This window comes from Thunnus maccoyii, chromosome 7, assembly GCF_910596095.1.
Source record: "Thunnus maccoyii chromosome 7, fThuMac1.1, whole genome shotgun sequence".
NCBI lineage: Eukaryota > Metazoa > Chordata > Actinopteri > Scombriformes > Scombridae > Thunnus > Thunnus maccoyii.
In genome coordinates this window covers 582380-654468 of record NC_056539.1, presented here as the reverse complement: position 1 = coordinate 654468, position 72089 = coordinate 582380, and the positions used below count along the sequence as shown (strand labels likewise).

The following is a 72089-nucleotide window of genomic DNA, read 5'->3' as shown; positions in this document are numbered from 1 at the left end:
TAGTGATTTTCATGTTTTGACCCCAGTTTAAGGCTCAGTTTTCTTTGCGTCGAAACATGTGTATAACAATTAGCTTGGGAAACAGTTTAAATGCAAAATGGAAAATAACAATGCATTTTTGAGAGATGTTTGTTCTTTCAAACAGTGACGATGTGTTTCCTCAATGGGGTTTATGCTCCTTCATAAACAGAAAAAAAGGCCATGTAGTCAGAAGATTCAGAAGTGGAATGCACGTTTCTAATTTACATGGACATCATTACATTATTAACATGTTTGGCTCAAACTTCTTGTAAAACCTAATAGCACATTTAACAGTAATGGTAGACTTAACATGAGTGATATAATTAAAAGATAATTACAACATTCAAAAGTAGTGTTATGTTTCAAAAACAGCTACACAGTTGGTTATGGTTATAATGGCAAACTGCTGTTTTTGGTGTGAGAATTGCACTCATTCAAATCATGATTTTGATATGAAGATGAATTGTTTAGCTTAATGAAATGTATTAGCTGCAGCTGGGTTCTTCTTGCTGTGACTCTGGTAGAAGGCTCCATCGGAAACGGGAGTTAAGTGTTACTTCCCATTTAGGCGAATAGTGACTGAAGATGCCTTCTGCTTTTGACAGTATGAACTGCCTCTCAGCTTCCCAGTGAAGCAGCACTGTAATGTTGTTGACAATGTTTGGATCACCTGTCTTTTAACCTGTTTGTCTCCAGGCCTGCAGTGCTCCAGCGCTCTGTTCCGTCATGAGATTGGTTATGTCCTGGGTCAAATGCAGCACCCAGCAGCAGTACCAGCCTTGTGTGCAGCTCTGGAGCGTTCTGATGAGAGCCCCATGGTCCGGCACGAGGCAGCAGAGGCTCTGGGCTCCATTGGGAAAGAGGAGTGTCTGGCTGTGCTGCAGCGTTACCGGGAAGACAGAGAACGTGTCGTCAAAGAGAGCTGTGAGGTTGCTCTGGATATGCTGGATTATGAAAACAGCGACCAGTTCCAGTATGCAGATGGACTGGTTAGATTACAGGGTTAAAGGTCAATGTCAAAACTGAAGGGGCCTTCACTCAAATGTCTTCTTCATACTTTTACTATATACTATTGTATTTACAACATAGACAGCTTGACAACTCAGTGCTACGTCAACAAAACTACTGGATCTCTGGAATGAAGCTTTACATTATGAAAGAATACTCGGTACATGAATTCAATAATGAGTGCGGGAGTGAGCTCTCAGCTGTAGGATGTATAGGTGTTACAGTGGGGTGGGGCTGTGCACGGCCATTTCTGTAACTTTCCAAAACGGACAAGCAGACATTGACACCCACTTCATGCAGTGATTGGTCTGTGCAGAGATGAGAAAAGAGTCAGAGTTTGAACTTCACTCTCTAGCTCTTCTTCTTCTTTCATGACACAACTATTTCTGTGACTTTTCATGTGAACACTATGACTACCTCTTAGGAGAGACTGTCTGAAACATGCACTGTTATCCTCGAATTTAAACAATATGACGTCTTCCACCGTCCCCCCTCCCCTCTCTGTGACGGTTGGCTGAATTCACATACAACATGAAGCAAAGCTCATCAGTCCTTACTCTGGCAAATTTACGGTAATATTATTTGTTCTTTTTTTTGCAATAACTGATGTGTTCCCCAACTGAAACTGTGTCGGTGTCGCAGTGGAGTGTTTAACAACTCAGGGCTGATTTATCTACTTTTCGAGAAGCATTTTTTCATAATTTCCCTCCAGCCCACATACTTTTTTCTGCTATCATTTGCAGTTTTGATCCAAGCTATACTGTGGTGTGATCAGGTCTGCTGCCAGTTCATTCTTCTCTAAGGAATAAGCCAAAGAGCGATTTCTCTGTTGTGGATTTACAGTATGTTGGGAAGTACACAGCCCATAATGTTTGGAAGGTTCATTCCATTAATCTGCTGCAGAGTGTTGATTAGCACTCCTATTACTTCATCACCATGGAACGTATTAATTTACAGGTTGGAATACAATTAGCATCTTTTATCATGCACAGCCAGCTGTGTACTGTATATATAAAATTAAAATAATGTTGTATACATTTATGCTGTTGCTCATGATCTCAGTTTCACAAAATGTGTGTCCCCAAAATTATTTGTGCAAGGGAACCTTTCTTCACAGGGTCAGGGAACATACAGAAGCATTATGTCCATAATGTGAAAAAGCTCTGGGCTGAGACAAAGTGACACCAGTGAAGGAAATATTTAGAGTATGAGTATGGCCCTTCCTCACACAGTTAATTTAAGAATGAAGTCTGTCCTACTTTGTTGAAACCAAGTCTGTCTTATAGCTGTGTTGCACGTAACTTCCCTGTTTCAACTTCACATTCAGTGGTGGAAAGTAACTAAGTACATTTACCTAAGTACTGCACTGAAGTAGCCTACAATTTTGAGGTACTTGTACTTGAGTTTTTCCATTTGATGCTATTTTATACTTTCACTCCAAATATTGTATAATATTGTGTGAGGGAAATATTGTACTTTCTACTCCACTACATTTATTTGACAGCTTTAGTTACTTTTCAGAGGAAGATTTGACACAATGGATAATATAACAAGCTTTTAAAATACAACACATTGTCAAAGATGAAACCAGTGGTTTCCAACCTTTTTGGCTTTGACGTCTTACAAAAAGCAGTGTGTAGTCGGTTTCTGATGTGTGAGTTGTTAACAGCTCCATCAAAACATGATTTCATTTCAATAAATGTTCAAATGATCCAATATTTCACCAAAAATCAAAGATTAGAGAAAAATTCAAAAAGTGAAAACAGATTTGTTAATCAGAGCTTCCTGTCCCATTAATCATCTCATGACCCTCAGATTTATCTGGTGACCCTTTGGAGGGGCCCAACCCTTAGGTTGGGAACCACTGGACTAAACTAGCTAACTGTATATAAAGTAGTTAAAACTAGCGTCACTTCCAGCAGCTACAACAGTAACATGCTGCTTACACGGGGATGCTTCAGTATTAATAATTTAATGATGTCATAGTATATCAGTCAGAGGGTCCAAACAACTACTTTTACTGCAAATGTTTCATCAAGGACTTCTACTTGTAATGGAGTATTTTTATATTGCTGTATTGTTCCTTTTACTTAAGCAAAGGATCTGAGTACTTCTTCCACCACTGTTCACATTTCATTTGTCTGCCCATGGAAATCTAATTCCATTTGGTGATAGATGGAGTACTTTATTAAACCCAAAGCGAAATTTAAAAAAGAGATGCAAGATTTCATATTTTCAGTGTGGTTTGGAACGTTGAATTGAGGCCGCTCCTCCAATTTGTGATGTTGTGTATGGTCAAGGTGTGGCTGATCCGCTTTTAATTCAAATCAAACTACCAAACTACAAACACTTAGTGCTCGTTTCATGATATTTAATATCTTTCGTTTACATACAATTTAAGACGTGGTATATTTAAGCAATATTACACGAGAGTGTAAGCAAGCGCCTCGTTCCTGACCGCATCACTGTCGTGCCAATAATAAGGTAAAGCACACCCTCGAGTATAATATTGCGATTATAAATTTACCAACAAAATAAAATATATACACAAAATTTATTCATATTGTGGGGCAGTTCACTCTAAAAAATTAAAAAAAAAACTGTGCTTTTGTTATCTCCGTTTCCATGGAAACACATGGGGTATGACTAATACCTGGAAAACAATCACTCACGTCAGTAGAACCCTATGTAATAAAACCAAGATAACTATTCCAGCAAGTAGGTCGACCCTTAGTAACGACCAAGCATCAGAGGCGATTTCTGGTCCCTGTTAAGTCAGCCAGCCTTCAACTTCACCTAATGCTTTCTGGAGTTCGCGGCATTTCCCAAACTGAATAAATACCTCACATATAAACACAAAACCGCTTTGCTAGCTCAATCTCGTTTTAACTAAGATATCCGCTGAAAAAAGTAATTTTTCCATGGACAGATTTAGCTACTTTGTCCGCAAACTTCACAGACATTTTTAAGCTAGTAGTGCCGTGTCACCAGCACAGCTGATGGATAATGCTTGAGTAGAAGTGTGTGAGTAGAGTAGAACTTGTGTATGGGGATGCCAGGCAACGATAGAGAAGGGAGAAGGGCTCGGGTTTTGTGTGTGTGTGTGCGTGCGTGTGTAACTCGTCCCACAGTTCAATCCAGTTTCACAAACATAAAAGAAAGACAACAGAAAACTCCGCTCCGGGTTTTCACCTCAGACCCCCCCCCCCCCACCCTACAAAAAAACCCAAAACAAAACAAACGAAAGACACTAGCAAAGCAACACAGTAGATAAAAGAAAGCCAACACAAACGTCAAATGGGTCGGACCACCGTGTTTAACTATATATCTTCAAACATTAGTTACAGCTGAAAATGACAACAGAAAAAAACAAGTTTGCCAAGTTCACATATCTCCGCAATTCTAATCAACTACCAGACGTCTACCCAGAAGTGACTGTTGTTGTTAGCGCAACGTAACAGTCTGTAGTTCTAATGAATGGCAGAGTAATATTTTTAGTGATGAGGCTTTTTTCATTTGAGCACGGCTAAGTGTGTTGTCATGCTGATTTGAGCACGTTCTAAATGTCTAGTTGATCAGTCAGATTGCTTGGTCGGAACTACGTGTTGTATAATCGAAGATTAAATTATTATTATTATTATTATTATTATTATTATTATTATTATTATTATTATTGTTGTTGTTGATTGAGATCAACCTAGAGTTCCGTTTCTGACCGTTTTTTTCATCAGCGCGTGCCAGCGTCCACAGCCCTAGCATTCTGTTACTGTAACCATAGCAACAAGTTGGGGTCGACACTGCCGCTGCTTCCCCGTGACGCTGTTATAACATTGGTAATGTCAGATAACTACAAGTTTTAAACGTCTTTGACCGTCTTTTAGTTACCTTTAGTCAATTTTTGTTTCAAACTGACAGTCTGTTGAAAGAAAAACGTTCAGAAAGAGAAATAAACAAAGGTGAAGAACAATGGACACTCAGGATGGAAACCAGGACAGCAGTCAACAGAGACTGCAGGCAGCTGCCTCCTTCAAGGCTTTCATGTTGAAAAACAGCACCAAAAGCAACCTGGACCTGTAAGTAACGTGCGTGATGCCGTTAGCTCAGGGTTTCAGGACATGTTAGCTAGTTAGCGTGCTTGGGCACAGCATGGATGTATAAAGAGAACAGCATGTAACATAAAACAATAGCAATAGAGGAGCTTAAACCTGCAGAGAACCGCTAGGACTGCTCTCCTTTTTAAAAAACAAAACAAAACAACAACTTTAATTTCCTCTCTTCTGTCTTATATGTGATTGTTATATGATGCCTCTCTGTTGTCTTGAAAATAAGTGTTTAATATTGTACCATGCCATTTATGTTTGTATGAACTTTTCACACATTTCAATAAAGGTTCTGTAAAACAAAAAGCAATAGCATTAGCCCCACTAGTAAAATACAAAACACGAGATTATCACTCCAAAAACATATCGAAATAAACGCCTTACATTAAATATGTTATTTAAATTTGACGGTGTGTTTACATCAGATATGTAACACAAAACATGGAATTAAAAAAGTCCTAACTTCCAGGTAAGCTATCTACCAAGGGTCAACAGATGCACACGGCAGAATGAAGGTCGCAATTTTTGACACAGGCCGTCAGAAATTGTGACGTTACAGCAGGTATTCTGAATAAGGTTAAACAGGCTTTTGTGTAGTTGATACCTATGAAACAGTGCCCCCTACTGTCACAATTTACGGTAGTCAGAAAATGATATGTAACCTTACACCGATAATAGGCCATTGACAGGTTTAGTCAGTTATCTGGACTTTGCTGTGTAAATTAACTTCTAGAGCCACCTGAAAGATTCAACATTGAGTCATGATGATGGGCTACAAGGAATGATTCGTCGCTAATTTTTCCATTTATCCAATAAAATGCAATTTTTCCTAATCTGAAGGTGAGGTCTTTAAATAGCTTTTGTCTGATCAACAGTCCAAAACCCAATGATATTTCAGTGTTATGTTAATTAAAATGATATATAGAAACACTGAAAATTCTCACTTGTGAGAAACAAGAGACACCAATGCTTAAATTAAATGATGAAATCATTTGTTTATTATCAAACTTGTCAGTGATTATTTTCTGTTGTCTGACTAATAAATTAATCAACTAAGCATTTCAGCACTTTACTAAAAAATGAAATACACAAAATGATGATTGTCATCAGTAACTTTTCAGGTCTGAAGTTTATATTCAGCTGCTCCAGTGATTTTGGACAATAGGGTCAACTCAGCTAGAGATGATGATGTCATTTGGTGACAACCGGTGTACTTCCACTGATATTGGTTACTTATAGTCATTAATGCTGGTTTATAGCTATGAAATAGAACATGCGTGTCCCATTATGGCTGGTACCCATTGCTAACCATCTTCTCAGGATAATGACTGTTCTTTACACTGGTTAATTGGTATTATGCTTATGTGCTTATTCTCTGCTTATAGTATGTATCCGTTCTTAACAATAATAAATACAAATAAACATAGCGATTGATGTTTCATACATATATATGTGTATATATATATATATAGTAGCAACTGTTTGTTGAGCTGCCTGTTGGTCTTAAGGGAGACATTTGTTCAAATTCACAAAATAAAACACTAAAGCTATACAACCTTGTAGAAATTATATGTGTGAATTCCATTTCTGGTTGGACATTTTCTTAAAAATTAACATAGGATGGTGCAACTGTAAGGAAGTAATGTTGTTCTTTTATGTTACAGCTATGACCACCTCACCCAGTTGCTGATCAAGGTCATGGATGAGCATCCACAGAATGTGGTAGATGTGATTGAGGATATGAGCTATGATGTGAAGCGGGGATTATTTGAAGACAAGTGGAGCACCTTGCGAGACCTTCCACAGACTACAGCTGCTGAGCGGCTGGCTGAACATCAGCGCCTGCTGTTTTCTCGGCCAGAAGAGGCTGACCATGAGGAGGAGCTGGTAATGGCCATGTAAACTTACACATTTGTTTTGGTGATTTGTAGGGGAAAGGGCACATAGACATTTCAGCTTACCTGTGCAACATTAGATTGAGAATTGAAAGTGTAGATTTCTCATGAAGCCAGGTTACATATCATTCAACAGCATTTTATTGATATTAAATCTGTTCTCTGGTGTTAGATGTGAATGCCTTCCTGGATCTTTCTCTGGTCAGAGATCTAAAACTTGTCACATGTGGAAATATAGCCATTATAATGTAAATAAGACCCTTACAAGCCTTTTCACCTGAAAATATATTAAAATAATATGTGGTTTATGTTATGTAACGTGGTTTATCTGTCTTCCATCAGGTGGAAACACCTCTTCCTAATGTAAGTGAGATTGGCTTCTACATGGAGCAGGCTGGAGTGGGTCTGGGCAGAGAGGAGATGCAGAGGGTCTTCCTTGCACTCAAGCAGCTTGTTGAGTCCCAGGCACTGCAGCGCTGCCGACTGTGGGGCAAGATTCTGGGCACAGAGAGCAGCTATATCATTGCTGAAGCTGAGTACAGAGAGGGTGAGGAAGAGGAAGAGCAGAATGCAGAGGAAGCAGCCAAGGAAGAGGAGAGAGAGGCTGAGACTCATGAGAATGAGGTGGGGAAGTGGAAAGTACTTCTTTAATCAGTCTTCTTTATTTATGTTTTCTTTAATCTTTGCGCAATTATTTAATCTGTTCATTCAAACTTATTGCTTCCTCCATGTTTACCTGTTTACCTAGTAAATTCAATTTAATGTTCATTTCCACAGCATTGATTCCATTAATACAACCACTCTTCTGCTCTCATTTCTTGCAATGGTTCTGTTCATTGTCTGACTGTGTCCCTAGCTGCCATTCTCCACTGGTCCTCCAGAGGCCCTCAGACTTTTCTCCCTTTTTGTTTGGACTGGACTGGGTGGGAGAAAGCTGTTTTGAGTTGTATCTTTAAAGACTTCTGGCATGATATCATTTAAGATGCCTTTATTAGTTAGACTGTATTCATTGTGTTTCTGGGTTTTGGTTTTCTGTTTGCCCTGTGTTTTTCCTCCTGTGTTCATGTACTCCTCCTCAGCCTGCTTTTCCCTCCACACCTGCCCTGTGTCTTCTTCAGCCAATCAGCTCTTTTACTGTTCTCCTGTTCCACCTGCACCTCATCCCCTCGTCAGTTTAGATTGTATTTAAATCCTGGTTTTCAGTTCAGTTTTGTTGGATCCTCTGTTCAATTTGTTCAGCCCTGCGTTGTTCAGTTTTGCTTTTGACTTGCCAGCTTTGTTTTTGCCTTCACAAGCCCAGAATAAATATGTTATTCTTCAGCCTTGCTCAGCCTGAAGTCGCATGCATTTGGGTCCACCTACTCCGCTCTGCATAACAGAAGGATCCGACCAGTCATGAACCCAGCAGGGCAACAACTTTTTTCTAAAAAAGTTTCTGAGTTTGATTGGACTGTGGCAAAACTCATTGCCTCTCACTCTCATTAACGTACACCGCTCCTGGAGACGATCTGTGTACAGCAGCAGTATTTCAAGGAGAGGCCGTGGGCAAGCCATTTTGTTCCCTACCTGGATGTCATCCGTGATAAGCTCAACCATTTCCTGCAGACCAGCTCACTTGACTCTCCTATAGTGTCCAAGCCTGCACTCCAATCTGTTCACAACCAACCTGTCACTCAGATAGTCAGGCTCAGTTATATGGCATCATATTATATTATATTACGGCACTGGGGAGACCTCAATTTGCCAGACAAGCCTCCAAGCCTGTCAGCCACCAGCAGCCATACTATCTTGTTTCCTCCAAGCCTGTCACTCCTGCCTCCTCTTCACTTTGGCCTGCACCTGGGACTGCTAGCCTCTAGTCTACCTCTGCCTCTGAGTCGGCTAGCCTCCTGCCTCATCATGCTCCTCCAAGTCCAGCCCCAGTCCCCACAGACACTGTTGACTGGACAAGGCAACCAAGAATGGACCCAGGCATATCAACTTCTCTTTTTGGAAAAGATAGTGGTGCTTTTTATCACCACTCCTCAGCGCAAGCCTCAGCTGTGGAGGGAGGTCTGGATCCAGAGCAAGTATTTGCAGACAGGCCATGGATGAGACTTCTGTATCCCCAATATGACACCTTTCTGGAGTGTTACCTGCAGTCCAGCCCAGCTCCTTCATCTGAAGTCCCCAGCTCGACAGAGTCTCCACTCCCCAGCACCGCAGAGTCTCCGCTGCCCAACACCACAAAGTCTCCACTGCCCAGCGCCACAAAGACTCAGCCCCTGGTTCCCAGCTGTCAGCTCAAGCACCAGCCCTAGAAGCAGCCCTTCCTGCTGTTGCTGCTGTTTGTTGTTGCTAGTCATGTATCTATTGTTGTTGTTGTTGTTGTCGCTCTGCTTCTCTGTGTCCCCACCCCCCCACCCCCTTCTCTCTCTCTCAACCTAACCGGTCAAAGCAGATAGCCGCCCACCTAGAGTCGGGTTCTGCTTGAGGTTTCTTCCTGTTAAAGGGGAATTTTTCCTCACCACTGTCGCCAAGTGGTTGCTCATGGGGAACACCTAGAAATCCCATGCTAGCACCCATAGATCTCTTATTTCATTTTTTAAAAAACCTTCTGAGCACTTCTACTGTATCACTGAACACGCTCTTAGTAGTCTGTTTGGATATGCTTACAGGATATGTCCTTTAACTCCCACATAAATCAAATCTCAAGGACTGCCTTTTTTCACTTAAGTAATATCTCAAAAATCAGGCACATCCTGTCCCAAAAAGATGCAGAACAACTAGTCCACGCATTTGTTACTTCTAGGCTGGATTATTGCGATTCCTTATTATCAGGCTGCCCTAACAAGTCTCTAAAGACTCTCCAGCTGGTCCAGAATGCAGCTGCACGTGTACTGACTAAAACTAGAAAAAGAGATCACATTTCTCCCATTTTAGCTTCGCTACATTGGCTTCCTGTAAAATCTAGAATAGAATTTAAAATCCTTCTCCTAACTTACAAAGCTCTTAATTGTCAGGCACCATCATATCATGAAGAGCTCATAGTACCGTATTATCCCACTAGAACACTGCGCTCCCAGAATGCAGGCTTACTGGTGGTTCCTACAGTCTTTAAAAGTAGTAGGCTTAAAACTTTCCTTTTTGTAGTTAGGGCCGACCAGGCTCGCCTTGGATCAGCCCTTAGTTATGCTGCTAGAGGCCTAGACTGCTGGGGGACTTCACATGATGCACTGAGCTCCTCTCTCCTCCTCCTCCTCCTCTCCATCTGTATGCATTCATGTAACATCAATGCATGTCACAAACTTTGCTTCTTCCCCGGAGTTTTTTTTTGTGCTTTCTCATCTCGCAGGAAACCCTGGGTTCTGGGCTGAGCCTTCGCGGTCTTTCACAGTCCTGTTGGCATCCTTCCCTAGCTGCTGATGTGTCGTTGTTGTTATGATTGTTGTTATTCTGTCCCCCCCCCTTTCCCTCTTTCTTTCTCTCTCTCAACCCAACCGGTCAAAGCAGATGGCCGCCCACCTAGAGCCGGGTTCTGCTTGAGGTTTCTACCCATTAAAGGGGAGTTTTTCCTTACCGCTGTCGCCAAGTGCTTGCTCATGGGGGAATTGTTGGGTCTCTGTAAATTAAAGAGTACGGTCTTGACCTGCTCTATGTGGAAAGTGCCTTGAGATGACTTTTGTTGTGATTTGGCGCTATATAAATAAAGATTGATTGATTGATTACAGCGGCTGTGGCTCAGGAGGTTGTCCACTAATTGGAAGATGGGCGGTTCGATTCCCTGCTCCTCCAGTCTGCATGTCGAAGTGTGCTTGGGCAAGATACTGAACCCCAAATTGCTCTTTATGGCTGTGCCATCAGTGTATGAATGTTTGTGAATGGTTAGTTCCCCCTGATGGGCAGGTTGGGACCTTGTATGGTAGCCCCTGTACCCATTCAGCGTATGAATGTGTGTGTGAATGGGTGAATGTGACGTGTAGTATAAAAGCACTTTGAGTGGTTGGAAGACTAGAAAGGCACTATATAAGTACAGTCTATTTACCATTTTACAGTTTTTGATGACATCATAAGGGTTATTTCCTAAATTTTTGAAAGCTTCTTCCAGAGTGTCCTTTAATCTTTACAAGTTAAAGAAGAAGAAATTAATTGGCTAGGAGTGATTTTTCTTATCTTGTGGTGGCTTTGTTTTCAGATGGATCCATTTCCTCAGTCGACCTATAAACCCCCACCAGCTGTGCCAAAGGAGGCAATAGGAACAGGTGCTAACAAGTTTCTTTACTATGTGTGCAAAGAGCCTGCTCTACCATGGGTGAAGCTTCCTTCAGTCAGTCCTGCCCAGATAACTGTTGCTCGCCAGATCCGTAAATTCTTCACTGGGAGACTGGATGCTCCAGTTGTTAGCTACCCGCCTTTCCCTGGGAATGAAGCCAACTATTTGAGAGCGCAGATCGCTCGGATCTCTGCTGGCACTCAAGTCAGCCCCCAGGGCTTCTACCAGGCTGGGGAGGAGGAAGGTGATGAGGAAGAGGAGGCACCACGGGACAGCTATGAAGTGAATCCTGACTTTGAGGGTGTTCCAGTCTCTGAAATGGCTGAGTCTTTGTCTGCCTGGGTGCATCATGTTCAACACATCCTGAAGCAGGTACAAGTCTGATCAAAGCAGCCTTTTCTCTGTTGGTACAGTAGGTGAGCTTTTCTAATGTGCAAGCATGGACTCCTTTAGGGTCGCTGTACTTGGGTGAACCTGGCTGTGAAACCAGGAGAAGAATCTAATGAGGAAGGAGAGGCTGAGGAAAAGGAAGAGGAGCCGGATGAGCCTGAGCCAGAGGTCGGACCCCCTCTGCTCACTCCCCTCTCCCAAGACATAGGTCAGTCTTTGATTTTGGCCATTTTCGTTTGAAACCAGTAAAGGTAAACAAGTAATTCATTTTCACTGGGGATAGGAGGACCTGTTTCCCTCACTTTTTAAAATACACTACAGGCAGCTGTCCAGCTACTCTGTTCACATCACACAGCCCAATAGAGCTTAAAATAGAGGGAATGGTTAGCATTATTACATGATTAATATAGCAGGTTTGACTATAATCGTACACATTGTTTATTGGCCCAGGGCTGATAATTAGACTGTTGTTGAAGTTGACCGTTTCTTTTCAATGATCTGTTGGTTCTGTGCTGATGATGAGGTGTTGAATTGAGGGAACTCAGATAGCCATAAAATTATCTCCTGTGCCGCTCCTCCATGTGGTTTCTGTGGTTGCAGTGGTCACACAGCAAGCTCAAAGTTCAGCCATCATCAACTCAGACAGCTGTCATGGAAATTCTTTTGACTGATGTATCAAATCTCTTACTTCATGTAGCATGAAGAGAAGGACACTACAGCATTGTGTTCTTTGGCCACCATCTTCAGGATGCTGGCTATTATACCATCATGAAAACAAGATAAAGGAAACACTTCCTGCTTAGTTAGCTACAGTTTACCAATAGAATGGCCTGGTTCATACTAGTTGCTGCATACATTCTGGTTGTTAATCAGTTATATTTAACTGGTAGGGCTGATTGCCCTCAGCACTTCCTCTGTGCCGATAACTAGTCAGTAGATTTCCGCTGGCTCTCTTATTAGCTGACAGAGGCAAGTACCATTGATTTTCCACTAAGGTAACACATGCAACAATAGAATTAACACAGAAATGGCAGCTACTTGCTGCTGTTGTGTTTATATTAAGAGACAATGGCAGCTACAGCAACTGCTTGCTGTCTGAAAGCGAAGGACATCACTCTTTGTGGTAATGGTAAAAATACAATATAATCTATTATAAAACATCAGCTCTGTACCAGTGAAAATAAATGAAATTTTAGGTAGGGTTAGTGCACTGAATAATGCAACAATTGACATTACTGGTAATTTTTGTTTGAACACTTTTATAGCATTGACACACTAACTTTTTTTGGTTGATGAACCTATGACTTTATTTTATCCCCTCCACTTCTGAAACCAAACCTATGTTCTTGGAGGCATCTAACTGTTTTTAGTGTTTGTGCCTCAGAATTGTTCAACACCCCTCCCTGGAGCTCCAAGATTTCCTCCGCTCTCACCTCTCAGCATGCAGTAGCTGTGCTGCGTTCCAACCTCTGGCCAGGAGCATGTGCATATGCTTGTGGAAAGTATGTGAAAAAAACAGAACATTCTGACTGCCTTTGTTTGATTTCTCACAGTATACTGAAGGCAAGGTTGCAATTTACAAACAACCATGTGCTGTCTCTTCCTTTAGGAAGTTTGAGAACATATATGTTGGATGGGGTCTGAAGTATTCAGGGGAAGGGTACAGCCCACCAGTCCCCCCGCTACCACAGAAGGAGTGTCCCAGTGGACCAGAAATCACAGAGGCCCTGGACCCAACGCTGGAGGAGGAGCAGGCACTGCAAGAAGCTTTAGAGGAGCAGCAAGCTGCCCAGGGGGAGATGATGGACACAGACGAAGAAGAGGAGGAAGATGATGACTGAGAAGAGAGTCACACATTTTAAATAACTATTTGATCTGTCAAGTATTTATTTGTAAGTCAATGGCCAAATAAATCAGTTTGCTCGGTGGCATGGTTTGAAGTTGTAAAGTCATCTAAATACAGCACAGTTCAAACTTTGAAGATGGCAGTGGTGTACAGATGAGGCAAAGCTTACAATGATCCACAAAATGATCATATAAAAAATATAAAAAATATTCATCTTATGATTTGTAGAAGTAACAAAAGAAGTTAACCAAGTTAAAAGAAGTTAACCAAGAAGTTAGATGACCAGCCCAAACAGGCTTACAAGGCAGACAATCAATTTCCATGTAAATAGGTGTAAGGCCAAAAATACAAATTATAGGAGAACACGAATAGTATATTTTGTATGCCTACATACTTAAAATGCATCAAATAAACTGATCTCATATTGTATGTGTGTTATTCAGTCTAGTTTGCCTAATTTTCCAAGTTTTAGAAATAAAACTATTCCATACTTTGCCACTCAGTCCAACCTCTCATTTTCATCAAACCAAAATAATTCCGGATTTTTGTTCTGCATTCTTATAACAGTGCACACAAGTTATCATATAAATAGCCTACAGAAAAACCAAGTGCAATTTATTTTCATCATATTCCATCTCCACTGTCCTCCTAACAAATATCTTATATTTTTTGAATAATTGAATGTGTGTTCTCTTGTTTGCGCACATAGATGTTTAATTTTAGTGTACACTTTTTTATAGCACTCATAAAACTAGACAGTGATAACCGGCATAAACTTGGCACTTGAAAGGGTTGGCGTACACATATGATATAAACACAACCCCTCTTTTGAAATGAATTACTCTATCAATAAGGATACTCACCTGCAGGAAGTACTTCCTTCAAATAAACAGATCATAATTATCTTAGAGCAAATGTTTTTAGGGCAGTTTATCTCCCATGTAAATAATCCCCTTCCCCATGGTATAAATTTACCAATCCACAACAGTTTTAAGTGAGGTTGAAATAACTAAATATTTACTCCTAGCACTTATATTTATTTTTTAATACTAACCCACGGTGTGATCTCTTTTTTGTTTGTGTTTTAAATGATTTTAGCATTTATTTTGACTTACAGTTCTTATATATTCCTAGTTTAATGAAATTGCTTCTCTTTTTATATTTTATTTAGTTTTTTAAAACTGCTATTTTAATATTGCTTTTTAATTTAATGGGCTGAATTAAAGATGAACTATAGGAGGCCAGCAGTTTTATAAACAATCTCTCCTCTGTCCCTCCAGAGCTACTGTACCAAATGAATTTTATGGTGTTTAGTAAACCTGAGATGGATTTTATTACGGCATATTTAAATTTTTTTACTCACCTTCAAGTTCGGGGCACAGTGCAGCTGGATAATAAATAAAAGCAACAAAAATTAAACCAGTAGGGGCAAACCTAAAACTCAAAATGTTAATAACCTTCAAATATTTATGAATATGGTATAAAACTCAAAAATTCTAAATTCCGTTAAAAAAATGGAAATCCACGACATGGTTAAATTTATACATTCAGAAACAGGGTTAAAATGACTCAAATAATACATTTTTAAAAAATGACCACATTAAAATCATAAATTCAGCAACATGGTAAAAAGGACCTTTTTGAAAAAAAGTGAGAACAAACAGTATTATAAACAGGATGAGCAGCAATAACGTTAAATAACAAAATATTTACAAACAAATTACATCAGGAGGATTATATGAACAATAAAACAGAAGCAATAACTTTTTTTCTAAATGCTGCTAAAATTCCAAAATTCATGTTTAAGATCAATTCATAAATTTTTACAGGGTTAAGATGACTTAAAATTAAAATTATAGGAAAACAGGCCTAAAAAGTTCAACTTCCGTGTATAAAATTACCTGGATCTTTCGGGATCATTGGGCCCATGGATCATTGGAGCAAGCGCACTGGTGATTTTCACCGGCCGAGCCGGCTACTTCCGATTTAGCCCTCTGGATAATTTTTGAATGGGGATAAAACAATCAAATTGGCTTCACAGCCTGGCGCTGTTCCTGGGGGCTTGCTGTAGCGATTTGACCATCACCATCTTGGATTTGGCCGTCGCCATGTTTGATTTTTGGAGCCAGAAGTGACCATATTTGGACAAAAGGGTGGACCTGACCATGGCGCTAGCTGCTAGCTTGGTTAGCACGGTGCATTTACAATCTATGGTTAACAATGATAATGCTAATGCTATTTTCCGCTAGCAAAAAACCATTCAAACAAAATGTACTCACTGGAAAAACTGAACATCTGACTCCTTAGAGGGTGTTTTATCACAACCAAACACTGAACAAGAGTTTTTAGGCAAACAAGTGTTACAATTAACTTTTATGAACTGAAAACACACTGTGAAATAGCAGCAGCCATGCCTATACTCTGTGAATCTGGGGTTATGCCATGGTTATGTTATGTAATCAACATTGTCACTGTGGTAGCAGCTTGTCAATCACAACATAGCCACGCCCCAAAGCATACACTGCTTTATCATCTGTTTCACTCTAAATGGGCCCATAATTTACAAAATGAATATCATGATGCATTGAAGAAGACTTTATACGCGATTGAGAACATAAACTCATTAGGAAAGTGTTTACTGAGGTAATAAATCAAGTGAGAAATAGGGTCATTTTCTTATAGACTTCCATACAATCGGACTTCTTTTCAGCCAGTAGAGTCACTGCTTGCTGGCCATTAGAAAGAATGCAAGTTTAAGGCACTGGCTTAATTTTTTAGACCAGGAGCTATGCGTTTTATGGACATCCGCATACCTCCAATTTGTTGTGACTGTGTGGACTTCTTTCTGTAGATGCCAATCTACTGCGCATGTGTGGAACTCATCCTCCAAATGGATTCCAGAAAGTAGTATAAAAAGAGCTACCACACATCTGTGGTGTCCACAGCTGTCCATGTACGTGTCTGCTTGGGAGTATATCTGTGCTCTTAGCTGCTGATGCCTGCAGGCCTAGCCATTGATGCAGTATCCGATAATTATGAAGCTGCTCTTTACAACATGAAACGTTTTAATACCTCCAAAACACTTGGTTGTTATTGTGATCATTTTTTATTAATTGTCACCTAAATGAGGCAATTGAAACCCTTTGTAACGCCCTCTGTAATCCTATTAAAAACAGTGTGGAGATATTATACAGTGTAAGATACAACTGATACAAGCTGATACTTGCGCGTTAGTTTCTATTAAGGGTAAGTATTAATGCTCTTGTCGGTATTAGATACATATACTAGTTTTGTTACAGCCTGATACATTATAGCAAACTTTACAATGTTGTGATGTGAACACAGAGTTAGATATTATAGCTAATGCCCATAGATAAATACATCTATATTTGTATCTATAAGCTAACGTTGGTCACTCAACAAGACATCTGCCCAGTTCTCCACTGCTTCTCCTTGCACCATAACTCAATTTCTCTCCTCTGACCATTATTTCTTCTAACCCTGGACTATTCCTGGTCTCGTGGATGTCTAGCAGGCTCATAATTATAAGGCTGTGGTCCATCATATGTGTATGAATAAACATTTTCAACATCTTAAGTGTCAAAGTTAACCCTAAGATCCATTCATTTTTTATTGTTCAAATTTACAGCTCTCCCTTTTGTTACGTCACTTCTGGTTTGGCTTTTTTAGATGGAGAAGTAAAATCTAGTTTCCACATAATTTTATTATATTCACTGGGGTCTCCAACCTGCAAGTTACTCTTTAACATAGTTGCTTTTTAACTTCAAACATGCTGGCTGGCTGCTGTTTGTTCTTCATGCAGAATGTCATCATTCTGCATGTAATCTTTAATCCCTTATCCTGAAAAAACAAACCAGGATCTCTTGCTTGTAAGTGCATTGATGTTCCTACTGTGTGGGTTGACGTGCAGTTCCTCAGTTTTGTGTTACACTCACTTCACTTAACGAGGATTTTGTGGACAGTGAATAGTAATGTGAGAATGTGTGTGTGTGTGTGTGTGAAGCTTTCAAGCTGCAGAACTGTCATGCTGTTATTCCTCCTCCCATATGATTACAGTCAATCAGAGCTTTATTCATCTCCTCGGATTGGACTATGAGAGCAAAAATATTGAAATTTAGTGCTTACATGGTTGTGTTAATGGTACACACATACCATTAACACAACCACATAATGTGGGAAGAAAGGTTGTGATGGGAGCGATTCAAATGTCATCAGAGTTTAATTTACTGAACTTACATGCTGATCATCCTACTTTAATTTGATCCATAATAACAGTTAAACACATTTATATTTTACATCATTTATCATCATTTCCATTCAGTCACATGTGAGGCTGAAAATTCCTGAGCGTCGGGTTTGATATGAGTTACATCATTTCCATTTTTCCTGAAACATTTAGCCAAATAAATATTTTCCAGTGTTCAAAAGACACTCTGATCATATTCTGGATCTGGATCTAAATAATGAATTCAGATATTATATATCAAAAAATACAGATGCAAATAATCAATAAATAGTATAAACTCATTCTGAGAGTAGAAATGGTTCCTGTGCCTCTGAGCAGGACACAGTACACATTGTAAATACAGAATACAGGTTTTTATGTATGTTTGTTTTTTATTTAGGTGTTTGTAAACAGGTAACACGCTGCAGAGAGGAAACAGCTGCTGGCAGTGATAACTGTGCACCTTTATTAGTATTATCACAGTGCACATGTGTGCAGACACAAACTCCATCAGAAGTTTCCACAGCTGTTAAAAACGACTGACAGCTGATTCGGTTGTGATCAGCTGCCGCCGTCATCAGAAACAGACGTTGCTTCACGTGACACTTAAGAGGAAAGAATGTCTCATGTCCCTAAAACAAATGTCCTTGTTTCTTCTCTCCCCGCTTGGTTCCCTTGTGTCTCTCCATGCATCCACGGTGGGAGGGACTAAGACGCAAGGAAAAGATGCAAGTGAGGGAAACGATGATGCAATTTCAGAGACTTGGGATGCACCCATAGACTGTATATAGAGATGCACATAGCGAGGTGTGATTTCACCCATTTGTGTACATTGGAGCCAGTTTTAAAGCCCAGAGTTACAGCATATGGTCAGTGCCATCTTTTCTGTTTGGCCAGCACCTCTCAAAGAAGGCATGCAAGATGTTGCTTTTCATGCTCTGGAAACACACCCCACTTCCGCAGACCCAAGCTAATGCTAGCTTACTGGGAACTCTGAGTGCTGCACACTTGGGCTAACATTAGCTAAATTGTGTTAACAGGGCAGGTATCATAATCAAGTAACATTAAACTTAGTGAAATATTGCAACAATAGTCTTGACTCAGTGTGAGTCCTGCAGTCGGGGAGAGCAACAGGTGAGCCAACTGTCAATCAGTCGTCAATCAATGCCCACACGGCAGACATCAGAGCTACTATAAGTCCTCAAATCCTCAAAGAGCAATAATTTCTAAAATGACCACTTGCACACTTATTAGAGGGCCTATATTTAGCAATTGAGACCATAATGACTGACTGAAAAATGTGTGACCCACTCTTGGTTAATCATTAAATCTGTCAGCCTGATTCTCATATCATCCCATCACTGAGTCACTGTTTATCTTTCAGTCTCATGGTACAACTCCTAACCTTGACATACTGCATTTTGAAATTCAGTGTGTTCACGTTACGGGTGTGGAAAGAGCCTGTACAGCTTACTTTTAGCAGTTGTCTGTGAAACAAGTTTTCAAAGCTGCTGAAGTGCAGACTGAAGAATAAGTATCACCTTTTAAAGTTATAACCATTCAGTACAGGGACCAGGGACTGTTGAGCCCCTGGCACTTCCGTGCTCCGTGCCCTAATAATAATTAAAGCTGCAAGCAGCAATGAATTGCACCTCGTGTCTTTCAGAGGGAGCGGCAGCCGTGGTATCACTTTTGGAGGTCTTTTGACATGGCTCTGAATTGACAGGATTATCGGACACTGTGTGAATGTGTGAAATATTATTTCCTGTGTGCAGTATGTGGGGCTGGACATGACCCATTAAATATTGTGTATACATTAGATGAACTATGTGTCATTTAGGCTTCACTTCCTGTTGCCCAGAGGCAATACTACATAAATGAAATATTAATGCAGCATTACATTTACCAGAGGACAACTGACATGGGTATATATTTTCATGAATATTGACATTGCATGAAGGAGATAATTATCACTTCCTGTGTTCACTATGTGGAGCAAGCAAACACCCACTAATTAAACATCATATTGCTGTATATCATGTGTAGACCACACCACGTAAATTTCATGTAAATCGGATGATTTTTGTCACATAAGGCCAACTTCCTGTTGTCAGTAACTGGCACTCTGAATATGACTCAATATTGACAATATTGACATGTTGATGTGTTCAAGTCTGGACTCTTATTAAGCATGAGAAACTTGGGGCAAACTGGATAATGTAAATCTTTGGGGCGTCTTTAGATGTCATTTGAAGTTGCTTGGGTTAAATCTCTTGGAGGAGTTTGTTAAAATACAACACCTGTCAATGGCTTCACTTTGCAAAAAAAAATGCAAAGTAGATTCAAAATGGCTGACTAGCAATGATGAACAGGCCCTCGCACCTCATCCGCGTCGGATGGAGTGGCAGCCGTGGTATCAATACTGGAGGTCAGTTGACAGGGCTCTGAATTGTCAGGATTATTGGACACTGTGTGAATGGGTAAAATATTATTTCTGGCGTGCAGTATGTGGTGCTGGATAGGACTTAGTAGAAAACGTTTGTACATTTGATGAACTATGTGTCATGTAGGTCCTCCTGTTGCATGAACGCTATACTACTTAAGTGAAATATTAATGCGGCAATACATTTACCAGAAGTCAACTGACATGGATAGACATTTTCACGAATATTGGACATTACTTGTAGGAGATAACTATCACTTCCTGTGTCCACGTGTGGTGCTAGAGAACACCCACTAAATATACATCATGTTGCTGTATATCATATGTAGACCACACCATGTAAATCAGATGATGTTTGTCAAATAAGGCTGATTTCCTATTGTCAGTAGGTGGCGCTATGAAGAGTCAGGCCTGGACTCAAACATGAGAAATTTGGGGCAGACTGGACAATGTAAAGCTGAGTTACAACAACTTCTTGTGGGCAAAATTGCCAAGGGTATTCCATGAAAACAAAAAAGCTTTGCAATTTAGCATTGCAAAGGTCTTTAGATGTAACCTACCAAATTTGAAGTCTCTTGGGTCAAATTTCTAAGTGGAGTTCGTTAAAATACAAAACCTGTCAATGGCTTCACTGTGCTGGCTGACCTCCTGTTGGACTTACTGTATGGCTCCAAGAGACTTTTATTTTAAGTCTGGAGATGATACATCTGCGTACCAAATTTCATAAATCTAAGTCAGAATTAAAGGTGGGGGCTTTGACTTTGAAATTTTCTAGGGGGCACCCTTGACCCATTTTTTCACACCCATATCTGACATCAAATTACACCACTTGCATGTGCAAAGTTTTGTGAGTTTTTGAGCACCCCTGGCACCTCAAAAATGCGAAAAGTAATTAGGGGGCACTTACGAGCCAAAATGCCATGCCCAAGCCCAATTTTGATACTAATTAAAGAATTTATTAGTTCGAACACATATTCAAAGTTTTGTTAGTTTTCACACATCCTAAAGGCATCAAACATGTTCGTAAAATGAAAATTTACATACAAAGTCCAGAATTGCTGACTTCCTGCTGGGCAAAAAATTTTGAAAAAATATGTACTTTTAGTGCCCTGGCACTTTCCTGCTCAGGCCCTAGTAATCCCTTCAAAAACAATAGGTTCCTCGTACTTACAGTGCCAGCGACCCTTGGGCCCCTGGCACTTTTGTGCTCTGGCCCTAATAAAATAATAATAATCTTTCGAAAAACAATAGGGACTTTGCAATAGGGACTTTGCACCAGTCAGTGCTCGGCCCTAATAATAATAACATTATTAATAATCTTGATAATAATAATAATAATAATAATAATAATAATAATCTAAAAACAATAGGGCCTTCATACCACTCAGTGCACGGGCCCTAATAATATTCTTTCGAATTACAATAGGGTCCTCGCAGCACTTGGTGCTCGGGCCCTAATTATAGTCTTTACAGAAATAATAGGTTCTTTGCACTCTCAGTGCCAGGAACCCAATGGTCATGCTTGGGCCCTAAATATTGTATAGCTGGGAAGAGTGTGTGTGTTTGGTGGGGGATGAGTAAGTCTGTGTGAACGGAAAAGAGAGAGAGAGAGAAAGAGAGAGAGAGAGAGAGAGAGACTGTAGCTGTGTCTCAATTCAGGGGCCGCATCCTTCAAAGGCTGCATTTGAAGACCGAATGCGTCACAGTGCTGTGACCAAGGCAGTCCCATTTCAAAGGCTCCCTCAAATGTGGCTGGGAAATGCAGCCTTCTTTTCCTGAATTTAGAGCCAACAGATGTATCCTTCATGGCCCAACCCATCCCAGAATGCATTTTCACACCAATGGGCAGCAATCCAGGCTAAGCTGTTGTAATTTTCACTGTGGGACTGTTGATATGTCACTTTATTGAGTTTTCATATTTTTTCAGGTGAGAAAGTAACCATTTAGAGTCTCATTATGTGGTCAGTTTATCCAAATAATGCATGTTTGGATATTTGCTCCAGCATTTTCAGAGATGTGAGGTGCCACTGGTCGGGTGAGGCCAGCCGGTCATCTCAGCTGCTAGCAGCCTAACTCCTGGCATGATCGGCCAGGCAATGTTCGTCATCATTGCAGGGAGAATATGATCTGATGAACTATATGTGCAGCTCTTTGGTAATTTACCACTGGGTCTAATGTCTCCGCAGCATTTTGATATATGATATAATTCCTTTTGGAAGATAAATGTTGGTCTCACAGATGAAATCTAACAATTGTAACTGCCACATTAGTTTGTCAGAATGTAAAGTGAAGCTTCATGCTTTTACTGGACAGAACAACAGCGCTGCCTCTGGGGCTCGACAAATAACACCCCATTTCAATAAATATAAATGTACTAAAATGAACAGATCAATCTATATTAAATTTTGTTTTATTAAGCTACATAACAGTTTGGATTTCTATTACAGCTACATTATAGACTCAGTAACATAATGTACTACATCTCTGTGATTGAGGTTTTTTTTTTTTTGAGAAAAAAGTATTAGTGAAGCTTTGGTGAGCTTTTTCAGCTCATGAAGGAAGACATGAGGTTGCAGAAAAAGGCAGAGGAGAAGAGAGCATAGGAGAGCAAAGAGAGAATGGACAGGCTCTTCTCTTACTCAAGAGATTAGTTGAAAAATAGGAAGAGAGGTGCTGGTTGACTCAGTATGAGCTGGGCCGATGACAGTGTTAGAGCAGTGTGTTGCCACACAGTCATTGGTGAAGAGGGCATACCGGACTCCAATGCTGATCATGACGTGGAAGAAGTGATGTCACCAAGCCTAACCCTCTGGGACCTGTTTGTCAGGAAATCCAGGATCCAGCTGCATAGGGCACTGCTGAGTCCAAGGTCCCTGAGCTTGATGACCAGCTGAGAGGGCAAAATAATGTTAAATGTTGAACATTATGTTGAACATAATGTGAAATGTCCATAAACAGCATTCTTAAATGTGTCCCTCTGCTCAAGGTGGGTGAAGTCAGTGTGGAGGGTGAGTGTGATGGCATCATGCCTGGACCTGTTCTGCTTGTATGCAAACTATAGGGGGTCCAATGAGTCTGATAGGGAGGAAATGATGAGGGCTTTGACTAGTGGCTGAAAGCACTTCATAATGATGGTGGTTGTGCTACTGGGCAATAGTCATTAAGGCAGGCAGCTTCTTCAAACATTTGGGGACCACATCTGCCAGTTCATTTGCATGCACTTTGAGGACTCAACCAGGAATGCCATCTGGGCCAGGAGCCTTAAGCGGATTTATATAGGAGTAAACTCAATGTGCTTAGTTCACCAAATCTCCATTTTTGTGAGCATCCATGCTTGTGTCGAGGGCAGTACAAACCTCGCCAAGGTTAATCCAAGATTTTTGATTTGGGAACTTCCACATAGTAATCCTAGGCACCACATAATTAATGCATTTACTGATATAGCATATGACTGCCTCCGTGAAACTGCTTCACTTGTCCATCATTGTATGTTTTTGGTGATTGGTCTCTCTTGATTCAGTCTCTGCCTGTAGGTGGGGAGAAGCAGGATGGAGGCATGGTCCGATTTGCTGAATGGCAGTTGGATGAGGGCTTTGTTATGCTTCCCAGTATGGAGTGTAAACATGATGCAGCATGGCTGCACTGTTATAGTGTAGCAGGACTTTCCTCAGATTGACACGGTTAAAGTCTCCATCTACAATAAATGCAGCCTCTGGATGTGGAATATCCTGCCCGCTGATGACCACATACAGCTCCTCAAGTGCCTATGCAGTGTCAGCTTGTGGCAGGATGTGTACAGCCGTGAGCAGGACCAATGTAAACTCTCTCAGAAGGTAGAAGGGATGGCACTTAATCATGAGGTGCTTCAGATTAGGACAGCAACTTGAAGAAACAACTTCCACATCTGTGCACCATAAATTGTTTACCATAAAGCACACACCTCCTCCTTTGCTCTTCCCCAACTCTTGTCCAATCCTGCCAGTAGATGGAACGTCCCGCAAGTGTAACAGCATGGTCAGGGGTCGCTGAGTCCAGCCAGGTCTCTGTGAAAACCATCATGTTACAGTTCTTGCTTTCATGCTGAAATGCCAGTCTGCCCCAGTATATTATCCAGTGACTGAACATTAGCCAGAAGAATATTCAGGAGAAGTGGCCGGTTTTCCTGTTTTCTCAGCCTGACCGTAGTCCCTGTTTGTGCACTGCATCTCCATTGTCCAGATGTTAATCCAGGTAGACTACACAATGAAAAGTCTGTTATTGTTGTTCCAGTTGATATAAACTTACCTCTAATGTCCAGTAGCGTTTGTCTGTCATAGCAAATTGTGTCAGATGCAGGAAAAGCAAAAAAACAAAAAAGACATACAAAGTATTAAAAAATACACAAAACTGTAATTTTGGGGGAGGTCGAAGGATGGTAACCATCCTCACCGGCACCATCCTACATCTGAATTAAAAGAGAGATAATGATTCCCTTTCTTTGACAGTCTGAAATGATTCAGTGATGATGATGATGGAGACAGGTTTGACCTCTCGATCGATACAGGGATTTAATTCTATAGTCTCAAAGCTCTGGGTCAGGAAGAATCAAGAGAGCATCGAGAATCAAGAGAGAATCATAACCACCACCAACTGCTCCACTGGAGGTAATGAGGGAGGAGCTAGCACTGCTCTTTCACCTTCCCCATCACAAGTTATCCTGCAAATCTGGGGACTGAACTAGCACAGGCACCAGCAACTTTCAACCTTGCTTTTCTAACCTGTAGGCAACCACTGCCCCCCCACTCAGTCCCTCTACAGTGAATGCAGATGCTGTTCTGTCTCCTAAATATGTACTATAAACAATTTATAATAAACATCATCTTTATATGGTGGTTGACCTAAGGGGACAGTATGCTCTGTGAAAAGTCATTTCCGAAGTTAGTTTTAGGCGGGTGCTGTGTTCGACCATTTCTGTAACTTTCCAAAACTGACGAGCCGACATTCACACCCACTTCACATCATGATTGGTCAGATGTGTGGATTTAACCCTCTCTCTCTAGCTCGTTTTCATAGTGCTTTTTCATTCTCGACATGACTATGTCTGTAACTTTCAACAACTGAGTGCATCACTATTAATGTCTTCCAGGAGAGACTGTCTGACAATATGCGCCATTATCCCCATATTTAAATTATATCTATTTAAATGAAATCTCTCTCCTCTGTATGATGGCCGACTTTTCACATTTGGAACAACTATAAACACTTTTAATTTGATCATACCAACTAGTTCTCATCATCCACAAACTGACCATTTGGTCTGCCTGGTTTGTCTGCACATGAAAATTTGGGCCATGTGTGGATACATTGAAAATGTTTGTATGATGTGTGTCATATAACATGTTAATGTCTGTGCTTGTGCAACATAGCAGGAATCGCCAGTCCACAATTCTTGGCAGCCATAGGTCAACAGTCCTACCAAAGCATGAAACATACATTTTCCCCACAAGCAGTCATTCCGGCTGTCTGTTGTCATGTTCATTCGTACCTTGTTCTCTGGTCCAGCCTTTCCTCTCTCCACCTACCTCCTGCTTCATGTCATTCATCCAGTCACTGCAGGTGTTCAAACTTTCTCTTGCAGATGCTAGGATCTGCCTCAGCCTCAATCATGCCATTCACAACAAGTCCTCCAAATTAAACAATAAAATACATCATTTGACCATGTGACTCCAGAATGATACATAATGGTAAACCACTTGGTTAAGTTTAGGGACAGATCATGGTTTGGGTTAAAATGATCACTTTGTTAACGTTAGAGAAACGTGGTGTGGGTTAAAGTTACTACTTCCTTAAAGTTAGGCCACCTTCATCGGCATGGCTACAATAATAACCATGGGATTAAGGTTAGGGGACGATTGTAGTTACAGTTTTGAAAAAACTGTCCTAACTCAAGGTTGGAAACAGGAAACAAACAGCAGTCACCTGTTGCAAAGTCCACTGTTAGGTTTATGCCTCCATTCACCCCTCCTCCTCTAAATGAGGAAATCTGTCCACATATATATACACCTCATCTGAACCGCTAGATGGCATCTGTCACTCAAATATAACTATGTTGTTTTTGGGTGACTGACATTATGACCTACTGTTGTTTTTCTTTTCTTGGGAGGACAATGTCTTCATTCATGGAGTCTAAGTCTGTGCCAAAACTTTATTAATAAATCGTGTTCATCTCATACTTATGTGGTGAAGTCTTTTCTAATTAAATTATGCTGCAGCCCACTGTGTCAACATCCCCGCTGTGCCAATACAGTAGTCTCATTAAAATGAATGAGGGGGCTGCATTTCTCCGGGCAGTGCTGTTGTCTATCTGAACACATCCTAAGCAAGAAAACCCACATATCCATGTACCCACCCTCATCCTCCATCCTCGACCTCTCTTGAGGGATCACAAAATGTGGTTTCCCAGTTGGACATGCCCTGTAAACCTCCACAGGGATCAGATACCTGAACCACCTTATCTGGCTCAGTTAGAACCCTAAAGAGCAGTGATTCTACTCCAGGCTCCTTCTGGATGTCTGAACCCTGTCTCTAAGTTGAGCCTAAACCCCCTGCAATGGAATCTAAACCTTAGTTCCATCTTATTCATACTCATGAATAAGACCCCTTTTATCTCCCATGGGGCAGAATCTCACTTCCAATCCAGAGTGAGCAACCACCATTTTCTGACAGAATGAGATAATGCATTTGGAGATACAGACTCTCATCTCAGCTGCTTCACACTTGGCTGCAAACTGTCCAAGTGTATGCTGGAGATCACAGCACAACCCCCCAAGCCTCCATATCACAAATGCAATTCAATGCAACCAAATCCAGAAATACTTTTTAAGATTTTGCACTCATGTCCCATCCTTTGCATTAGCCAAAAAGATTCTCATTCATTGTACTGTTGTACTGATGTAGTGTATGTTAAACATGAAATGTTGTGAAGCTGTGATGCAACTGACAGTTCCTCTAATTAAATTTGCTTCCGTAGAAATACCTGTACAGCGGCAGTGGCAAATGGTTGACAGTATTAAAACCATGATGAAACTGAGTGTTGCAGTAGATATTTGAGAATAAGTTGCTCTGCTCTGGTTAAAGTCTCTGTTTGTTCTTTGATTTGGCAGCCCTGTGGCCCTGTCCTTCTTCTATACCTCTTATCTGTCTCTTATCTCATTTATCTGTCATTTCTCCTCCTGTTTGTCACTCTCTCTCCCTCCCTCTCAAGGCTGCTAACCTGTTTGTGTCTATATAACGTCCCCAGCTGCAGCGGTCTGCACTGTCTCTCTTCTCTGCACCATGAAGGGATTTTCCATCTTGGTGCTGCTGTCCTCAGTGGTGCTACTTTGCAGCGCTGCTCCAGCTTTGGAGCTGGTAACGTGCAGTGAAGATAGTGGTGCTGCAGCAGCACGTCTGGCAATGCATCACATCAATGAACAACATGACCACGGGTACAAGTTCAGACTCAGCGAAACCCAAGGCATCAAAGTGGTAAAGGTATGAGAACTAGAAATGGACAATAACTGCACACATTTGCTCAACTAATAACTAACTAATGGTTCTAGTATGTTGAGTAGTTTCATTTTGGTTGACATACATACATACATACATTTCCTTTGCTACATCTCAGAGGGAAAAATTGTCTTTTCTCTCAACTATATTTATCTGGTAACTGCAGATTGCAATTTTACATTCACCATGATATTTTTTTTTACTTTGAATAACAGCGTTGTTTCAGCTCAGTAAAATAATGACCTTTAGATATTATCCAACAGGTTTTGGAGATTTTTAAAGGTTGTTTTTTCCTTTCCGTTTTTGCTTTTCCTTCTTTCTGTCCATCCTTCAATCTTACAGTACTGTTTTTTCTAGTTTTTTCATCCTTCTCTTTTCTGTACTGCAACCATACATTTTACTTCTGTCCTTCCTTCCTACCCTCCTTCTTGTGTGGAGAGCACATTTCACACATTTCACTGTTTATCAGAGCCATATGCATAACAAGTGAAAATTTATGTGTAAGTGTTTCCTAATAATATTACCTAAAGTGAGCATAAATAAGATGAATAGTATTGGGTCAAGTACAGAATCTTGTGGAACCTTGTGTCTAACTTTTATGTGTATGGAGGATTCATCATTAACGTGTACAAACTGAAATTGATCTGATAAACTGGATTTAAACCAGCTTAATGCAGTTCTTTTAAGGCCAATTAAATATTCCAGTTTCTGTAATAGGATGCAATGGTCAATGGTGTCAAATGCAGCACTAAGATCTAACAAGACAAGTACAGAGAGAAATCCTTTGTCCAATGCAATAAGGAGGTCATTTGTAACTTTCACCAGTGCTGTCTCTGTGTTATGATGTGCTCTAAATCCTGATTGAAAATCCTCAAATAAACTTTTGTTATGTAGAAAGTCACACATCTGATTGGAGACTGCTTTCTCAAGGATCTTAAAGAAAAGAAAGGTTAGATATAGGTCTATAGTTGGCTAAAACACCTGAGAGGCTGGGTTGATAGTTAAGATAAAGAAATCATTGAAGTTAATATATATCAGGTTTTACAGCTGTTCCTAAGGTTCCTGTGTTTGGTGATAAATCAGTGTCTGTTGAGGGCAGGAGGTGATGAATCTTTTCTTTAATAGTTATAATAACAGTAATAAGTAATAATTTTATTATTAAAGAAGCTCATGTAGTTATTACTACAGAGAGCTATAGGAATACATGGATCAATAGAGTTATGACTCTTTGTCAGCCTGGCCAAAGTGCTGAAAAAAGGAACCTAGGGCTGTTTTTATTCTCCTCTATTAATGATGAGTAATAGGCATTTCTAGCATTACAGAGGGCCATCCTATGTGTTTTAAGACTATCTTGCCAGACTAAGCATGATTCTTCCAGTTTGGTGGAACACTGTATCCTTTCAAATTTCTGCACTTTTTGCTTTAACTTGTGGGTTTGAGCAGAGGGCGTGAGTGAACTTGTGGCTGAGCAGTGGAGCTTGAGATGGCAGTGGAGAGTGGGCAAGTAGACAAGTGCTTGGAGGGGAGTAGAGCAGTGCGCAGGTAGATGGAGGGCTGTGTGGTAAGTATGGCTGTAGAAGGGTCTTGGCAGGCAGACAAATAACTGTTGAATGGAGCAAGCTGGCTGGCACATGAGGACGAGTTCTGGAGCACAGGGAGACAAACGGTTAGAACAGTGAAAATACTTTAAGAGCAAAAGCCCACTGGAAAGTTGGCCTGAGCATCTAACTACCACTATGGGTGACGGAATGATCTGGTGAAGACTGGAAGGAGAGCCGGCGTAGATATACTGTCAAATTGATGAGGTAATGATGAGCAGGTGTGCCAGTTTCGGATTCAGATTCAGACAACTTTTTTTTATCCCAGAAGGGCAATTCAGTTTTACAGCCTACCCAGCTCACAGGCAAGATAAAGTAAAATAAAATAAAATAAAATAAAATAAAATAAAATAAAATAAAATAAAATAAATACAACTCGGTCAAGCAGCAGCATTACATACAAATCAACATGTCAGTGACGACAGGTCAACAAATGGTACAGTTTACAATTTACACATTTACAGGGACCGGTTCATATTCCACTTACTGTTGTCGGCATTTAGCAGCCTGATAGCAGAAGGAATGAAAGAAGGTTAGTTTTCCTAGGGCGCGCATTTAAGAGAATTGACCAGAAAGAACATGGTCAGAATGACTAATGATGCCATTTCATTTCTGGACCTCATGTCTCTTCCAGAGGGAGTACAGGTCTTTCTGCTGGACTCCGATGATCTTGACACAGACTCTAACAATGCTGTTTCTACTATTCTTGTCCTTCACAGACAGTCCATTGAACCAGCATATGAAAGAAAATGTTAAAAGACTATCAATAAAAGATTGATAGAAGTTACATAAAATGTTATCAAAGACACTAAAAGAGTTCAGCTTTCGCATCAGATGGATTCTCTGTTGTCCTCTCATGGTAATCAGCTCTGTGTTTGCATCAAACTTGAATGTGAGTCAAACACTGTTCCAAGATACTTGTATGTATCTACAATTTGGAAGTCTTCACCATATATTATGCTACCTGTTGGTTTGCTGCTGTTTTTCCTAAAACCAATGATTAATTCCTTAGTCTTTGTCACATTAAGGTCAAGGAAGGTCAAGGAAGCTATCATTTGACAAAGGCAGTCTGTGTACTTAATAAAAAGCAGAGGGGAAAGGACACAGCCCTGAGGAGAGCCTGTGTTTGAGATGATGACATTGAACATGTGTCCAATCAAAATATGAGGCTGCATCTTGTTAAAAGCTGAAGAAAAATCAGCAATTAAAAATCTCACTTGAGATTTAGGTTTTTCAAGGTGCTTGAACACTGTCTAAAATGAAAAGCTTTGCATCTTCCACACCTTTACCAGCTTGATAAGCAAACTGCAGTGGATCTAGTTTGCCACCGATTAAGGAGACAACTTTATCTTTTAAAATTTTCTCAAAGTTTTTCATCACAAGGGACGTGAGTGCAATTGGTCTAACCTCATTAAGTCCTCTTGGATTTTTTGATTTTGGGACAGGTATTATAGTGGATGTTTTCCATATAGTTGGTATCTGGCCACACTTGGCACACATCTGGAAGACCTCACTGAACTGGTCAGCACAGTGACACAATGTGCGTCCACAGATGGTGTAAGGGCCAGCAGCCTTTCTTCTGTTAACCCTCTTAAATAGATTTGTGACACGTTCCCAGGATATTACAATATCATTTTGAGGAACAAGAGACTCTCTCAGCATAGAAACATTACATGAAAAATCAGACCTTTCAAAATGAGAGAAAAAGGAATTAAAAACATTTGCCAAGTCTGCATCATCCATACTGTTTACACTAATGACTTGCCAGTCGCAGGTTGAGCAGGAGCAGGAGGAGGAGTAGCCATGCCCATGGACACACAAGAACACACATGAACACAGGGACGCAGGAAACGCAGGGAAAAAAACACTAGGATCATGACAAGACTCATGACACCTTTCAGTGTTCTCCGGTGGACAAAAATGCTTCTAAATTACCTCAAACATATCTTTGACATTTCTATACTGCTATATAGGTATAGCTATTTTTACTATATTTTCTACCCCCAAAAGGAATTGAACAAGTAAAAATATAAGTATATATTTGTGTGCACATGATGGGAGCACCATAAGAACATGTGGAAATCAGATGTTTCATTTTTATTATCTGGTCTTAAGTCTGGCAGAGTAATTGTTCAGTATTTTTACATGATATTTGCTTTGCATGACACAAAAAACCAAACAAATGTTTACCAAAAACAAGATACTGTATTTACATTTACATTTTGTCATTTTGCAGACACTTTTATCCAAAGCTTTTATTATTATTATTATTAAAGTAAGAAACAACTTGAAGTAGACAAGTGTACCATGACAACAAGAAAGTAGTGCAACAATCAACAAAGTGCTAAAAGGGGCTCATGATTGTGGTGTTGGGACATTAAAAATATCATTATACCTCAATAATTGTGATTTATTCTCTTACTCTGTGTGTTTCCAGGTTGATGGAGGCTGTGATGTTGAGTTGCAGTTAGACCTTCTGGAGACAAAGTGTCACGTTGTCAACCCCCAACACTTTGAGGACTGTGAGATCCGTGAAGAGACTGAACGGGTAAATGCTCGTCATCAGGTTATTTGTTCCAGTTCTCCTTTTTCAGCCGTGCATCATATTAATCTAGAGCCAGGAAGAAGAATGCACAGACATTGTTGTTGTGTTGTAATGCATGAAATTGCAAATTGATTTGAAAGACCTACCAGAATGGTTCATTCATGTAATGTTGCACCTTCTGCAATTTACAGATGCAGAAGGTAAACACACTGATTCTGTCATCTTTTCTTTGAGATGTAAAACTTCATATATGTCTCTTTTTCTTTGTAGGCAGTGATGGCCAACTGCACCATTATGATGACTGTGAAAAATGATGATGCCAAAGTCACCAAATATGAGTGTGACACGCGACAAGGTGGGCTTCTTCCCTGTTACGTACTAAACCTTATTGCCAGACAGAACATTGATATTGGACAATTTAGCAAAACCCCTGGACCTTGGTGTTTTTTGTTGTTTTGTTTTTGACATCTAGTGTCAACATTTTTACAATGATTCATTCATATATTTGGATATGGCAACTGTGGTATGGTTAAATTATTTGAAAGTTATTTGAAATTTTAATTTGAGGATAAGACCCTTGATATGCACCATCTTGTTTTCAAGGGGGTCCTCTGACAAAAATAACCCCTGAAAATTAAAAAAACACAAGACAATTAATATAATAACATCAATAAAACACACACACAAACAGGGTTCTCTCAAAATCTCAAACCACTGCATCATCTGCACAAGACAAGAAATCAACAACTGCCCCACTGAATAAAGATCTCAGTTGTACTGAGTAAATGAAAAATGAAGGTAAAAACAAGAACAACAACAGGGTGTTGGGAGTGTCGAAGTGAGTATGATGATAGTGTTTATAGCAGTTCGACTTGGCATTCCTGGTATGTTTGTATGTTTCCTGAACAGTTGAGTCCATCATTGTTCAATTTTTGGCCCACAACTTGTCTGCAAGTTTAAAAAGATTTATCAGATCTGAATTTATCTATGGTAAATGCCTACCTTTAACTTTCATTGTTTTCCTTGGGAGCATGTTTATCTTTTACTAACAATGATACTATCAATAATAAACTCACTCAATAGAAAATTCCATGCATCTTCAACATAAGGTATAGGCTGAAACCTGTCCCAGTTTGTCACAGTGACATCTTAAATTAAGTGATCAATATTTATGTTTTTACACTGCCTCACACCAATGTATCTTGGAGGAAGACATAATCTTACAAACACAGAAAATAACAGAATAAGCACTAAAACGATCAGAAAGCACCCCTTACTCAATAATTCTTAATAATATCTGGGTGAGAAACAAGATTCCAGTCTAGCAGAGATGATGGTGTATGAGCAATTCTGATAGGTTGAGTAATAAGCTGAACTATATTTATACTATCAAGTAAGTTTTTATCATTTGAGGTGAACAATTAAGACAAATGACATTAAAGTTATGGCAGATAAACTATGGTTATGGTACTTACTAACTGCTTTTCGTCATTGTCACTGATATCTCTACGGTTAGCCAGGCAAAATGTGAAAAGTTAAGGGATATTTATTAATTCATACAAGTAGTCACTACACCTGATTTATCATTGCAAGTGATAGATCAGACAATGAAAACACTTCAGTGACAGCAGTAAAGAATATTGTAGCAAATGAAAACAAACATATAAGGTCACATTACATGAGCTCTTCATTCAGCTCCAAGACAAGTCAGGTCAAGTCAATTTTATTTATATAGCGCCAAATCACAGCAGAAGTTATCTCAGGGCACTTTTCACATAGAGCAGGTCTAGACTGTACTCTTGAATTTAGAGAGACCCAACATTCCCCCATGAGCAGTACTTGGTGGCAGTGGCAAGTAAAAACTCCCGTTCAATGGGAAAAAAACCTCAAGCAGAACCGGGCTCTACGTGGGCAGCCATCTGCCTTGACCGGTTGGGTTGGGAGAGAAAGAAGGAGGGAGGGGGAGAGGGGGGAGAGACACAGAGAAGCATAATAACAACAATAATAACAAAAACAACAACAATAATAACAATTTGTATGAATTCTGACTATGCTGTTTCCCACCAGTCACTCTTGTGACCGAGTATAAAACCTAATATTTCACTAACTTAACCAACATAAAATCAAAAAGGACATAAAGTCTAAGGAGTAAAATGCAAGTTGTCAAATTGCAAGGAAAAATTTGGAATTAAATGGGTTAAGTAATAAAAATGATGATGAATGGCTATGAGTTGAGAGAAACACATACTGTGGAGCCCTCACAAAGCAGACTCACTAATAATGAACACTATGTGTGTGTGTGTGTGTGTGTGTGTGTGTGTGTGTGTGTGTGTGTGTGTGTGTGCATGTGGTTGTAGTAAAAACTGACATGGAGATGATGAGGATCTGCCCTGACTGTTCCAAGCTGATCCCACTCCACAGCCCTGAAGGTATGAAGTCTGTCGATGAAGCTGTGAAAAAATTCAACCAGAACACCACCAACCAACACTACTATATCCTGCAGGAAGTGGGACGGATAAAATCTGGGGTACAGAGAATCTCTCTCAAACATTCACTCTCTCTCTCACACACACACACACACACACACACAGACAGACACACACACAAACACACACATACACACTAAGGCACACAAACAAAGTTTCTTCTCTTTTGTGTTATTATCAGAGTGTGTGTGAGGGGTCAACTATTTTAGCAGCCAAAACATAACCAAACACTGCATGAATATTTGTATCTATCATTGTGAATTCATATAATGCAGTAATCTCACTTGAAGTTGTTTAACATCATACAGTGGCACATCTGAATTTCATTCCCTCTACTGATTTACTCTCTCCACTTCCGCTCTTCTATCAGTACATGATGATGACAGGGATGATGTACTATGCTGAGATTGCCCTCGTGGAGACTCATTGCCCAATGGGATCCAGAATAGTTCCTGAGGCATGCAAACCCCTCTGCCCTGACAGAGCTGTAAGTGCAACTCATACATACAGAAGCTTCAGGAAAATTCTTTTTCCCCACATAGTTCAACACCAACACAGTCAACCATGATAATGTACCTTAAAAGCTTAGGGAATTAAATTATTTTAAAAGCAATAAAACACAGTTTACAAGGAAAATATACCTGAAAAACTGAGGGAACTAAATTATTTTAAAGCAAAGCACAGTTCACAAGGATAACATACCTTAAAGGCTGAGGGAATTAAGTTATGTTAAGCAATACCAGCTTGAAGAGCCCCAGGATGCAGTGTCCTAAAATTGAAGGGATGCACTACTTAAAATAAAAGACAAGAAATGAGAAGCTAAGCCATGCCGACATGGTCCGTTGTCTCTGCCCTGCTAGCACTGGCACTGGCTAGTAGCCAAGTCCATGGCCGGCAAGCAGACCCTCTTCTATGGCAAGTGGCTCCTTCTCAACACAACTCTGCAGAGCACTCCCTCAGCTCCTTCTCGACCAGTGTCCAGTAGGTTTTCAGGTGAACAATCAACAGTGTAGGATTAATAGCATGGTCTGCCTGGCTTTCAATCCCCTTGGCATTCTCCTGGCCCATTGACTGTATATACAGATGGATGACATGACAGTTCCCCAGAAGTGAAGCCAAGACATCTTGATCATTCCCTGGTGGCTGACTGCAGTATAGGTCATAAATCCTGCCCCCTCCATGTCAGCTGATGGGACATGAGCCAAACGAAAAAATCAAAGTACACATCAGATACATTTCTCCCAAAGATGGTTACTGTCATTTTAGGTAGTTCTTATCACCCTTGTGTATGTTCAAGTGCACATTTTTCTGATGTCTGTTTTTAATTAGTTATTTGACGATATAAAAAGGGGGTGTGATGTCATGATTGTCAGCTGTGACAGCCAGACAAACAGCTGCTCTGATTTCGTGAATCCAGCTGCATAGGTGCGTAATGCTCGTACAGGGCAGAGCACATTCAGCCATTCATGCTCCTGTGTGGAGAAAGGAGGAGGATAGAAAGCCTGCAGTGCAATAGAGCGGTATGATAATGGGTTAAAAGGTTGTATTAGGTTTTAGTAGGTTTGGGGGAGTGAAGCAGGTGTCTGGCTGAGCCTGCCATCAGCAAGTGTCTGACTCAGCCTGCCATCCCCCCTGGAAGAATGAACTAGATAGCGTGTCTCCTCTTCTTAGCCCTGTGAGTGACAGTAGGGGTGGCTTGATCTCCTTCAGTCACACTGGCAGCAAAAGGTTTCTTAGCCCACCTACCCTTGAGTTCCAGTGGCTTGCTCTGACTTCAGGTGCCTGCCGGGGGTTGGGGCTGACGTTTGGGGTGCGGTAGCCAGCTTGGGCAAACATCTGTCAGGGTGCACTGAGGGGAGGAGGTAGCACCTTTCTGGGGAGACACAGCTGTAGTGCTTCACCTTCTTTCTTTCTTTTCCTTGCAACACCTTTGCATGGTGACTACTGCTGGGCTGAATAAGTGTTTTGGGTCCACGGGGATGTCGAGGAGCTGAGTCTTCCCCTTCTGGGAAAGACTGGATAGGTTCAGCCATCTAGCTCTCTCCTGAGCAACCATCAGGACTATGACGTGGGCAGAGGTCTGTCACCACACACACTTCGTCCCACAGGGCTGGGATAGGTGGGGTTGACTGGTTCTCGCTCTGTGAGCAGTTTGCTAGTCTGTAAACTACACTGGCTGCCATCTGAGAACTTGCTTCTGGGTGCGAGAAGAGGTTTAAGACTTAAGGGAGGACATTACGTCAGACTTTTATAGCAGGAGAAAGTCCCTTCTTTTGGGAGCAGACATCATGTCTGCCTGCCAGTTAGGACTGGCGTAGTGTAAAATAACTTCTGGGGACAGCACAGGGAGTGTGTCCCATAGTGAGATACCAAAATGAATGTTGAAAGAGAAGGAGATTTAGGCTTCACTTTAGCATAGCAGTAGGAAGTGGCGATGCCTTGTCCATATTTATCTAGTCTTTGTCCCGGCCTTTACAAACACCCTCCTCCCACCTCCAGCTCTACTTCCTGGTTGCTGAATGGTTCCTTGGTGTCCTGCCCCCAACTGAGGATTGGCTGTTCCAGCTGTCAATCCTATCACTCAGTCAGGTTAATTGTCCAATCTATTGCACTTTTTAGTCCAGCAGGCGATACACTGCTGCAGAAAAAAACGTTACAACGCACAACAAAACTATACAATCCAAAGACACAAAACAGTCCCAAAACCAATTAAAGCCAAATAATCCAAAATATAGTTAAAGCCAAATAATCCAAAATAATTCAAGCATAGCACCTAATAAATATGCAAAACAAACAGATCAAATCAAGAATATTCTGCCATGTGACATATGAACAGAGTACACAATTTACAGAGGCACAAAAATGGGGAAAATGAAGAATGCATTGCTATGCTTTTAATGGAGCTCTATGACAGAGCAGAATAAGATACTTGTTAGTAGGATTAATGCATTGTCGGTTTGGCTCTGCATAAGGGATTTTTTGACAGTAAGAAAACTGTCAAATATCACCACGGGTGGCTGTGGCTCAGGAGGTAGAACGTGTCGTCCACTAATCGGAAGATCAGCGGTTCGATTCCTGACTCCTCCAGTCCACATGTTTAAATTGCTCCTGATGGCTGTGCCATCAGTGTGTCAATGGTTAGTTTCCTCTGATGGGCAGGATGGGACCTGTACCCATTCAGAGTATGAATGGGTGGATGTGACATGTAGTGTAAAAGCGCTTTGAATGGTCAGAAGACTAGAAAGGTGCTATACAAATACAGTCCATTTACCACACTTAGAAGCAGAGTTGTGTGTTGATTTTCAGTGGGATCAGTAGTACAACACCCCTTTCAAATTATAGGGAGTCATTTGATGCAAAGCTGATATCTCAAATATTGTTGAATGCAGTGTTCACATAAGAAAAAGACTGAATACTCACAACAGTTTACATACAGCTCACATACATGTGTGCACATAACTTTTCTTGGTGGTCTCTAGCCCTGAGTCCTGAATAGTGGTCTAATGGAACCTGGACATGTGTTTATAACATTTGTTTAGGGAAGAATGTTAAAATGCAAACTCACCAAAAACCATTTTATATGGTTTCAATTGATGTAAATGGAATCAGATTAAATAGAGAGACTGAATGAACACCAGACACAACATCAGTTGTCTGTGAATACAAAGCCATCCTCTCAATGGGGAAGAGGTCAAGGGTCATCGATCAGGAGTCAGTGGACAGCTGGAGAAAGATCATGGAGGACACCATCTTTGAACAGAGACAGAAGTTACCATCTCCCTCAGTATACAACCACCTGTTATCATGTGACTTGGGTTCCATACTAAGGTCACATGACAACAACAGAACTATCTCTATCGGCTGATGAAGACAGTGATATGTGTTTGAAATCTCTGAAAAAAGCCAGTAAGTGGACCTTGAGTTAAGATTTTTTTTTGTCAAATGTACTATTCTCAAGGTCAGCAAGAAACTTCCTTATGTTTTGTAACTCTACTTGTGCCTGGTTTTGTTTTTCCTACATTGAAAAGACATCCTACCACCCTGTGAAAGCGTATTTACAAATTGCTTCCCTTAACAAATTTTCTGAACACCCGAGCAACTAAAATGTCTGGATGTCCTTTGGATAGCTAATATCCTGTTAGATAGCTATAATCCAGGACTGTGAGCTGTGCAAGATATTTTTTGTCCTAGGATGGCAAAGTCATGACCCGCCCTACTCTGCCTCTGATTGGCTTACCCTGATATTCTTACCCTTGCCCTAACCAATCTCACTCCTCACTCCTAAACCTAATCAACTCAACCAATGGAGGCAACAAGTACGAGCCAATTGGAGGCAGAGTAGGGTGGGTCATGACTTTGCCATCCTAAGAAAAAACATTTGGCAATCTATGCAGTAGTATGACAGTCCTGGTTCAGGGATAGGCAGTGTTGAATCAGTACAGTTGTAAGTGTGATGTGGCATCATTCGAGCGTCATTCGCTGTTGGTTTCCTACATGCTCTCATCGTCTCTCTCTCTCCTCTCTCTGAAGCATCATGCTCTCTGCAGTTCATCTTACTCCAGTACAGATGGACTCTGGTCTGTTGAGTGTGAATTCTATCCCCCATCGGTGAGTCCACATTCTAAACACATACTGTTTTTGCACCTCTTCTACTACATGTCTTAGTTGTCTTCCCAAAACTCTAGTAGGATATGACTTGGAAAATCAGCAGTTATATACAGCTGTATGCAAAAGTTTGGGCACCCCTTGACAAATAATATATTTTGGTGATTTTTTTAATTGAAAAGATGTAAACACAGTCTCCATAGGATATGGGAAAAAAAACAATATTTTCAGCATATATTAATGGATAGTTAGGAGAGACTGGGGATGGTTGCAACACTTTTTGCATTTCTCTCATGCGAGGGCCCATTCATCGCTGCTTGTAGCTTTAATTAACTTTTGCTTTTTGTCTCAGTGAGCATAGTATTCTGAAAATATGTATTGTTTTACAATGATATTATAGTATTATTTATTCATACAATAATATTATTATTCATATTTCAGTGCTAGACAGGAGGAATTGAACAATTTGCAATGCAACTTTTATTAAACATGTATTTACTGTACAAAATTGCAACTTTTTTAAAAACTTAATCGTGATTAAGTGTGATTTTTGTCACACTTGAGTGAATGTGAACTGCGACCCTGGATTTTCTGAAAGGCGCACAGACATTATAGACATTATAATAAGATTATGTTAATACCAAATAATGAAATGATCACGATATTATGTTTTTTAACTCCAATGATTTTGTGCATCACAATGACTTGTGCGTATATAAATGTAACGTTATAACATAATTTTAAAAAAAAGTATTTGGGTGAACCAACCTTATATTTACGTCACGACTGGCCTCATTCACAATAAGTGCATACACACAAATCTGTGCTTAAACCGTACATTCGAACATTTTAAGCACAAAGCCAGGATTCATCACTATGTTCTTATCTGAATTTGTGCTTACTCTGCGAACAAATTTAGAACTGCCTTAGACCATGCATAGGCACACATCATCATAAATGTCCCACAGTCTTAAAAACTAATATAGTCTATATTTAATCAATGTAAACAGTATATTAGAGCCACAATTATGTATAAAATGATTGGGCCTAAAACATTTAAAAGTGTGAAATTGCTAATAATACACAATTTATTTACTAATTATAAAATTAATAGACGTAAGACGTAATCAAGAAATCATCATCATAAATGTAATGAAATTATTAATATATTTAAAATTATTTAAAACAGGGAGGGGTGGTCTGCTTTCAGTGCATGGAATGGAATGGACTGTACTTGTATAGCGCCTTTCTAGTCTTCCAACCACTCAAAGCGCTTTTACACTATGAGTCACATTCACCCATTCCCACACAGTCACATGCTGAATGGGTACAGGGGCTACCATACAAGGTCCCTACGTGCCCATCAGAGGGAGCTAACCATTACACACATTCAGACACTGATGGCACAGCCATCAGGAGCAATTTGGGGTTCAGTGTCTTGCCCAAGGACACTTTGACATGTAGACTTGAGGAGCCAAGAATCAAACTGCCGATCTTCCAATTAGTTGATGACCCGCTCTACCTCCTGAGTCACAGCAACCCCTACATCACGGCCTGTTGTGGACAGAGATGAAACATGATGCGCACCTGGTGCAGCAGTAGAGATTTATTTAGATCAGTTCCACAGATCTACACATTTACCAACTTTTTATTTAGTTATGGTAAACTACTGCATGGTAGTAGTGCAACAGGTATGCAGGTTGTATACAGGATTCACAATTGGGCTCCAAACGGTTGTGCCAATGACATGTTTACCAGTCAAATCTGCCTTTTCTGGCTTCTACTTCTGAAACTACTGTTTGCTTGATTTCACAAGCAGTAAAGTTTTTCTACATTTTTACCATCACAGCCCTCATTGACAGCTCTCTCTACAGATATAGAGAAATGGGGGCATGGTAGTATAATTACCGATAGCAGGCATGCGTCTGTCAATTTAGAATGATTTGATTCACTAACATACGCAGAGTGGTAAGAATAAAATTGGCCAGTGCGCACGTGTCATGAATCTGACAATAACTTTGTGTGCGCACTTATTTTGTGCACAATGTAAGAACATTTCTTTGCACATATTAGTGAATGAGGCCAAATGACTTGTGTATGTTGAAAAAAGCAATACAAATTTGTATTTGTATTGATGGTTGCAACATTTTGTTGCATCTGTCCCCAACCCTGTTAGCCATGACATCATGTGCTAGCTAGACACACTGACCTTGGCTGTGTCAAAAATTCCATACTAACATGCTATTCAGTATGCAAAACAGTATGTGAGATTTTTTAAATCTGAAAGCTCAGTATGAAACCAATAGTATGTGAAGTGCATTCTATTTCCAGGGAAATATTACAGTATGCAAGCACTGGACACTATGCTGGCATAAATATCCCACAGTGCAATGCAGACATAACAGACAGTGGTGGACAGCGACCAAGGCAGGTCTGGTATAACGTCAATAACACTTTAATTTAAGTAAGGTTTCACTTTGCTAGGCGTAATATATTTATAATAATATATTATAAATATGAATATTATTATAATATATTTACTAAATTAGTTCAGACTTTATGGTTGGCATGGGCTACCATGTTTACACTACTCCAACTGGCAAGGAGGCTCTCAGGAAGTGACGTGATAAGTGCATCTGAAAAGAAACATACTACTGTTTATTCACACAAAAGTATGTTGAACGATAGAACACATATTGGGTATGTAGTGCATAGTATGTGATATCTGACGCAGCATTTGACACATGCTTACTATGTCAATTAGAAGTCAACAAAACACTGATTCAAATTAAGTATGTTTCGATTAATTCATACAAAAGGTCAGGACGGTATGACAAAAATACAGCTCATGAAAAAAAATTACTGTCATACCTCCAAAACAATTTTTTCAGTAAATGCAGCAGCAATGTTGAATGTGTCTTCTGTCTACCTGGTGGGGGGAGGGTCTAACTGAGCATGTGAGTATATCACTCTAGCATGTTTCTGATTGGAGGAATAAGACTTGCTGCAACTGTCCTGTCTCCCTTTTATGTCATAAGGCTACAAGAAGATAGCAAAGCATTATCAGCTTGCAGTTTTCACAGTGTGAAATGTAATTGTTCATTTTTTAGTTTTGTTTTTCCAATTTATGACATAAAAGTAACTATGCATTAATGTTTGTTGAAAATATAGTTTTTTCCCCCTATCCTTGAGAGGCTGTGTTTACATCTTTTCAATAAAAATCACCAAAATATTGTTTGTCAAGGGGTCCCCAAATTTTTGCATACAACTGTACAGTTATACTGTGCAGAAATACACTTCAACTTCTGCTTGCTCTGTTCTCAACAGAACTCTACTACCCTCAGCCCTGGTGAGCAGGAGCCTGTATGTGGGCCCCCAAATCATGTAGGCCCTCCGCATCTTCCTGGCCCCCCTCCCCATGATGGTGGCATAAGACCCCCTGCCTCTGCTGGTCGCGAAGAACTCCCTCCCCATGCTCATGGCAGAGGACCACCTCCCCATCCTGGTGGACCCCCACCTCGTCATCATGTACCCCCCTTCACTGGCCCGCCAGGGCAGCCCCATGGCCCCCCCTTCACTGGCCCCCCAAGACAGCCCCATGGCCCCCCCTTCATTTCCTACCACCCCCTACAACCGTTCCATCACTGCCGTTTTTTGAACCTGAGTAGTTTTGACCCAGCTCTCCACCCCATTTGCCCCTGGCCTCATCCTGAACCCCGCCCCCACCCCAGACAGACCTAAGATAAACACACAATGCTATTTCAAGGGAACTGTGAGTGTTTGTCACTGATCAGACAACAGTCTCTAATGTATGTAAGAAATGCTAATGTCCTTACAACATATTTCAGACCACAAGTAAAATAAACTGTCAACGTGTGATGCAAACTTCCTCCACTGAGACATCTGCCATGTGCAGACATAGCTGACAATACCTTGATTTTTATCAGCTCATACATAAGGCTTTCTTAATATTCTCAAAACATCATTTTCTATGTAGTCTAGAGTGTGCTATGATAGTAATTCTTTCTCTGTAAAATTGTAATCCATCAATGAATTGACGCATCTATGATGCTACTATAAGTTAAATTCGCATTTAAATGGCCAATAAAACATCCTTTCATTATATTTCCATATTCTGACAACTTATGAATTGAATTTTAAAATGGAATGGCAAAATAAAATATAAGAATGATTTACCTATATATGTTTGTCTATCATATTCAGTCTCACGATCTAGTGTTTCCTGCGTTTATATGCAAGCAGTTTCAATCTTTTTTTTCTTTTAAACTGATGGAAGGGAGTCCGACCAGAGTTCCCGCTGCTGCTCAGTGGGTTGGACATTTAATTTCTAGCTGTCACATTGTTAGCACTTCTTTAAAATTTTAGCCTTAGATGAGTCTAGAATGTAAAAGTAAACTTGAGAAATATTGATTGGCAGCAATATCTCCATTTTACACATTTATGGAAACTAAGTGAGATAAATAAATTAAAAACAAATGTAAGACCAGTAGATTCCCTTCCACATTTGTACTGTAAATGATACACCAATAAGGATTGAAAAGCTGTTTATTAAAGACTACACATTGAATACACACTAAAATACAACAGAAAACAACATCACAATATCAACACTGGGGGTGTCAAACCTAATATACTGTATTAGGAAAAAATACATTTAATTTGAAGACATTAACACATACTCCATGATCATGGGAATCCACCATACATAAAGTTTTAACAGCATTTACTTGTACCACAAATTAAAAGACAGACATGTAGAGTAAATTAAGATAGCAACATTAGCTACTTCATTTAACACAGCAGGTCAGTAACAGTTTTGGACTGGAGTTGCAGACAAAGTAGATGGTGAGGTTTAAATGCTCCTTCATCCACTTGGAGCTGAAATGAAGCTCAATCTGTACGCCGGTCCTTACATTTGGCTGCTTCTGCGTCAAGCAGAGAAGTAAGCAGAGGCTACAGAGGGCTTAGTTCGTTGAGGGAGCTCTGGAAAAAAAAAAAGGAAAAAAAAGGAAACCTCTATCACATTATCCTCACTCTCATCCAACCTGTCATCAATCAAAAAGATAAAAAAATCTTAAGATTTTTTAAAATTTTGATTGTTTTGATTTCATATAGACTTCCTTTTGAACATCTGGTGCAAATTAGCATTAGACTACAAACTACAACTCAGTGGATCTGTTGCTTTTTAATCATGATACCCACTATCTAATTTACTTTTTTCTTTTTAACATGCACTGTAATAACCTGGTTACTGCAGGTTTATTTATTACTGACTCCAGATGCTGCTTCCTTTTTAATTTTTTTTTCCTTTTCCTAGTGGGAGGACAGGCTCTATATTTTAGAAAGCAGTTTTTCCTTAGAGTGCAAATGTGCCCTAATTTTACAAATAGTCACACTCATTCCCACAAATGTGTTGCACTTGCAGGTTGCTTTGTTTTCACCCTTTTGTCCAGTTCATCATCCAGTTCATTTTGATTATTATTACTCCAGGATGAACCCCTGACCAACTAGGCATAGGGACCCAGGAAAAAGAGCCCCAGGCCATCGCGCTTTCCCCTCCATGCTTTTATACAGAGGGTTTGGAAGAAATCAACTACAGTTGGGACATCTGTAGGAACCGTTTGCATCAAGTTTCTAGGTTTAATTTACTTCCATTGTTGTAGAAAAGCTGAGTTGTTGACCCCTTACTTGATCCCTGAAATGTTATAAATATGAAATTTTACATATGTAGCCCTGATAAAAACACTGAAGGCTTAAAATAATTTAGTTCCTTAAGAAGACTGAAAAAAATGATGAGAAGAACTGAAACTGAAATTTATTTAGTTTAATAAAGAAAGACAAAAAATGGTTGAGAGAGATTAAGAGAATTTAGTCATTAATAAGGTAGGATGTAAATAGTTGAATAAGTAGTTAAAATCAATGGCAACTCAGTTCCAAATAATATTGAAGACAAACAGTTGCTCCAGGACTGATGCTGAACTGTGAGTTCGTGTGCCTTTGCTGTTGAAGAAAAGGATTCTATTAGCTGCACCACACACGAGCGACATACAGGCCTGCAACTTTTCTGTTTTTTGTGTTTGTGTGTGTGCTTAGAGTCCAGTTAAAAACTTTGACCTGAGTGTCCCATAGTGGTTGAGAGGAGAGATATAGGGATTTTGCCTCAGAAATCTGAGTTTAAGTTTTGTGTAGTTGCATTTTGTCTAATATTTTTGCGGGACCCTGTTAAGTTATGCATATTTTAGGTAATCAATTCAACATTATTTCAAAGGTTACTGTTTGTTTATTTTAAAGGGGTTTAATTTGCGTTATTTATGTTTTTGTTTGATTTCAATTTTTAGGGTAAATTACTGAACACTGAAGAAGCATTTAGTAAACTAGTATTCCCTTTTTCTTTGAAAGTGTTGTCTGGGGTCAGTTATTTAAAATACAGCATAGTCAATATAAATACAACTACTGCTAACTTTGACAGTTTCTTTAATTATTAGTAGGACATTATAAGGGTTACTCAAAATAGGCAAAACTTTGTGGTAGCAACCTTGAAAAACCAAACCCAAATGACCCATCATTTTAGTCTAAAGTCAGTTTACAGCAGTGTGGGCATAGTATAGACTGTTGGGGAGCTACACAGATTTTTTAAGTTTTTGGGAACCTAAATATTTCTTTTTTTGTTTGTTTATTGTACTATTTAAAGTTATTCACTGCATTTGAACTGCTTACATTTAAATAAAAATTGGAAAAATGGGGTTGCTTTACAATTTTTGACCAGTAATGTATGTGTACACATGACCAAAAAAAAGTGGTTTTTTTATACAAACGCTGATCTTAGCCTACGCTCACACTCTTCACACTACACCTTGCAGTAATTACACTGTGGGCATAATATTCTCTGTTAAAGTGGTCAAATGAAACCTGCATTTTCTGTTTACACTGAATATTTTGAAGCTTTCAGTCAATGTAGTTGTACCTCTGTGAAGCAGATTAGACGACAGTCCGTAGATTGGGATACTATCATCTCTCCTCTCAAAGTACTTAGAATCCAGAACTGCAGAGTCTCCACTGAGGACAAGAGGAAAACAGTATAATTTGTTTCACCACTGAAAACAGAGTGAAAATGAAACATGTCTTTCAGTCATCTTTCAGTACTGTAATAAAATGAAAGCCCCCAACAGACAAGACAGAGGTGTTCAAAAGGAAAGCAGAGAAAATTTGAAACAAAATTTTCATTTAAATATTTTATCATAAGATAATATAAACAGAATCAGATGCTAAGTCCACTGTAGAATGAATGTGTTTCAAAAGTATACTGCATACTGTGGAAAGAAAGAATTTAGCTGTGGGGCGAAAGCAATCATGCAAACTCACGTCTGTCTGTTGGCTGACTGCACTGCTCGCTGGTCAGCAGCAGTGACATCAGCAGCTGCTACAAGGGACACAGCAGGTTTGCCCGTCTGAGGATAAAACTGTGCCTGGAAAAATACATTGACATCTTTAACTAGCATCACTGTAAATAGTTGGTGAAAGGTGTAAAATTATATTTAATATCTTGCTTTTGAGTGAGGCACGTGGTTATAACATTACCCATAAAAAACTGTGAATGAATAAATTCACTTAACCTAAGTCGTAGACAGTTGTATTCTATATTTGATGTGAAGTATAATAATACTGATCATGTTTACAATAGTGTGTAAGTGCGAAGGATAAAGTCAACAAAGAGCTAATGATTAAGTTTGGATTAATATGGGTGTAAGCATAGCCAGGAGATCTCTCCTACCCTCAGTCCTGTTGTTGCAGATAAAACTGAAGGATTCTCCAAACATTCAGGAGACTGTGGCTTTCTGGACAGCTGCTTTTCATTCAGCTGCTTGTTGAGCCAACTTATAACTATGATAAAAGAAAATCATAATAGCAGATGAGAAAACTGTCAAAAACTGACAAGGTACTTTGATCATAACACTTCTGGAGTGTAGGAATCAAAGAATGCAATTCACTTTTTTGGCATACACAGTTCTCTTTGAATACTTATTTCCACTGACAGGAATACATTTTATTTATTATCATTATTATTATTATTGTTATTATTATTCAGCCTTACTGCCACATTCTTAAACAGACATTTGATCAGATATTTTCTGATCTAAATCATAACTTTGTTCATTTTAGACATTTTCATCTTGGGAAATGTCTTGTCCAGCTGATAGTGTTAATGTAACAGTAGTAATGTCCCCCTCCACTAAAAAATGTAAATGTGTTTTGCTTTTCTTCACTGTGATGTTTGAGCTTCACTGCGCAGAATGATGCATGTGCAGAGTTTGTTTTCACATTCATCTGCGGAAGAAGGAAAGTTTCTCTGTGCTATCCTTAAATACATGCGTGTACATATGCGCATGATTTGTGACATCACAACTAATTTGGAGCCAGTCACGGGCAACTTATATGCAATTTAAACACGTGTGATGTGGAAACTTGAAGCCTCTAGTGCACATACACTAAGAATGGACTTCACAGTGAAGTAGGAGAAATCTTGTGTCAGGCAGGAAAACTTTCGTAATAATTTGTGCATACTCATAGATTCTGGATTTTTCAATCGGGGAGAAGGTTGAGATGTCATTTAAACAATTTCCAAACAGGATAATTGCATTTTTTGTGTGTAAAACAAACATATACAGAAAATATTTGTATATTTCTTAAACATGTCTGAAGATCTTTGAACACTGATGGACTGAAAAGTTTGGCTTATTTTGTAAAATGAATAACATTTAATTAAATTTAAAATGAGGTATCGAAAAAGTATTGTTTTGGTATCAATATATTCACACCATTCAAATGATACAACAGTTGCGAGGATATGAGCAGCAGTCTCCTGTGGGTCCTCTAACGTAACTATAGTAAGTCCACTGATCATTGAAACAAGTGAGACAAGCTTCCTCACCATTCTCATTTGTTTTTAACACCTCCCTGCTGTCATTTAGCTTCTGTACTGTCGTCTCCAACTGCTCCTTCAGTTTTGAAACCTGTAACATATACATAATATTGTCATCAACTTCATATCGCATAATTTCTTTTGCAAGCCATGCCAGCCCCTTGCATTGGTGCACTTGGTTTAAATATACATGAGTGGGTGGATGAGAGGCAAAATGTAAAGAGCTTTGGGTAAAAATGCTACATACAGTGCTGCTTGAAAGTTTGTGAAGCCTTTAGAACTTTCTTTATGTCTGCATAAATATGACCTAAAGCCATAGACTGTATAAAAACACAACCACATTCAACCATTTAGGTTGATGCAAAAGCATTCATGAATATTGATGTACATGTGTCTCTTTTGCCGCACCAATCACTCTCTCTGTCTTTAGACGCCCTGCCAATCAGTGTCGGGAGTCAGTGTATCGGACCCTCTCTCATGCAGCAGCAGAGGAAGGACTGCAACAGGCATGAGCGGACTTTTACCGTTTTATTTCCCCATTTTCGGACATCTTGAAGTTATGTGTGTAACCCAAAACAACCATATACAACATCAATAAACATTCCTGTGCATCGTAAAGTCAGACATCTCTGGTTAAATGTTTACCACAACCTGCAGCGGGCCAGCTCCCAGTTAACCAGTAGGCTATAAGTAGTTTTTACACCACACACTCAATATCTACAATACAGTAAGCACTGTATTCATTTATATTTACTCCAAAATCCAGTATACAGGTGTTTCTCTAATTTACAATGCAGATGGTGAAGATGTGGCGATGAGGTGACTGGAGAAGTCAGTTTGTATGGCAGCCACCGTGGTGTCTCTATGCTTGACATAACAGTCGTGTTTACTGTAGCGATTTTACACACATAAACTACATGGAAACTAAACTCATACCTGGTTATATATGCACAGTATAATGAAATATTACAAATCTATGAACACTCTGTCCTGCAAATATTTTTTAGTAATGTTTGTTCAAGTTATTTGATGTCATCTTGGATTTTTCTTGAATATGGGGGAAACACTGGCTGCTCCACAGCTGACTCTCTCCAGGTGAGACAACGCTGATGAAATGTTTAGCGGACACTGCTGGTTTGAATGTACGATAACTACATAATAATAACGTTTGATATTAAGTGAAATTACATGTGTGAGAGGATTATTATACAATCTGGCTTCAATTCACCACCTCACCATCTGCTTCGCCGATTTCCCTCGTCTCCAAAATGTTCGTACGCATGGGTCAGAGTTGACATACAGGTGCGAACGTTCTCCCATCAAGTTTGTTTTTATAGATCACAACTTTTGTGTGGGAAGTGGCGTACGCCTCTTTCAGGCCCCGTTTTGTGCGTACACAACAGTTATAAATGAGACCCCAGATTTTTACACAAGTCCTAAAACTAGATAAAGGGAACCCAATTAAACAAATGAGACAAAAACATTAAACTTACACATTTGTGTGAGGCAAAAGTATGTGAACCCTTGCTGGGGCTTCTGTTGTGCTTCAGTTCAAAGATGGATACCTTGACATTTTCCTGTAGAATTTGCTGGTACAACTCAGAACGTGTAGCTCCATCAATGATTGCAAGCTGTCCTGGTCCAGAGGCAGCAAAGCAGCCCAAACTATGATACTGCCACCATGTTTCACAGATGGGTTAAGGTTCTTATGCTGGAATGCAGTGTTTGTTCATCGCCAAATATAATGCTTGTCATTCAAGCGGAAAACTTCAGTTTTGGTCTCATCCATCCACAGAATATTTTCCCAACAGCCTTCTGGCTTATTCACGTGGTCTTGAGCAAACCATAGACAGCAGCAATGTTCTTTTCGGAGAGAAGTGGCTTTTTTCCCTGCAACTCTGCCATGCACACCATTGATGTTCAATGTTCTCCTGATGGTGGACTCATGAACATTGACTGTAGCCACTACAAGAGAGACCTTTAGTTTCCTAGATGTTACCCTGGGGTCCCTTGTGGCCTCCCAGACTACTACACGCTTCAATTTGAACATGCCTGACAGTCAACTGGTGGAGTCCAAACTATTTAGAAATGGTTTTATAACCCTTTCCAGCCTGGTGAGTATCAACAACTCTTCTTCTACGGTCCTCAGACATTTTCACACTTACACAAACCTGTGTTGTGATGCTCAGAGTTTGATGGTTAAGATTTCTCTTCTTTAAATAAGGCAGGGCCTCTCAGACTCAAGTTTAATTGTCATCTCATTGATTGAAACACCCAACTATAATTTCCCCTTCAAATTAATTGATAATCGTAGAGGTTCAAATACCTTTGCCACACACAAATATGTAACATTGGATCATTTTCCTCAATAAATAAACAAATGTGTAAGATTTTTGTACAATTTGTTTAATCAATGTCTCTTTATCTAGTTTTAGGACTAGCACGGAAATCTGATCATGTATGAGGTCATATTGATGCAGAAATAGAGCAAATTCTAAAGGGTTCACAACCTTTCAAGCACCACTGTAAGTGTAGCAATGTTTTTAAAGCATATCGACTTTGACTTTTTGACAGCATATTGACTTTGAGTCAATATGAGGTCAAAAATGACAGCAGGCATTATATTTACAAAGAAAATAACAGAAAGAGAAGTACATCCTCACATTTGAGAACTGGAGCTGGAATTACAATTTGGTATCTTTTAGAGATGCACAGATGAGTCAACAACAATATAATAAAGGATAATATCATTATTACAAATGTAAAAATGTGAAGAGAACAATAAAAGCAATTCTTTTTTATTGGCAACTTTTTTAGTACAACACCTTCAACATCTCTTGAATAAATAGATTTATTTATTGGAAACTTTTTTGTTATTATCTTGGTTATTATTAGTTATAATAATAATAATTATTATTATTAATAGTAGTAATTAACACCAGACCTTATCTTGTTATTGACAAAAGTGCAGCAGCTGTTAGAATAATTTTACATATTGTCGGACTGACTGATGGTTACTAAAAGCTCTAGAAAAACTCAAGTAATACTTAGGTCCCATTTACACCTGGTATTTACATGTGATCTGTATCTAGATACATTATCTGGATAAGGAAAAATGCATGTTAATGCGAGGTGTAAATGCACTCAGAATACATTGGGATCGAAATTTGAGTGGATCAGCTAGACCACATTTGAAGGTGGTCAGGCTCACACTGCGATTGGATCTCAACAGGTATAAATGCAATCTGTATAGCGTGATCACATTCATAAGAAAAACATACACCCAGGAAGTTGAAAGGTCACCCCGCTCCGCTTAGCTGCCAGCTAAAGGAACTAGCAGTATCTACAAGTCTCGTCAATGGCATTGCTTCCCATGGCCTAAGACTCAACATGTCCACCAGCTCCGCCTACCTAGTTTGCATAACAAGATCCAATCACAATGCGGACACAACTGAGAAAATGAGAATGCATTTTAATACCAGGCGTAAATGCAAAGACCCATAGATCGGATGTCATTATCCAGATAATGTATCCAGGTACAGATCACATGTTTATACCAGGTGGAAATGGGGTATATGATACACCTTATACCTTTTATCCTAACTGATGTACATTTACAATCCCACCTCGCTGCCTCTGTTTTTGTCATTTATGTTTTTTTACTGACATATGGTGAGATCTGTATGCATAAGGAGCTGAAAGTCCAAAGAGGCAGCACTGCTTTAACTGCAACTGCATTAAAACATCAGCCTGTACTTAACCTTCAGACTAATCATTTTTGCGTCAATAATAATAGACTAATAATAACAATAATATACCAAAGTTGATCTTCTAAAAAGAATTACAACTTAAGTGTAAAATACAAGGGAGCCATCAGAGCCACTCCTTACTAAAGGACCTGCAGAGATGAGACCTGTAGATCCTGAGGACACCCCAAGGATGACCTTGGACGTTAGCAGGCTTTCCCATCTCTGAAAACATTGTAATACATTTTCAACTAGAAATTATTTTGATAAATCAACCCTATATTAAAAAACTAAATCGTTACTTTCTCATTGTTGTAGTACAAACATTTTAAAGTTGTGTTTGATGTTGTCATGTTGTAACGTCGTAACAGATATGAAATGCATGCTGGGATACTTGTCTACCCCTAGTTCACCCACATATCAGCTCCCAAGGTGTCCTTGATAAACTGGGCATAACACAAACATTTCCAGGTATTTGGAGCGTTATTGGCTAAATGTGGACTTTGAACTGGGACAGTGATGGATGACGTTTTACAAGTCCAGATTAAGAAAGAACTAAAGAATGCCAAATATAGTGTGTCTGCAGTTTCCATGATTTGAAGACATACCTGCTCATCCTTGGTGATGAGCTGCTGCTTGGCTCTCTGTAGATCCTTTTCAACATTCTGTAGTTTTTCTGATGTTTCCTGGAGGACCTTCTCCTGCGACACAGTCACAGTGTTTTTTACTTTTATTTTTCCAACTAGGCCTCGGACCTCCCCTCGCAGCTTCTGAATGATACCATTAGCCTGGATAAAGAAAAATAAAAGGAAGTAAGGAACTGTTATTTAATAATAATAATAATAATAATAACAATAACAATAACAATAATAATAATAATAACAACAACAACAACAACAATAATAATAATGATGTATTTATATATCACTTTTCAAAAACAAGTTAAAAAGTGCTTTACAAATATGTGAAAACAAGAGAAAATGTAGAATGTCTACAAATAAATATTTTAAGCATGGATTGTTTTATTCTTCAAGATGTTTGGCCAATACAAAATGAAAGTAAACCTAGTTGGTCAGTCAAACCAGGAGACAGGAACACCTCAGAGTGTTGGTCGCAGTTTCTTAAGAGTTAGAGCATTATAAGTCTTAACCAAATCAATGAAATGATACCAAAAAGCAGGTTTGTATGGACACAGGAAATGATGTGTAACAGCCAACAGTTACTTGATGACTTAAAGATCTGTAGTCAAACGTAATGTGGCCTGATGCTTATATTTCAGTTATAGTTTCATTTCAAAACTGAACACATGAAAGAATAACAGCATATAGGTAGTCTGCATGCAGCTAAACAAACCTTTATCAGCTCCTCAGACAGTGATTTTACCGTTGCTTCAAGTTTTCTAATCTGAAGTTCTTTACTTTCAGCATTTTCTTCCACTGATTCCTAGAAATTAAAAACATACAGGTTAAAAATGTATAACAGAATTAGAAGAGAACATATTTAAAGAATAAGTCTGGTGTTAATCTATAGTTTTCCTGCTGTCAACAAATCTCATGAACAGGGCTGTGTGATATGACAATATATCATGTTATGATAGAATCTATCGTTTCTTCTTATGCTCTATCATTTATTTTATTGTGACGTAAATCACACCATTTCCAGCAATATTTTTCATCATTTGGACAGACCAAATATTTATTCATTGACTTAAAATGTGCCATTAACCTACATTAGGATATGAAATTTTGTCCATCGCCCAGCCCTACCCATGAAAACACCAAAACCAACCAAGTGCTGGTGCATCTCTTGATACCTTCTCTTCTGTACCCTGCCTTTGGCTCGCAGATCCGTACCAGTGGATTTGGGGATTTACATAAATCTTTAAAAAATAGCTCACAAATATATCTGATCCTTTTTTTTTTTTTTTTTAAATGGCTCAGTAATTTTCTTACCTTGCGAGGCAGATGGGTTCGCGAGATCACAAGATCACATGAGAATCCATCTTGTCATCTTGTTATGCGCATTCAGCATCCTATGAGGATTCTCGTGTGATATCACGAATCCAGCTGCCTCGCAAGGTAAGACGGTGATAGACAAATGGTTCATCCAATACCTGGCAAGTATTTTTTGAAAGTGCCTTCCCTTTTCCAAACAATCCACATTTGACATATTGTATTTTTTAATAGGCACAAAGGAATGAAATATATAAGGCTTTGAATATACACACAATATTTGTTAGCAATTAATTGTTGGTGTGGTCTGCACATGGAATTTGTTGACAATAAGAAAAATGCTGAATATTTATTTTAGCCTTGGTCTGCCCTGCCAACAATTAGGACCACAACAGTGCAGGTCAGCACAATTATCTCCCTGCTGTGAGGCTGCAGTGGAAACTCATGTGATCACAGCTTTAATCACACAGCACAATTAAAGCGGAGTAACTGGGCCTTGGGCTGGGTGATACCTCTTGTCTAATTCAATTATTTCAAATTTTTGTTTTTGCATGTAAAATGTAAAATGTCTAAATCGTAAAATCAAGTTATTACAATATGCACAAAATAGTTATATTTAATCAAAAAGTAATATAGATGATATAGCTGGCTACATTTGCTGTTTTGAGCCAGTCCCATGAACTGTGATGTGATTAGTTACTGTGACTGTGGTTACTCCAAGTAGCTCGCTGCCTCTGGCTATCTCATAGTGAATTTAACAGTTACATCTATTAGAGGAACAGACTAAAAATCACTCTGCACACTGATCTGTGCTCTTGGTTCATGTTAGAAGTATCATCTCTGGATACATGAGTCGACTGAACAGTTTCCAGATCCTACTTTGTTAGGTTTGTTTCTACTTGCAGGGTAGCTAATGCTACAGCAGATCAGTTAGTGAGCAGACATTGCTGCTCTATATGTGCTCAAACTTATTATTAAACTGGATGTGATCTACTTAGTTGAAGCATCTTGTACTGATGGTCAATAGCTGTGTGGAAGAACCGGTATTTATGTGTAATGATGATAGCATAATGGTGGTGCAAGTCTTTTATTGCTCTTGATAAGCTGTCTTAAAAAATATTATGTTTCAAGCCTACATTTTGCAGGCACACAAAAATTGGTTAAAATTGTGAGAGAAAAAAAAATCAAGATTAACGTTTGAGACCAGGTGGATGTGATGCTGGGTCCACCATAAGATCAGGATATGATAAAGTTTATCTTCAGTTGAAGAGTTCTGTTGTTTTTTTTAACATCTTGGCTTTTCAGGTGTTTGAAAAGACACTTATAGAAGTTGCAACTCTCACCTTCTGCTGCTGAGTGGCTTCCAGGACCTCTTTTGTGCGGCCCATCAGCTGATCCTTGTCTTTGATCTGCTGTTCCAGAACAGCCACTCTCATCTGCAGCTGGCTCACCAAACGCTCCTTCTCATGAACCTCTGTGTCCAGAGTGCTGTTCTCTCTCCTCAGAGATAAGACCTGCTGCTTTGAACGCTGACAGTCCTAGAAACATAACAGCAGGAACATAATCAGACCAGTAGGCCTAATTCCCCAAATCAGAGAGCAGAGCTGCATTCAACAAGAGGAGCATCAAGTTCACAGAAATGTGTCAAAGTTACAACTGAATGCCTGACAATAATGATCCAAATTGGTAGAAACTGGGAGAAATCTTGGGAAACGAATATTAAAAATGATACTCTTTGGGAATATAGTAGAGCTTGTGTATTTGTGTGTGTACAACAAAGTAAGGCAGTAGAGTCTGTGTATCTGAGAGCACTAGGTATATCTTCTGGACAGATGGAAAGGAGTCTCAGTGATATGTAATGTGGGATGCATCGCAATTGTCTGCTCTTTTTGGTTCAGGGTGTTCATGATTTGTGAACAGATAATCAGTGAATTTTCCTTACATGTGTCAGGATTTTAAAAGTCCAGGGCACAGTCATTCCTCATCTGGCATCCATCACTTACCTCCTCTGCACCCACTAGTTTTATCTTCAGGTCTCTGATGGCAGACTCATTCTTGTATTTCCTCTCCGTCAGCTCTCTGCAGGAGACCTCGAGCTCCGTCAGTCTGCTCTGAAGCTGCTGGCTGCTCCTCTTATGAGCACTCTCCAGCTCCTGGCGGAGGTGCTCAGTCTGCTGCTGGAGCCTGCTCTGTAACTGAAAGAAAGTTCACTACACTACAGCTTTTCCAGTGTAGCTGGAAAAAAAGCATCACACCGTCCAAACAAACATCTCTAACAACTCTTGCAGCATGACCACCATCCACTTTTTTGCTAATGATCCAGACAAATAATGCTTCCCCTAGAGATCACTAAATACACTGCTTTTTGCAGATCTTCAAATATCATAGCTTTGAAAGCAATAACACGACACAGAGGCAGTTTATCTCTGATGTGGAGAATGTAATGCCCTTTAATAACAACAGCATTGGACAGTCCTGTTAGCACAGTCCTGCCAGTCTTACCTCTACAGCCTTCTCTCTCTCAGATTGTAACTCCTGAGAATGACGGCTGGACAGAGAGCTGCTCTGACTTGTCCACTCTGAACGCAGTTTGTCCAACTCCTTAGTCTTCTCAGACAGAGTCTGTAAGAGAATTATAGATATGTTATGATACTGTTTCTTTTTAAAGCACTCTCATTATAGCTCATTAAGCACATTAAGCAGCATAGGAAGAGGACCTGGGCTCACAAATATCAGAATCACACATTGGCTAAATCTATTTCAGGGGTAGATGAGAGTTGTTTCAGATGCAGGCGTGATCAAGGTACCCACAGCCTGATGTTCGGGTCCTGTCTACAGCTGGTATATTTTTGCACAGGGGCTTTTGACATCCTTTCAAATGTATGTGGCACACTAAATCCTAACCCTTTGAGGTCCATATTCAGGGTAGTCCTTGAGGACTTAAAGAACACTGCTAATCAAATTATAGCGATGTCCTTCTCTAAACTGCTTGCACTGATTCTCCTAAAATGAAAAGACTGCAGCACCATAAACACTGGCAGAAGGGCACACCTCAGACTCAAACAGATAAAGCAGACAACTCTTGGATCAATCACGAAGTTTGATAAGATCTATATACCTTTTTTGTTCCATTTTCAAAATTGGACAAATCCCATTTCCCCTAAATTCTCTATTCAAAACTATTTGAATAATTAAATCCCTTCAGCATCTGAAGGCAGACATATGTTGATAAATATGCTGCCTCTAATTTGAGAAGGAATTATATACATTTAATGTTTAGATCACAGTGTAGCAAAATAAAACTGGCAAGATCAAACTTTCAATCTCTTCACAGGAATAAACTCAGTTGTGAAAGCCTCAGTCTGCCTGACTGCAGCTTTGTGCTGCTGTGTATTTGCTATCATGTGCCACTGTGATTGGTTCAACTATTTCAGAATTGTGAGACAACTGATGTGATCTGTTCGCCCAGGACCGACTGCTTTTTGTTGCACTTGTGTGACTAAAATAGGCCTTAAACACCAAGTCCCACAGCAAAGCACACCTGTTGAGCATAACTCAGCTGCCTGGACAGATCATCTTCAGTCTTCTTAAGCTTCATCTCCAGGGCCTGCTTCTCTGCCTGAAACATTGAAATGACACGTCCTTATAAACATAGGGACTTGACTTGGGAAAAAACTGATTATAGTCGTACAGGTTATGTTAAGAACCTAATGCATGCTTTGATTGATGCTTATTTTCAGGGTAATCAGATAAAGCCTTCATTTTTTCTAAAATATCCATGACGGTTTGTATTTCCTTTGATTGTTCAATAAGAATATAAGAGTATAACTTCACTGAACTGTTTTAACTCACCTATCTGAAATGTACAAGTAATATACAAGCAGTGTGTAAAGTCAACCACCTCAACAAAGACCAGGGATAGAGAAGGTCTTGGGAATGTTTTGATTACTGTCTCCCTTTGCAGAACTCCACCAGACAAACCTCCGTTTGATCAGACAACATTCGAATCAGTTTTACTATTCACAGTTCTATTCAAGAGGCCAGGCAGTATCATGATGATGATAAATTATGCTGATTGAGCCAACCTTCAAAGAGGAGAGACACACTGCCAGATAGTCTCTAACATGTTTGTCAGAGCCTTGAGCAAGCCGCAAAGACAAGTGGTTCAGGTGTTTGAATGCGTTTGTCTCTACAACACTGAAGCTGGCGGGGCCTTCGAGCACTGGAGACTGACATGACAAGTGCAGGAGAAACCTGTAGAAACAGATAATGAACAGTCATGTAGTGTGTGTTGTTGGTTTACTGCATTATAATGAAAGGTGTTTCTAATATTTTGTCCACCCCAGATTAAAATTAAACTTGATAAAAGACCTAATAAAACCTGATAAAAGCATCCACCTGCATGTCATATTTCCTCCAGGAATTTGTAACCAATCATGAAAGATTTATCCAAATCAACTAATACCAGCATCAAAGTTTACAATTTTGTCTATACGTCACAATACTTAGACAAAATATCTGGAATTATTTAACCTGCAATAGCTGAAATTATAGCCACTTGAGGGCAGTGGAAACAAGTGAACAAAAGCACTGTCATATCATCAGTTTTTAAGTTATGTTGAACTTGTTAGCAAACAGTTGCTTATTTCCACATCCAGCAGTTACGGAGCAACATTATCATTCATTTGGAGTCGTGTTTCTGTCCACCTGGTGGATGTAAGTCTAATATTCATTCTCTTTTAGCTCTGTTTTTGCTCTCTAACAACTCCTGAAGGAAATATCTGGCTAAATGCTCCACTATGTTCACCAGCTAGTCTACAGCTACCCGTTTGTGTTTGCTGTTTGGTGCTGAGCAGGTAAGGTACAGTGGCTTTTTAGAACTTTTTCTCTGCAGACAGGTGCCTAATGCGGCTGAAAAATTACACTACAAGAGCGCTGAGAGTGAACCAAAACAGTAAATTTGTAGCCGGACCATTAAAGAATGAATTCTGTATTAAGCTCCGTAAAGCCATGGGGAGCTGCAGAGTCACTGATAATTCTCTGTAGGTTCATCACTACGAGCCACAACCAACACATTACACACTAACATTTGATACATTGTTATTCTACAAAATGTCGATTATAGCCGCTGTAAAGAATGTTGGGAGATGTTACTAATCGACAAACTTTCCCACTGATAGAAGCCTGAGCCAAATAAATTTAAACCCTAAAAAGTCTTAAAAAGAAAAAACCTCACCCAAAAAAGGTAAAATGGATACAAACTCATATAGATGAATTCAGTGGCTGATTACTGCCATGTCAGAGTGGAACTGAACACATTTATACTGACAGTGAAAGCAGAGATGTTTGGATTAATCATAGTCGGCAGTCACCCCCTCCAACAGATGGTTGTCTGTGTGAACGTGGAGGTTATTCACTCTCTAAACTCTATTCTGAAATTAATTAGGCTTTGTGACAAAATAACATTAATTAAGCGATTCTGTCCAACCCCCACCTGGGCTACTTCTGCCTACAACCCAGATTTGTCTATACAATGTAAAGCTGAATTTATTTAGGTGAACAGTGTGATGACTTATGGTGGTTTGCATGTCTTCGTACCTTGGATTGTCTGATTCTTGCTCAGAATAGCACAGATTAAGCAGGTCAATAAACTTCTGAGGAAATGATGCAAAGTCTATCAACAGCCCCTGCTGAACTTTCAAACTACACAAAAAATGACAAAGAAAGACAACATCAGTAAAAGTCAAAGAACACCTGTTCATGACAACCTAAATGCAAACATTGATCATTTTACTTCATACAACACTTACCTTTGGAAATCTTCTTCTGATATAGAGAGGTTGAAGAGAAAATATGGATCTATATCATCTGTTAGTCTTACTAGAAGATCCTAAAATAAACCAAAAACAACAGATTAGTCACCAGGGATCTATTCCAGAGAGCTTTGTTGGTTAACTCTGAGATGAGGGAAACTCAGGTTTTTTAGTTCCAGAAACACTAATGACTTTTACTCTGGATCAGTTACCACTATAACTATAACTTACTCTGTGGACCTAACCTGCTCACTTGCTTTTCTTCAGTTTCTCTCTTGCAGAGCCCGAAACAGCTGTTTCATTTCATCATGGTTACAGTCAATATCAAAACTCATATTGAAAAGCACTAATTTACGTCAGGAGACGAAGATTAAAATCCTGGTTGGATATTAGTTCATATGACTATCTCTACTAACTTTACTACGAAGCCCCCCTAGGGTCAGCTGAGAAAAAAAAAAAAGATCCATGTTTTAAGCTGTACTTTTGGTTTAGAAATCCATGTGCACGGTTTATAAACCGAGTTCTCAGATTCATAATCCATGCCCACAGATTTGTAAATCGTGCCTTCGGATTTGCAATCCATGCACTCAAACAACTTTTTTCCTCAGATAACAAGGACCTTCAATACATGGAGCATTTCGATGGTGACTGCATCTTCCAAGTAAATCCAATTCATCTAGATTTAAAGGTAGATTTAATGCTATATTGTGTTGTCCATTGGGTGTTTCACAGCTTTCATTGTGTTACGTTTTATTTATTGTATTTTTTTTACTCCAAAACCAAGCTTTCAGTTTGAGGCTACCAGAGAAGCAGTTAATGTTAGCTTCCCAGGCTTACTTGTTAACCAAACTTTGTGTCACTACACACTTCCATTTACGCTGTGACTGCTTGACCATGAGGCAGATTTAATGCTCTATTGTATTGTGCATTAGACGTTTCACAGCTTTCATTGTTTGTTTTGCACCTCATTTAGATATTTGCTCATCTAAGTCTGTGTGAAATGTTTACATTTACGGTAGAAATGAGTTAACTGGACCCAGGCATATATGTAAGCATTATGGGTGTTTTGACAGACATTTTTCATTTATTAAGATCTGGTGTGGTCTTAGTGTTTACAAATGGGTACATTACCAGCATGTGTTTGTGCATGCAGACTACAAAGTAAAGAAATGTTCTAAATAATATAACAAATGTCATGTGTCCCTATTTGACAGGTGTGGGACCTCCATTGGTAGGGTTGATATGTAAACTTACCCAATGACTGAACCAGGACAACCTGGAAACAGCTGGGGGGAAACTAGCAGCTGGTAAGTAGAGAGTAGAGTCCTACATTTAGACAGTGGCACATTTAGGTTGTTTTGGCTCCAGCATATTTGATTTGAAATGAAACAATGACTGAAATGAAAGTGCTGACTTGGTTTTAAGTAGCTTTATCGTTCACATCCATACTTGTGAACAGCAAGGCAACTGTAGCCCTCTTTTTTAGATAGTCTGCCAATTTTGGGACAATGCAGGAGGAGGATGGTCCTAAATATACAGCAAATGCAGTCAGGGAGTTTTTTATGACCCAACAGTGGGATGTTATCAACTGGCACTGTCGTTAACTTTACCTCAGTCAGAATGCAAAAGTCCAGTTTGCAGTTAGGGACTGGTATAGAATCACCAGGGGAGATATAAGTGTCCTCTGGGATCACAGACTTCAGTCAATGACTGAAAACAGTTTGGCACCAAATATAATACATCATGAATTGAGTTTGTTTTAATTGGTCAAATGATCTTTGGTCCACTAAAATTGGATGATTTTAGTTACAAGTAAAAACTAAAGCTACAATTCATACACTGTTTATCTATGAGTGTAAACACCATCAAAGTGAGGAGGAAACATTAACCTCATAGTCATGATTTAATTTCAAAGCCAATGGCTGAAAGTACAGATAAATTACAAAAGAACAAATGAGTGTCACTGTGAAAATGTTTTTTTTCTTGAACAGTTTTAGCAGTCGTATCACAGTTCCCTTATTAAACCTTTGGTGGTGCACAACTTAGCATTACATATGCGGCTCTACTGGAGTAGACAATATGTTAGACCTTTTTCAGGGAATTTTGCCTTAATGTTTTTCTGTTCTACTCACTCGCACCACCACTGGCTTCCTTCACCTTGTTCACCTGTCGCAGGCTGTCAAGATGTACCAGCACTCAGGCTTTAAGGGGCATGGAGGTACGTGTAGTAAAAGTTAAGTAAACAAATTCACACTGAATACACTTAATTTATTTAAGATATCTGTTTTAAACCTAACAAAATATTTTCTGTTTTTACAGAGTTTCCAGAGGTCTGTTATATTCACTGTTTGAAATTCCTCTAATTTCATAAAACTATATTAGGACACTATAGGATGGTGAAGTCACAAAACACTTAAGTAGTGACTGTAATGTCAGCCACTGAAGTGCTTAGCCCGTTAGCAGGAAAAAGTGGATGAAAATTTCAACAAAGAGAGAGTATACCTTTTATTTATTTTGAAGGAGACAGAGGTCATATGACAAAAACAAGATGAAGAATTACAATACATAAATACATTTGTATATCAACTTTACAAAGATTAATCATCTCTTCTAATCATCCAATAATTTAAAAGACAGTGCTTCAATTCAACTAATTTTCAGTTTTTGGTGGTGACGGTGATGTGCTGGAGTGCATTATATTGAAAAGAGTTCCTCATATTTTGACCACCCCCTCAGGGTGGACAAAATATGTATAAGTTTTGTAGAAGTAGAATTTATGGCAGAGCTGTTGCACAGGATTGCATTAGATTGCACAGATGTTCCTAATAAAGTGCTTGGTGAGTGTATGTTTTGCTGTGAAAGCCAGTCTTGGTAGGTACAGTTAGAGACTCAGAAAGCAGACATGTGAAACCCCAGCAAAACCATCCGAGGTGAGCAACACACCATCCACAGCTGTCTGCCCTGGTGTCTCATAAGCTCTCTACTCTGGTCCTCTGGAAACTCTGCAATAAAAGGGAATAAAAGTGTTTTGTTAAATTTAAAACAGATGTCTTGAATGAAGACTGCATACAGAAAATAAATGACTATGAAGTTTATCTGTCCTCTTTACCTTAATGGTGTTTACATTAGGGATATCAACAGTTAACTGTTAACCACTGAGAATGTTTTTGACTGGCTACGCATGTTGGTCCACAGGTTAATTTGCATACACATTCCACTAACAGCTTTGCTACTAGCTAGCAGTCTGAGGCAAAAATTGAAGCTTTCTAAACCAAGCTTGGTGTGGTAACATTTCCTCCAGAAAGGCAACAAAGTCAAATGTAAATTGTGGGATGCTACTCTTAAGTTTAGTAGTAGTACTAACACTTTGCTGTACCACTTTAAGAACAAGCACCCCGCTGCCATGTCTGGGGATGGCTCACAGTCGCCAAAGATCACGTCACTGTTAGCCTGGGGGGAGAAAGTGCACACTGGTCTGAGGCCATCACTCAGTTGGTGTGCTGGATGATTGAGACCGATATGCTGCCAATCACTGTGGTGGAGGGTGAGGGATTGAAAGAGCTAGTTTGATACCTCAAGCCTGAGTACATTACGTGACTTAAACGCATTGAAAAACACTTTGAGGAGAAGAAGGATGAGATAAGATTCAAGCTAGCCAGGGCAGACAAGCTTGCTCTGACCACCAACTGCTGGACAGCTCTCACAAACAAAAGCTACATCACAACTTTTCTTAAAAATTAAAAGCTTAGTTACAGATTAATGGATGTTGGTCTATTGAAAGCAAAATTAACGGAAACTGACATCCCTAGTTTACATCTACCAGGGCTCGAGACTAACGGTGTCCCATTGGCCTTGGGACGGTTATTTATATTGCGCCAAATCATAGCAAAAGTTATCTCAGGGCACTTTTCACATAGAACAAGTAAAAACCGTACTCAGAAAGGAAAAACTCCCTTTTAACAGGAAGAAACCTCAAGCAGAACCCGGCTCTAGGTGGGCGGCCATCTGCCTTGACCAGTCGGGTTGTAAGAGAAAGAAGGAGGGAGGGGAAGAGGGGGGAAAGAGACACAGAGAGACACAGCATGTCTGATCAATAGCAAATGGGTCGTGGGTGGTGAAATAATACATCATTAATGAGGAAGTGTTTCCCCCAGCAGCGTACCGCCACTGCAAAATTATGAGCGCCGCTGCTAAAATTTCACACAATCATTAATATCAATGGGCTACTAATAATTTTCACTTGTACACAGTCTTAAATAAAAACAACATTCAAGATGTCCAATGTTTAAATAAAATCTTAAAATATATAAAATATTAAATACTCAATTGTTAAATTAAATTGAGTATTCTGTGTTCTCCTATTTATTTTCAACTAACTACTGTAGATGATAATAAAGTAAAAAAATAACATTTTGATTTTGGGATGATTTACATGCACTTCAGGATGGTTAAAATTGTTTTTCGGGTTTTGGTTAAAAAGTTAATCTGGAGCCCTGACATCCACAAATGAACAGAGTAGTAATTGTTGCTTTAGTTTTTACTTGTAACTAAAGTCTTCTTTAGTGGACCAAAGATCATTTGACCAATTAAACCAAACTTAATTCACTTGTATCTTGTACTTGTATCTTGTATCTTTCCTTTGCCTTCGGTCTGATTTTCGGTGAGTGACACATCTGGTCAGCTGGACTGAGGTCAGGTGAATGACAGTGCCAGTCAAGAACATTCCACTGCTGGGTCCTAAAAAAACTCCCTGGCTGCATTTGCTGTATTTTAAGGATTGTCCTCCTCCTGCATTGTCCTAAAATTGGCAGACTATCTACAATTGCCTCATTGTTCACCCAGTATAGATGTGAACACAATAAAACTAATTAAAACCAAGTCAGCACTTTCGTTTCAGTCATTGTTTCATTTCAAATCAAATATGCTGGAGCCAAAACAACCTAAATGTGCCACTGTCTGAATGAAGGACTCTACTCTCTACTAACCAGCTGCTTATCAGTTTCCCCCTAGCTGTTTCCAGGTTGTCCTGGTTCAGTCATTGGGTAAGTTTACATATCAACCCTACCAATGGAGGTCCCACACCTGTCAAATAGGGACACATGACATTTGTTATATTATTTAGAACATTTCTTTACTTTGTAGTCTGCATGCACAAAAGCATGCTGGTAATGTACCCATTTGTAAACACTAAGACCACACCAGATCTTAATAAATGAAAAATGTCTGTCAAAACACCCATAATCCTTACATATATGCCTGGGTCTAGTTAACTCACTTCTAAATTTACCTTATGGACAAGCAGTCACAGCGTAAATGGAAGTCTGTAGTGACACAAAGTTTGGCTAACAAGTAAGCCTGGGAAGCGTTAGCTGCTTCATTGGTAGCCTCAAACTGAGAGCTTGGTTTTGGAGTAAAAGAAGCATAATAAATACAACATTACACAATGAAAGCTGTGAAACGCCCAATGGACAACACAATATAGCTTTAAATCTAGATGAATTGGACTTACTTGGCAGATGCGTTTGCTGTCAAAATGTTCCATGCATGAAGGTCCTTGTTCTCTGAAGAAAAAAAGTCATTTGAGCACATGGATTGCAAATCTGAGGGCACAGTTTACAAATCTGTGCGCACTGATTATGAATCCGCGAGTACAGTTTATAGACCATGCACACGGATTTCTAAACCAAGACTACAGATTTACACACTTTCCCCTCAGCTGGCGCCAGGGGGGCTCTGTACTTTACCACATTTCTGTGCAATCAATCATTTGTATTTGTACAGTAGGGGTGCACAAAAAAAATTGATTCACATAAGGATCATGATTCTATCTCTGCCGATTCAGAAATTCCAAGAATCGATTCACATTTTTCAGTCTTGCCACAACGCTGTTTTCCATTTTTTCCTGACATGAGTTAGCTTGTTAAATCCCATAGATGGTGCAATGATGCCACGCTGGTTTTCGTCCGGACCCAACTCCAGGGGCAAGAAGGAAGTGAAGTGTGTGTCACGGAGAGACATGTATGTATTTTGAAACAGTCAATAAAATTTAGTTAATAGCAAAGCTGCCCGTTTCATTACTTACTTAATTACTATATTCATGTAATAAATATACAAATTAAAGAAAAGAAATTAAGAAAAAGAAACAAAATCGGTTACAATAATCATCCGCTTATAGTGATCAATTTGACCAATTTTCATGTTTGCACTTTGCAGCTAAATATAGCAGGCAGCTATTGTTTGTTTGATTTTGTTATTTGAAGCATGAATTTAAGTTATTTGAAGTTTTGCACTTAGCAGTTTATCTTGGCAATCATTTTTATTTTGTGTTAATTATTCATTTTACCCTTTGTCTCAGGGCCGCCTTGGTTTCCTATTGACTGAGTGGACTAAAGGAAAATAAATCTTACTCAGGTTGACATTGAGTAGTAAATGTTTACATTTGATTCAGTGTGATTTTTTTTCTTTGAGACCTATAAAAGTGTCTACTGCAGTCAAATGGAAAGAGTAACTCAAAACATCAATCTAGAATCAAATCTATGAACATATTGAATTGAGAATTGATTTTGAATCAAGAATCAAATCGTTTTGTACATGAAACGATTGTGAATCAAATCGTGACCCCAAGAATCAGAATTGAATCGTGAGATTTCCTGAATCGTACATCCCTATTGTACAGAGATCTCTATCCTCACATTCAAATATTACACAGTGAAATTCACATTCAGCTCAGAATAAAATCTATGCATGTCCTTCTTTTTTGAAAGTGGGATTTTTTATAACACTGTGACTCATTGATAAAACAACTGTCAGGTTGTTACAACAGTTCCTCTGCAGTGAAACTTTTATTGCATATAATGTGACAATCTCTGCTTAAATTTTTTTTAAAAGTATTGTATGGATTTAGACACATATGATCAATGAATAATCATCTATATTTCTTATGATGTGATTGGTCATACTGATGGAACAGTACTATCATAGTTTTCATGTCATATTGGAGATAATATGTTAGTATTTCTGAGTGAGCAGGATTGTGGTGCAGCTGCAGACTAATTGTAGTTTGAAAGCAACTTTTTTTCAGGTTGCGTATAGCCTTAACATGTTTTAACAGCGTTTCAGTAATGTTTAAATTTACATTTGTTGAAATAGTTATATAGAAATATAGTCACTGAATGCTGTTGAGACAAGATCCAAATAGACATCTAAAAACCTACCCAGTTTTAACCTTAACACTTTTTCAACTGCATTATTACTGGATCAGGCTGTGTTCTTACAATCATGTCTCTGTGTATCTATCTGTATCTATGTCTTACTGATCTATAGATTTTTTCTTCAACTATATATCTTTTTCCTGTGTTTTGGCTGAATACAACTTTGTGTTACTTACTGACACTTTTCACCACTCGAACTCAGGTTCTGTGACTGCTGCTGTTTTTTAAAGATAAATGTTCACAGTCTACATACACACGCATTAATGTTTCTACCTTTTTTATCTTTTATCTACCTGTTGCCATGGTGAATCGTCGTATTGGAGCTACACTGATGATAGCTTTTTTCATTCACGCAGGCACTTATCTCAGAGTGAACATACTCAGAGTTGATTGAACCGACTGAGATGAGCTGTTCTGAAACCAAATACTCAGAGTTTCCCATCTCCAGGTTCATCAACTCAGAGTTTCAGAGTTAGGCTCTGAGTTTGTTAAACCTGCTCTCTGGAATAGACCCCAGGAAGGAAAGTCTGTCTATAACAAGAAGCGAACTTGTGACTGGAAGATCACCAGTCAATCCCCCAGACCGGCAGGATAAATCTAAGCGCTTTTCATCCGCCAACTGCACCGCCCTGGAAACAGAACACTGATGACCTTCTTCTTCCTGCAGTATAACGGGGAAAGTGAAGAAGCAGCGCTTGCCCCTCCCTCATTACCACCCCTGAGATGCCTTTGAGCAAGGCCCTTAACCCCAACTGTTCCATTGAGGCTGCTCAGTGGCCTCTGTTGCACTAGGCAGCTACAAGGTATGAATGTGTAACTGTGTGAATGTGATCAGGGCATTCCTGAGAAAGAGAGCATTGCCCTCAGAGAAACTCACCTGAATAAATAAAGGTTAAAAAAACAAACGCACAAACCCAACAACAGTTATACATTTAAAGGTTAAAAGACTGAGGTGTGCAGTGCAGCCAGAGGAGGAGAGGAACAAGTGTAGGCATCAAACATGTGATGAGAGGTGGATATTTGTTTCCAATTAACTGACTACTCTAAAATTACAGAGAACACTATTTTAATTGTTTATCCAAAATTCCTACTCACCCGTTTGTGCACTGGACTTGTTGTCAACTGAAGCTCAATGGTGACACGGATGTTTGCTTTCCTGTAAAATTAAACCGTTGAAAATGGTAAAAAAAAAAAAAAAAACCAAAAAACCCAACTCTGCTCCAAACAGTGTGTATGATATGTAATCTTAGCCAATAAAAATATTATTGGAACAATCGTTTCAAACCTCAATTATAACTATCCTGAAACTGATTATGCTAATGTGATTAATGCGAGAGGTCAGAAAATTGTCTACGATGTAACATGGTTTCTCAAAACAACACAATGGTGCATCACTTGATCAAACACAATTGATATCAACTAATTTTCCTGGCACTCCTGCCTTTTTTATACTGTGAAAAGCAATACTGATGGCTATGGAGGCATAATTTACATGCCTGGTTCCCTCCATCATCCCCCCAGAGAGAAGCCTCTGATCCCAGAGCAGCCGAGAAGGCAACGCTGTGGTTGTTGTAAAGTTAATGTAGAGAAAGAGAGGATTCAAACTCCACCCTCCTTTTAATATTATAAAAAATATCAGATTGCTGGCTAACATATGCATTAGTTAGGAGAGCTGGTAAGAATTCAGCACAAGTATAGAATGCAGCATCATGTAATTCACTGAGACACAGTAACGATCACATGTTCTGTCAGTCTGCAGTAGTGAGTACAGTACACTGTAGTGTGCTGGGGCTTTGGGATCAGAGTTAATGACGCCAGTAAGCTGAATAAGCATATCAGAAACACCAGCTCTGTCCTTGGGTCTCATCTGGAGGTGGTGGTTGAGAGGAAAATGGTGTCTGAACTGAGGACAAGCATGGACAGCATGACTCACTGGTCAGCTGGAGCAAACATAGGCAGGCTCTGTGGTCCTTTGTGTTTCCTTGTACTTATCTAATTACATCCTTATTATGAGTTACTTTGTATTCTCCACAATTCATTATATTTGACAGTGCTACTCATTGGAGGTCTGCCATCTGTATTACTTGAATATTTCGGGCTCATAAGCTATAAGCACATTGCCACCTTACAACGTTTATTTGGTGCATTGTTGTTGTTTTAGGGTATACATTAACAGTAGTCCACATTTGTCATTGAACAGTGATACACTGATTTGAATAGTGATTTCCCCTCATTGCCACCGAGTCTGTGAAGCTAACATTAATTCAGCAGCTGAAGTGCAGAGTATCATTAAATGGTTATCTGTCATTCTAAGCTTTGCAGTACCCTAATGCGTCAGTAGTACAGCAGATGACAACATACTCTATGAAGCTATCATCAATAAATAACGCTACATATTAATAGTTTAATAGGATGAGGGACAGAAAAATAAAACATCAGGCCGATGGACACTGGAAATCATAAGAACGCAACTCGCTGTTTAAAGTCTTTAAGCACACTCTCAAATCAAGGTTCAGTTTGAATGAGAACATGATGAGAGCAGACATTTTTGCTCCACCAATGTAAGGTTACAGTAAATCAATACTGACAGAAAATTTTGGAGGACAAACAAATTTAATGCGTCTATCAGAGCACACTTCCAAAATAATAAACAATAGTTTTAAATATACTAGTTTGATCATTGTTACTAATGCACACAGAACTAGCTAAGTTAACGTTAGCTTTTAAAAGCTATATTAATGTCTTGAACTAATAAAATAAATCATTGTTTACGACATAACGGCCTTAGAAAGATCTATTTGCCCTGTTCTATAGCTGAAATATGTCGCTAACTTGCTCATGTGTTTACGCCAGGTACTCTGAGGTCAGCGTCAGCAGCTTACCTGTCCTCACAGTCCCTGCACCTCACGCTCACTGCTAACACTTTGCTGAAGAGTTCCTCCATATTATTTCACAAACCAAACGAGTCTTTCACTGAGGCGGTAAACTGTTAGTAAAAATGTGAGGCCTCTCTAATACTGAGAGGCGCTCACTTTCATCAGACGAACTACACGGGTTAGTCTATTCCTAGTCAGTATTTTTGACTTGGCGCTTTTCACCCGCCAACTGCACCGCCCTGGAAACAGAACACTGATGACCTTCTTCTTCCTGCAGTCTAACGGCGGTTGGAAAACATAACACGGTCTTACCGCCACCTACTGACTGGGGGTGGAACCCACACATGTAAACTTTCACTTCTCGTGATAATTGGATGTGGAGCAGTCTTTTATATAGTTTCTGATGTGTACCCTGCCTGTCACAGAGACAGTTTACTCAAAAACGAAAACTCCTTAATGCACCCTAAAATCTGAGGGGAATCAAAATGATGACCAAATGTTTGTGAAAAGACAACTGCTTGAGTGCCAGAATCCAGGATTCACTGTGCACCTGGCTGTAAACATGGCAATAGCAATGAGGAGGTTCTTTTCTCAGTTAAGCCATTACTTCATGTTGCACCATTAAATTTGTCTCTTGGCTTTTTGCTGGCTTCATCTCTGACATGGAGCATACAAACAGGCTGAGTAGCACAGATTGACAAAGATAATTTGACGATGACATCATTGAAATTGGTTGGGAAGACACTCTGTCTAGTTATCGCCATGTTGGAGAGGAAGATTACTTTACCATAAAAGTAAAGAAAAAGATGCCACATTTGCCTTGCCCTGACTTAAACTACAGTATATTGAAACATTATTTACAGTGATAAACAAATATATATACCAGTCAAATATAAATACCGTTAGTCAAGTTATCAAAAGGAACCAAGCTCCATATCTAAGTGTACATGTATGCAGTACAACAGGAAATACAAAGAATACAGTAAGGCATCACAGAAACCAGATATCAACAGACAAGCCTGTTCTCAGACTCTGCATTGTGCCCCCATGGGGTATTTTGTCCTGTTATTAAAATGCAGCAGTAGCTGTGATACACACATACTTGTACTCAATAAGCAGGTACATCTGCATCTCTTGTATAACTGCATGTCTGTCAGACAGGACAGCTGATGTGGCTTGTCGTCTCTCACATGATTTCTTTCTGGCTTTGTTGCTGCTGCTTGTGCTCCATAGATGCTGCTTTATCCAGGAATATCTCAATTCCAATAACTGTTTTAGAGAGACAGAAGCTGTTACAAAGCCAAAGACAGGGGTCTGTTTTATTTCAACTTGAATCTTATTGAGATGTTTACATTTCCTGGACTTAATTATTGTAGCATTTTCAACAGGTTCAGGATTTTTGGAAATTGTCACATACAGAACCTAAGTATTTTGAATCTAAAAATGTATTTTGTCACACAATCTTTCAGTGAAATTGAGCAGGTTTGTGTTTGTAACATATTATTGTGCCCTTTTATTTTGAAGTTTCTGCGTTGCAACATCCTGAAAGGTGTGGTCAGATGACATTCACCTGGTGCAATTTACTGGCATGAATAGGCACGACAGGAAATAGAGGGGGCAGGGTTGTAAGTATATACTGTGGGAACTAGCATGGCTAGCAGGCTAATAACAGTAGTCCACAAAGTTGTAAATTATAAGCCTCATATCAGACACAACTGGTATTATTTCTCCATGGAGTTATATATCAAAACAAGGACACAATCAGTATTTCCTGAATGAGAGGTCCATAGAGCTAGAGAGGGGGCTCTCTCAAACTGGCTAGACAATGGAGTGTCCCATTATTACATGTCTCACCACATTCCTAATTCCAGGTTATTTAAATAATCAGCTTTTTTTCTGACAGTTGGTTGTTTATGTTATTGTGCACGTAGTTTGGTGGTGAAGCAGTTGGCTTCCCAACAAGTTTATCATAACCACAGGAAGATGGTAGAGCTTCTCCCTTTTCCACTGAGGCTAGATGTTATTGATCATGGAGGCTCATTTTTTGGGAACAGTATATGCAACAAAATAATGAAAAAGGTCCACTTACTAGCTCAGGTGTCTTCATGTCACATTACTGACTGCTGGACATGCCACAGTCCTATTTCCCAGAAATCACACAGGTCCATTCAGAAATGCAGTAGTTTTATCACATTGGTTCTCAGATTGACACATTCCAGCTACTGTAACTTGACTACTACCTCTGTCTGTATGATGTGACATTGTGTGCTATGGGCATCAGATGATGACAATGTCTTCCAGAAGTTTCATCACTGCTACTGTAGATGTTTTGACCCCCTGGCATTCACATTAAATGATGTTCTGACCTATCATTAGGCCCTACAGTGGGTATCAGGCTGTGCTGTCATGAATCTACTGAGGCCCCATGATGTGACACCATTCTCTAGCCCTGACCTAACTTACCTTTAAGCTGCCTTTGGGTTGCCAATTGCTGGATGACTTTTGATGTTCTCCAGCACAGTGCTGTGGTGGCCAATCACATACATGCAAGTGCACATTCATGGTGGATTACTTTGTATTCTGCGCTA

At 39.4% G+C, this 72089-nt stretch overlaps 3 protein-coding genes across 3 annotated transcripts in view; 2 read left to right on the top strand and 1 right to left on the bottom strand.

The window, feature by feature from the left end:
* The window catches only part of dohh (deoxyhypusine hydroxylase/monooxygenase), a 9337-nt gene extending 7267 nt beyond the window's left edge, over positions 1–2070 (top strand). Inside the window, exon 6 of the mRNA XM_042416133.1 lies at positions 718–2070. Within this exon, the coding sequence (XP_042272067.1) occupies positions 718–1028 (311 nt within the window). The 3' untranslated portion in view covers positions 1029–2070. The remainder of the gene's footprint in view (positions 1–717) is intronic.
* A 2691-nt stretch (positions 2071–4761) lies between these two features.
* On the top strand, positions 4762–13602 carry rsph4a (radial spoke head component 4A). The gene is made up of 7 exons (XM_042415585.1): positions 4762–5102; positions 6794–7016; positions 7367–7648; positions 11199–11648; positions 11730–11874; positions 13051–13168; positions 13276–13602. Exons 1-7 carry the CDS (start codon positions 4996–4998, stop codon positions 13505–13507), a joined length of 1557 nt encoding a protein of 518 aa, XP_042271519.1. The 5' UTR covers positions 4762–4995; the 3' UTR covers positions 13508–13602.
* A 29908-nt stretch (positions 13603–43510) lies between these two features.
* On the bottom strand, positions 43511–69764 carry sass6 (SAS-6 centriolar assembly protein). The gene is made up of 16 exons (XM_042417231.1): positions 69508–69764; positions 67721–67781; positions 59412–59491; positions 59200–59304; positions 57687–57855; positions 57143–57220; positions 56104–56223; positions 55605–55796; positions 54945–55139; positions 53003–53092; positions 52258–52437; positions 47913–47994; positions 46755–46864; positions 46346–46449; positions 45948–46039; positions 43511–43966 (listed from the first exon to the last, which is right to left on the bottom strand). Exons 1-16 carry the CDS (start codon positions 69567–69569, stop codon positions 43914–43916), a joined length of 1773 nt encoding a protein of 590 aa, XP_042273165.1. The 5' UTR covers positions 69570–69764; the 3' UTR covers positions 43511–43913.
* Positions 69765–72089: the final 2325 nt, after the last annotated feature.

Coding starts and splice junctions, on each gene's coding strand:
- rsph4a (XM_042415585.1), top strand. CDS start 4,996: ATGGACACTCAGGATGGAAACCAGGACAGCAGTCAACAGAGACTGCAG. Junction 7,649..11,198: donor CTGAGACTCATGAGAATGAG/GTGGGGAAGTGG, acceptor CTTTGTTTTCAG/ATGGATCCATTTCCTCAGTC. Junction 11,649..11,729: donor TTCAACACATCCTGAAGCAG/GTACAAGTCTGA, acceptor GGACTCCTTTAG/GGTCGCTGTACTTGGGTGAA.
- sass6 (XM_042417231.1), bottom strand. CDS start 69,569: ATGGAGGAACTCTTCAGCAAAGTGTTAGCAGTGAGCGTGAGGTGCAGG. Junction 67,782..69,507: donor TGCAGGGACTGTGAGGACAG/GTAAGCTGCTGA, acceptor TTAATTTTACAG/GAAAGCAAACATCCGTGTCA. Junction 46,865..47,912: donor GTTAAAAACAAATGAGAATG/GTGAGGAAGCTT, acceptor CTTTTATCATAG/TTATAAGTTGGCTCAACAAG.